General features: G+C 39.0%; 2 protein-coding genes across 2 annotated transcripts; one reads left to right on the top strand and one right to left on the bottom strand.

Annotated features, from left to right (window-relative positions):
• Window positions 1–6,615: 6,615 nt before the first annotated feature.
• On the top strand, window positions 6,616–23,395 carry frk (fyn-related Src family tyrosine kinase). The gene is made up of 8 exons (XM_079888500.1): window positions 6,616–7,434; window positions 11,044–11,165; window positions 14,677–14,840; window positions 15,190–15,358; window positions 15,464–15,622; window positions 20,839–21,020; window positions 21,472–21,649; window positions 23,079–23,395. Exons 1-8 carry the CDS (start codon window positions 7,046–7,048, stop codon window positions 23,285–23,287), a joined length of 1,572 nt encoding a protein of 523 aa, XP_079744626.1. The 5' UTR covers window positions 6,616–7,045; the 3' UTR covers window positions 23,288–23,395.
• A 2,259-nt stretch (window positions 23,396–25,654) lies between these two features.
• On the bottom strand, window positions 25,655–34,299 carry LOC307168946 (heparan sulfate glucosamine 3-O-sulfotransferase 5-like). The gene is made up of 3 exons (XM_079889255.1): window positions 33,773–34,299; window positions 28,449–28,579; window positions 25,655–26,604 (listed from the first exon to the last, which is right to left on the bottom strand). Exons 1-3 carry the CDS (start codon window positions 33,878–33,880, stop codon window positions 25,668–25,670), a joined length of 1,176 nt encoding a protein of 391 aa, XP_079745381.1. The 5' UTR covers window positions 33,881–34,299; the 3' UTR covers window positions 25,655–25,667.
• Window positions 34,300–60,948: the final 26,649 nt, after the last annotated feature.

Here is a 60,948-nt window from a genome sequence, read left to right as displayed (position 1 = left end):
TTTTTGTTATTCAAATCTGTAACTGTCAAAGCCTCCTCATTACTGATTTTCTGGAGCTCAGCTATTACAACTACAGTTACTACACAGACTGTCAACATACTCTAATAATTTCTTTCTTAAAATGTCTATAAATTATAACTTAAAAAATTGTATTCCACAACGTAAGTAACAGAGATATGGAATGTATGAATCCATATTGTTCGATTTTTTTTTTCAACTTCATGCCTAGCCTAAACATACCCAGTCACATAAAAAAAAACAAAAAAAAACATTAAAGATATCCAATGACTTTATATCATTTTTTCCTTTTAACATGAAAGGGCTCATACTGTCCATTTTTGCTAATTTTGACCTTCATGAACATAATTGTTTTACATAATCAAATGGAAGAGACGCAATGTAACTCTAAACTCAATTGTGTTTCAGATGCTTTCACGTATCATAACCTCATCATCAGCAGAGAGAAACTGCTTCTCAGAATGCACACATAATGAAGGACATAAAGACAGAGGATTGTGAAGCTATTTCACTGGAACTTGGTCTTCATTACATTTATATCGTGTTCAATGTTGATTGTTACTTATTAATGTATTCAGCTAACCTCTGTTGTTAGAGCACTGTCATTTTTGCTACAGTCCGCCATGTCAATATAAAAAAATAAAAGTACCTAATTGACACAACATGCTGTTTTTTGTTTTGTTTTGTTTTTTTAATGTAAAACCCAAATAGAGGAAATAAGATATAAGACCAGGCAGAAAGAGGACTAAAAAACAGTATTAATAAATAATTTATAAAAAATAATATTAATAATAGTTCATTCATTATGACATTATCCAATTTAGCATAGTACTCCATCAGGTACATTTACAGTATATTGCACACAACTCATTTTTACTTTGCAATAACATGATGATGTAATTTTACTTCTTGATAAATATATGCACATGATAAATGGCACAAAGCTTCATGCGCTCGTCATCTCGGATTGAAACGTAGCTAATGTTATTCACAGTGTTGTGGCTGATCAGTGTAAGTGTAAACTCTCAAGTGATTTCGATCTTCTTTCTCATCTGAATGGTTTGTGGAAAACACTTGAGTTTTGCCAGAGACTGCTCCCAGCGCCTAGAACACAACTGAGCGTCTCCATACTTGAAAAACTGCTGAAAACTACTTTTAATGACGAAATATTTACGTACATATTTACAGCAGGTCTATTCGCAGGGGATTAGTATTACCTGAGGTAATTTTTCCGGACCTTTTTACTTAAGGTAAAAGTTGCCATAACCTTTACTGACACTATCCGTAATAATTACTGAGATGCACATTCGGACGGGACTAAAATCACAGAGAAGCTCTGGTAATTATTACTTTACCCCACCTCTCCATGTTAAAGTCCCGTCTGAATAGAGCTTAAAGGGGTGGTATAATGCCCTTTTCACAAGATGTAAAACAAGTCTTTGATGTCCCCAGAGTGTGTATGTGAAGCTTTAGCTCAAAATACCCCACAGATATTTTTATATAGCATGTTAAAGTCCACATGAAATCAAAATTGACCATATTTACTTTGTTTGCCTAAATTGATCGTTTTGTGGTGAACAATTCATCCATGCAAGTCAATCCACACAAAAAAATTTTTTGGCTTCGTAATCTTTAATCAAAATCTGAAAATGCCCCTCCCCTCTGCATTGGAGGACCTTCTCTGATGACGTAGGTTTGAGGAATTGGTTTGGGCAACGCTTAACCACTCCCCTCAAACCGTTAGTCTGTTATGAGCAGAGATGGAGAGGAGGAGCGCTAGAGTAAAACCCTGCCCTCTGTTCAATATTCCGTTTCACTGGGAAATACGTCACAACACTGGAGAAAAGTCGTTTGCAACTTCCGGTTCACGCGGACTTTAAAGTTCAAGCTTTTTGAGGGTGAGCAAAAACACACCATTTTGTGTCTGGCCCTTTAAATGCAAATGAGCTGCTGTTCCCGGCACAGGGGGCGGAGCTTCAAGAGCTTGTGTCCTTTTACCTCACACACACATGCCCTGGAAATTTCTAAAACTTTTAGCCTTTTCATGTTCAAACCAGAGTCAGAAAGATGGAAAGACTCAAGAAGAAGTGACAACATTTAGACAACATTTCTGAATGGTTAGTTGGTGAATTTATGTAACTTATGTGTGGTTATCTTCTAGTCATTGATTAGCATATTCTGTCTTAATAATCTATAAAACATGTTCCGGGGGCGGGGTTTATGTAAATTCTAGGGTTGGTGACGTCACTAACCCGGGAGGAAGCTTGTGTAGTCTCTACCAGCCGTTTGTTGTAGTCCTTAAAAAGCGATTTCTTTAAAAACAAATATCTCCCTTTGCTTTGAACTTTGAGAGATGTAAATTTGCAGATGTTGTTTATGCTCAAACAGCAACATTACACACTAACTAAAGTTAGAAAAGTCAAATCATATTCAACCACCCCTATACTATACTATAGTATATGGAAACTATACTTTGTGCACATTTTAGGGGGCAGTCCTTACAAGTGGAGACAAAGCACCTGGGTGACAACCTTAAACAAAGCATGCAAATGAAGTAAGTTATAGAAACCCGCCCCAGACTCTACAAATCCTAATCCAATCAGCATAACTATTCGAAGAATGGGACAGAGCCATTAAAGACAAAAGGTGAGAGTATCGGTAATCTGACTCATTTGACTTACAATAAAGAGAACAGGACTGGCAGGAACCTCTTGATAAAATCTTTGCTTAACAGAATCCTTTAACCATAAATGCTAAATACAATCTACTTCACCTTAGTTTATCATTTGATATTAGGCTGTCATAACGGAGGATAATCAGATCTTAAACAGATTCTCAAATTTGTAATCCCACATACCCTTTGAAGGACATTTTCCAGGCCATACGACACAAGCCATATATATATAACACACATAATGAGTGATGCATTTCTAAGGATGACTGAACCCTGTGTAACCCTGCTCATAAGAGTAAGGCTGTCTTCATCCAGACATCATCCAATTTAGCATTACTAGTACTCCATCAGATTTACAGTATATTGCACAAAACTCATTTTTACTTTGCAATAACATGATGATGTAATTTCACTTCTTGATAAATATATGTGCATGATAAATGGCACAAAGCTTCATGCGCTCATCATCTCGTATTGAAACAAAAAGTGTGTAAACGTAGCTAATGTTATTCGCAGTGTTGTGGCTGATCAGTGTAAAATGGCAATAGAATTGTAAATAATGAAGTGATGACTGAATCAATTTATGCTTTTTAATTTTTTTATCTTGGTCACAAGAACCTGGCAGGAGTGGGATTGTCGCCTGTAACGTCAAGGATGTTCTTGTACTTGAAATAGAAGAAGGATTCAAGCCTCCTTCAACTTTTCATCTCCTGCGTTCCACCAAGTGTTGCAGTTTGATGTTGAGATACACTCACCTAAAGGATTATTAGGAACACCATACTAATACTGTGTTTGACCCCCTTTCGCCTTCAGAACTGCCTTAATTCTACGTGGCATTGATTCAACAAGGTGCTGAAAGCATTCTTTAGAAATGTTGGCCCATATTGATAGGATAGCATCTTGCAGTTGATGGAGATTTGTGGGATGCACATCCAGGGCACGAAGCTCCCGTTCCACCACATCCCAAAGATGCTCTATTGGGTTGAGATCTGGTGACTGTGGGGGCCATTTTAGTACAGTGAACTCATTGTCGTGTTCAAGAAACCAATTTGGTCATAAAGGGATGGACATGGTCAGAAACAATGCTCAGGTAGGCCGTGGCATTTAAACGATGCCCAATTGGCACTAAGGGGCCTAAAGTGTGCCAAAAAAACATCCCCCACACCATTACACCACCACCACCAGCCTGCACAGTGGTAACAAGGCATGATGGATCCATGTTCTCATTCTGTTTACGCCAAATTCTGACTCTACCATCTGAATGTCTCAACAGAAATCGAGACTCATCAGACCAGGCAACATTTTTCCAGTCTTCAACTGTCCAATTTTGGTGAGCTCGTGCAAATTGTAGCCTCTTTTTCCTATTTGTAGTGGAGATGAGTGGTACCCGGTGGGGTCTTCTGCTGTTGTAGCCCATCCGCCTCAAGGTTGTGCGTGTTGTGGCTTCACAAATGCTTTGCTGCATACCTCGGTTGTAACGAGTGGTTATTTCAGTCAAAGTTGCTCTTCTATCAGCTTGAATCAGTCGGCCCATTCTCCTCTGACCTCTAGCATCAACAAGGCATTTTCGCCCACAGGACTGCCACATACTGGATGTTTTTCCCTTTTCACACCATTCTTTGTAAACCCTAGAAATGGTTGTGCGTGAAAATCCCAGTAACTGAGCAGATTGTGAAATACTCAGACCGGCCCGTCTGGCACCAACAACCATGCCACGCTCAAAATTGCTTAAATCACCTTTCTTTCCCATTCTGACATTCAGTTTGGAGTTCAGGAGATTGTCTTGACCAGGACCACACCCCTAAATGCATTGAAGCAACTGCCATGTGATTGGTTGATTAGATAATTGCATTAATGAGAAATTGAACAGGTGTTCCTAATAATCCTTTAGGTGAGTGTATATCAATAACCATAGGAAAAAATTGTGTTAATTATGAATTCTATCTATACAACCTAAAATAGGTATGTTTTCTTACCTAAAATTGAAAATCATCCCAGGAAAGATTCAGGCCTTTTTCCACCGTCATTCAGATGATGCAGTTTGTTGTTTCAATTCTAAAAACAATAGTGTTAATTATGAGTTCCATTAACAACCTAAAAATAGGAACTTTTCCTTACCTGAAATTAAAAGTCATGCCTATTTCTACTTTCCACCTTCATTCAGATGTTGCAGTTCGTTGTTTCTTTAGGAGGAAAAGTTTGTGTTAATTATGAGTTCCATTAACAACCTAAAAATAGGAACGTGTTCTTCCCTGAAATTGAAAAATCATTGCAAGAATGATTCATTTATTCACATAAATAATCTGACTATGAATCCTAGGCTAATAAATGTGTTAGAAGGAGTTTTCGGTTTGTTCCTGCGTGTTTGTCTCTATTCTTTCTTATCATCTCTTCAGTGTTCAGCGCGAGACTCACTTAGTTCCCGCCTTTGCAGTTCTAAGAGTTCTGTGACATCATAGACAGCAGAGGGCAGCAGCACGCGACAATTTGTTCTCATGACAACCAGATGATTGTCGGAAAGACGTTCAATAAACTTGAAATGATAAAGAAACAGCTGCTAGCTGATTGTAGCAAACAGTTAGGCCTAGCCTAGGCTACTACTCAAGTTTAATGATGTTTGTGGAACATAAAAAATATTTCGAAGAATACTGGTGTTAACATGGAAACCTGTTCGTGTGTGTATGTGTTTCTCACACACACACCATGTTGTAAATTTGACAAAACTGTACTTTATGACACATACTCATCGTGAAAAATATTTGTATAAAAAGTTGAAATATTTTATTCACTTTAATCTGGTGAATTTGTGCACATTTCATTAAAATGTAATAGGCTACATATGTGACCCTGGATCACAAAACCAGTCATAAGTCGTACTTTTATATTTGTAGCAATAACCAATAATTAATTGGGTCAAAATTATCGTTTTTTCTTTTATGCCAAAAATCATTAGGATATTAAGTAAAGATCATGTTACATGAAGATATTTTGTAAATTTCCAACCATAAAAATATAAAACATTTATTTTTGTGAGTGAATGCAGCACAATCGTGAATATAAATGGACAACTTTAAAGGCCAGTTTCTCAATGTTTCGATTTTTTTGTACCCTCAGATTCCAGATTTTCAAATAGTTCTCTCTGCCAAATACTGCCCTATACTAACAAACCATACATCAATGGAAAGCTTATTTGTTCAGCTTTCAGAAGATGTGTAAAATTGATGTGGTCCAGGGTCACATAAGAAAGAAAGAAAGAAAAAAAAAACATTTCTAAATTTACCATACAGGAACATTTCATCAATTGCTCTGTTTATGAAAAAATAAGTTGAGTATATAGCAAAGCCTGTACTTTTCATTACAGCTGAGTTTGTTAAGGTAAAAGAATAAAAAAGGACAACATGCACTTAAAAAAGCAGATTCTGTTCCTTATAATTGTGAAGTCAATTCTATATTGACAATAAAGTGTGACATTTTAGTGTGACATTAATATTATTATTATTTTTGTAATTAAACTGTTTAAGCTAAAAAATGTGTTTTCACGTAAAGGTAAAAAATGTGTTTAAGGTAAATTTCAGGTAAAAAAATATATATATACTTTTTTCCTCAACTACAGACAATGCCCTATGTGGTACAGTACAAATATTTTGAATGTCCTTTATTTTCCTATAAAGAACCAAGATTTCCCCTTATTTTGCTTTGCTTGAAGTTTCATATACAGTCAAACAAATCAATGTAGGCTATTGAATCAGGAGTTTCTAAATAACAAAGACATGCAAACTGCAGCCTACAAATGACTTGATTTTTAGAATTAAGTTGATGTCATTTAACGACATTTGATTTAATTTAGTAATGTTGTCGTGTTTTCATTTAGCTTCAAGCTTGTAAACTAGACTACTGTATTACTCATTGCGTAATTCATTTGAGACTCTGTCCTGAGGGCGTTTTGAAGGAACAACCTGTCTCAGAATCATATCTAAGCATGACAATGTGTGTTACTAACTCTAACATAAAAATTATCTCAAGTTTTAAGTAGGCTAAATAATAAGTTTGTGTAAAACGGTATCTTCCTCGACAGGATCGCGGAGCGGAGAAAGAACGGCGTTTGGGGAATAATGTGACCAGGAAATGCGAACAGATTTTTTGACTGCAAGCAATAAATCACCTTCTTCCCTGTCGACAGGGCTGTGCCATCTCGTGACAGCGGTCAAAGGGGTTTCTCAAGCTCACAGAATGGACGAAACGCTTCGTCTCAAGTCTATTCAACATCCACTAGAATGAGATTGACCCTATGGATCACTGAAATGCGATATACTGCTTCATTTTAACTTGATCTAGGCTACGCATACGGGACTGATGAGCAATTTCACGATGGAAGACTTAAGAGAAAGGGTTTTATTGTGCTGTCAGAACACTTTCTCGTGTTTCAGAGACCCTGCGGATGACCCCTCACCTCCCACCGTGAAACCGCGTATTGAAGTGATAAAGAAGGAGTTTGCGAAGGCGCCTGTCCGGGAGTTACCGCCGACACCTGTGGAGAAGCCCGGCTACGTTTACGTCGCGCTGTACGACTACACGGCGCGCACGGATGATGACCTGAGCTTTAACAGAGGGGATAAACTGGAGCCTCTCACTAAAGGCGATGACTGGTGGCTGGCGAGAGGAATCACCGGGATTTCGGCGAACAAAGAGGGATACATTCCTGCTAACTATGTTGTACCCGTGGACAGCCTCGATGCTGAACCGTAAGTTTCTGTGGAAACCCTGAAACTGTATGTGACATACAGTATGTCAGTCTTAAAAATTCTTTAAATGGATTTAATATAGAAGTAGGTCTACCTGTGATTGCATATAATTCATGTTTTTTTAAAGATAAGATCAGTTTTAATACAGGGGATCATATTGTGGTTTTGTTAGGAAGTAGGCTATTTCCCTGAATGACATAACATAAGACATTTGGCATTATCAGGAGTCAGGAACCACAAATATCCCCCCATTGCATTATTATAATACATTATTCAACAATGTATAGGCTATGGTAGTTTAATGTAGAACGGACAGTAAAACTCTCACATAGAAATTTTCATTTTTGGGTGAACTATCCACGATCATTATTCAACAATGTATAGGCTAGTAGTTTAATATAGAACGGACAGTAAAACTCTCACACAGAAATTTTCATTTTGGGTGAACTATCCACGATACATATTGATGCATTTTTGTATTGTGATTTATTGTGACACAATGTATTGTTACACCCCTAGTCAGAAATGATCTCTTGCCTTTCTCAATGCACATGCCATAAGCATAACAATTATAGGCTATTTACCTGAGTCCATGACCTTCCTGAAAATCACAAACAGAATTAGTCATCTCTTTTTAATTCATACCAGCAGTACAAACAACTGGCACTGTATGAAGTAGCCTAATTGTATAACCGGTATTGTAATGCAGTGCTTCTCAAACCTGTCCTCATTGTATAATAGGGAGGGACCCCGACCACTGCACATTTTTAATGTGTCCCTCACCTAACACTCCTGATTCAACTCATCAGCGAATTAGAAAAGATTTCAAGACTTGAATTGGGTGTGTCTGATAAGGGGGATATCCAAAATGTACAATAGTGGGGACATGTTTGAGAAGCGCTTTTGTAATGTATAAGAGTGTATTGTATTTGTAATGCATGCACCCTGGACGTCCTAGTAATTGAAACCAACTCTGCATTCAGCAATATGAGGATTCCTGGCGGCAGATTCTATTTCTATTGTCTGTTGATTCTTTAAGGGAAGCTGGTTAATGTTCAGTGGATAACCAGGAAGTATTGAGCCTGTTAATGATTCCTAAGCTCTGTGCACTATAAGTGCCATAAACTGATTTAAAAAAAAAAAAAAAAAAAAAAATAACACTCTAAAAATGAGTAAATTGAAATAAATTGTTTAACATTTTTATTTTATTATGCTATACTTGTAATTGAGTTATTGAAGATGGTTCTTTCTTTATCAGTAGTAATTCTGATAATGATCAACATTTGTTGTGTGTGATGTTCTCTCTCACTTAAGGCTAGTATGCTTTGTCACTTTGGCACACTGAATAGTTTCTGTCGTATGTATGTACTTTCCAGTTTTTCCAGTTCTGCCACCAACTACGTAATGTGCTTGAGTGTAAATGTGTTTTGTAGCTATTAGACATACTTTCAGTCATGTAGTCTGTTGACAAGACTTTATTACAGTTCATTGCACTGCTGGTAGGTGACAGCATCATGTGTCAGCAAATGTTTAGCTAAAGATTCAGACATTACTAAAACCTGCTGGACACAAGGTCTCTGCAATGTGTATATGTCACCAATCATAAAAACTGAGGACACCAAAGTTTAGTTTATGATATAATAAGAATTTCATAGTCTTTGTTTGAACTTGCCCAATTGTTATCTAGACCTGCAGTGGTTCAGAAGGCATTATATTAGGCCCTGTTTACACCTGGTATTAAGATGTGTTTTAGTCGATTCGGATCACAAGTAGACGAGGGAGACACATTCCCGTTTACATCTGGTGTTTAATCCGGCTCTTTTGTCCACTTTCAAACACTTCTGTCCTGATTTCTTCGAGGGAAGGGTTTATGGGCGGGAAAATGTTTGTTTTTTTTCAGCTCTTTCAATCTGATGGACAAAAAAGCTTGAGCAATTTTCATATGAATGTGACCAGAGACAACGGGAAAGAGCAGCAGCTTTAGTTTCTGCTTTGATAGACACAAGACCAGCCGAACACTGTGAGTGTGTGTTAGAAATCAGGAATGATGAGAAGAGGACATTGTGCTTGGTACGTTTTTCATCTTCAAACTAAACTTGGTTCCTCAGCCGACAAAGTTTAAATCCTGTCTGGCTAGCGCGCTTCCCATAATGTGTATGCATTAGATCAGTAGACGAAGAGAAGACGGTCTTTTGAGGCTGTGTGAAATGCATTCCACCACATGAGCTTTTACTCTACGAAAGCAATCCTGTATTTAGCGTCGTCCACTTGTGGTCCGATCGACCAAAACGCATCTTAATACCAGAGGCCTATACCATGAAGCTGGTGTAGGTGGCTAGCCCGATATGTTTCAGTGTAGTTTGCGCCAACCCTGGGTTTTAGGCACCATGAAAGAGGTTTGGCTTTTAGCAGTGTTCATCACCATAGTAACATGCGCTCCACGGCTAACCTGGTCTGGGTCAGGTTATGTTCCAGGTAAGAGGTTGAACTTAAAGCTGAACTTGGACCAATCAGCTGTGAGCAAAGTGACACATGTCTGATGCAATAGTCACTCCACCTGTTTCTTCTTCAAATTAAAGATCACTACATAGCAAATGATTTTTAAAGACAAAATCTTCTGGCTTTTAGTAATGCTTATTTAGAATAATAATTTTGTATACCCTTAATCGATCACACATGTACAATTTTAATTTATCAATTATTATTACGCACAGTTTAAATTAATAAATATATAAAGGTAATATAAATACACTGTAGAATCTATAGATAAAGCTATAAAATGACTACATGTGCGCTTAAATGTTCAATTCTCTCTATACCTTTATCAACTAACTAACTTCACAAGTTTTACTTGCACTGATATAGCAAGACTTTTTCTTTTAGTTGTCCTCTTTTATAGACAGCTATTTTCTTCTTCTTCTTGTGTAAATTTGTTTAAATTCTTAATTGTTTAAATTCTTATTTTTCAATCTCGTAATATCCGGCAGAAGAGAGAAATGAATCGCAGTTTCACTCCTTCTCAGCATGTGATTGGCTGTTCACACCTAAACTCCTAAACTCAGGATCAAAGCCTGAGTTGACAGAGAAAGTTGATGATCAGCATCATAAGCCTGGTTGAACTGGTTTGGTTTTGTCAACTCGAACTCGATCCTGTAACCCTGAGTTTGTTCAACTACCATCATGGTACAGGCCCCAGGTGTGAACAGGGCCTTACACTGGATGTGAAGTGGCAACCAGCACATTAATATTTCGTACAGAAGTAAACTAAATTGTCCTTAAAATCAAACATTGAAATGTATTAACATTATCAGGAACGGCACAGGCCTAGCAATTTGCCAATTTTTTTAACATGCCATAAGCTGAATAGGAAAAGTAACAATCTTGCAAACTCATAAACAACAACAGAAGTGTGAATTATCAGTCTAACATATGAAAGAAACACTGGGCTAAATATTGCATTACTAAATATTGTGTTAGCCATAAGACATCAGTTTTTAGTACAAAGATTTCAGTACAACAAAGGAAAAAGGAAAAGCACATTTTATTGTGTGACCTCTAATATTGGGTGATATCAAGCTCAAATAACGTTGTGCTGCTCTTCCACCGCAGATGGTATTTTCCAGAAACGAAGCGCTTGGATGCCGAGAAGATGTTGATGTCTTCAGAAAACAACAATGGAGCTTTTCTAATAAGAAACTGTGAAAGCCAGGCAGGAGAACTCTCACTCTCAGGTACATTAACCTATTTTGAATTCCTTAATAATTTTCACACGTGCAGCTGTGAAACTATACATGTTATTATGGGGTTGTTTTTTGACGTCAAATAATTTTTTTAAAAGAAAAATCTGTAAAAAGAACTATTGCGGTCAAAAACTTGACTCTTCTGCTATTTTCTAGGCTGATATGGCTAGGAACTATACTCTCATTCCTGCGTAATAATCAATAAACTTTGTTGCCGTACCATGATTCCAGCAGGCGTAATGATATGACGCAGCGCCTGAAAATAGGTCTAATAGGTTAGACAAACTTAGTCCCGGTCACGTTGGAAGTAACCGAGCTGGGGACTATTTTCAGGCGCTGCGTCATATCATTACGCCTGCTGGACCCATATCATTACGCCTGCTGGACTCATGGTACGGCAGCAAAGTTTCTTGATTATTACGCAGGAATGAGAGTATAGTTCCTAGCCATATCAGCCTAGAAAATCGCAACTTTTCATTTTCCGTCGATCTTAGTACACGATGTAACTACAGAAGAGTCAAGTTTTAAATAGGAAAAATATCGAAACTCTTTGGTCATTTTTTTGAGAGAGCTGCTAATGGTCCTGTCCGATTCAATGATCTATGCTAAGCTATGCTAAAAGTGTTACCGCCAGACCCGGAGATCGGCTGAATGGATTCGAAAATGATAAAACTCAACTGTTTAACTCTGGGGGAGATGTAAAATGAGCCTATTTCCAAAAAAAGTGGAGTATCCCTTTAACAAAGATTAATTATATTTAATTTATACACTAAAGACTTTGCAGTTTTATCTTACATTTGATTATTCAATTTCTGTACCTAAATACTGTTAGACTAACCTGAAAAACATTGGCTAAATTATTGTTTATTTCATTTACATTTACATTTATGCATTTGGCAGACGCTTTTATCCAAAGCGACTGACATTGCATTTCAAGGTACACATTTTACATTCTTATCAGTTCTCAGTTCTTTCATTTGTATCTATTGTATTTATCTATGATTGTAATTTGTTTATTATTTCTATGCAGATTCACTCCCCTAAAAAATCCCCCCAATCATTCTAAAATTATTAATTCTTTCCAAATAAAGCTATTCGTCTGGTGAAACTGTTTTCTACATATCCATTTTTTCCCATATCATGCAGCCCCAGTACATACTACATACATTTGTTTTGCAGAGATTGTTGGTTATGGCCACACGATCTGTTATTTCCCGCATCTTCACATGTATCAGCATATCTTTGATAACACTTTAGCTTTAAGAAAAAAAACAAAAAAAAAAAAAAACGTTGAGTTCACAGATAAGTATATATATTTATATATGAGTTCTCCTTAGTTCTTTGTCCTGTATCGTTTGTGGAAGAGTGGTTGTGTTTCTCCGTGAACTCCTACTTGTTTTCTTATATAATAAAGTGTTTCTGTGGATTCTCCGTCATCGTGCGCTTTGTATACAGCCACCGCGGGACACTGCCCATGTAACGACTCATTTTCATTTGTTTTTTAATTGAATATACACATACCAGCAGCAATCAACATGATGTGATCATTATTTTCATCTCATCTTACCAGTAAGAGAATTTTTCCAGTCAGTAATTTGCATTTGTTTCATGCTAAAATGTGGATGTTGTGTTAAAAGATTTATCTGTCATCAAAAGCACAACTTAAGGTAAAGAATTTGAAATGTTTTTTCAAACCAAGGCTGGTATATCTGCTTCCTGATTAGTGACAAGAAATATAAACAAGTGTTTCCTCATTCCAGAGTCTTAGCGTCATTTCACATGTTTTTTTAATTGCTCATAATCTTCAACAAAATTGACATTTGAAGATCATGAGGTAAACTTGTGATGTAGACTCTGCTCAAGGTGCCTGTTTATAGCACAGCCAGTGTCACTGATTAGTGATTACTCACCAACTTATTAACACTTGAATGTATCCTGAGCTTTCAGTGCCACTCCCTGTATCACAGATCGATCTCAGACTACACAAGGAGCACAGCCTAATTCCTCAGTCCACCAATGAAATAGTGTCACTTTATTTCTAGATTTAAGAGTGTGCACTTTGTTCTCAGATAATGTTTATTGATTGAAGGGCCATTCACACCAAGAACAATAACTATAAAGATAACTGTAAAGTAGGGCTGGGCAATATGGTCAAAAATATTTTCATGTTAAAATTCTTCATATCGATATTGATAATTATCACGATAAATGATAATTTAATTATGTAAATTTCCTGACTTGACGTGTATCTCCGGCACAGTTTACAGTGCAGGCTGCAAAATGTTTTTCCCTTTGTTTGTTTATTGTATGTATAGCATACTTTTTGTATACTGTACATTTTGTGAGATTTCAATCTGTTTGTAAAAAACTGTTATAAATTATTACTTGTATTACATATTATATGACTTGAGACATTTGACAGGAAAATTATTGAGCAAGCGCATTAAAGTAGGGTGGGTTCTGATTGGCTATCAATGTTTTTATTTTTTAATCAGCTGAAGAAAACTGTTTTGAAGTTGATTCCAACAATATTGTTCCTCTGTGCCATTATAATTAAAGTTGTAATGTGGACTATTCTTTTAAATTTAGACAATTTTCTTAAGAAAAACTATTTTCTTTTTTGTTATCATTATAGCTATGGTCCTTGGTGTGAACGGGCCTTAACAGTGGATTGAATGCCTGGTTTCCCCCAGAGTAGATCAGTTGGGTAGATCACAATATTTGTTTTATTGTTAAAGTGGTCTGCCATCTAAAAGTTAGAGAACTACTAATATACTGGTCTGTGTAGTTCAGTATTGGAGTACTGTGGTTATAGAGTAAAGGTAATTATTACTAGTTCAAGTCTAAACGCTTTTTTAAATATAAGGCTGAACACTTTCCGCAATGAATAGATATCTCAATCTACAGTCCCATGGTTGCAATCGCTCATTTTAATGCCTTTAGATATAATGGTTTATTTTTCTATTGTGGTACAGCAAAATCAGGACTAGAATGTATGTGAGCAATGTGATCCAATTCAGCCATAATAATAAGCAAAAATGGATGACTTTAGTTAAACATCACATTTGTGTTTCATTTTTTATTGCTAAAATAAGAGTTCTAAACTTTATTTGTTTGAGCTACGCCCTCTACTGTACAGGCTGTGAAGTTGCATTTCCTTCAGCTTAATGCTTATTCATTATGGTGAGAAAGGGCCTTTACATTTGCCAAAATGTAAAAAAAAAAATAAAAAAAAAAATTTGTTTGTTTTTTGTTATTAAAAACAAGCAAGCAAGCCCAGCCCAGCTGAGAGAAAGTAATGCAATGCAATACTTTTCATAAAAAATAACTAAGTAATGCATTCAGTTACTTTTTAGGGAGTAATGCAATATTGTAGTGCATTACATTTAAAAGTTCCCTGCACTGGTTACTTTGAAAAAGCTATTTATGTTTTCTTATTAGTCCATCTTTCATCATGAGTTCTGTACTGGGTTTCTTGATGTGCTCTCTGTCTCTTTTGTAGTGCTGCACCAAGGAAAAGTGAAGCATTATAAGATCAGAAAGTTGGATAATGGTGAGTACTATGTGTCAAGGACTCAGAATTTTCTCACACTGAGAGATCTAGTGGAGCACTACTCCAGATATGAAGATGGCCTCTGTGTTCGTTTGGCAGAACCCTGCAAAAAGGTGTGTAACATTCTCTACTACATCGATCATTTGTTCTGTCAAAGAAAAGTTTGAAAGTTTTTTTTTTGTAGCAAAAAAATAATCAGTGAGTATTATTGAGTAAAATATTGTTCTTTCTCTTACTTGATAGTATACATACATAAATAAAATGACATGATACCGGTATATTAATTTGAGATAATTATTTGTTCGAAGAATGAGATACAATGATGAAATTATACAAAAATATTTGACCTCAGAATACAGCAACTGACCTATTAGAATAGTACGTCAGAGAGCTATTCAATTCAATTTTCAAATGAATATTCAATCCAATACATATTTCCTTGCTTTTGTTTGTGTGTACTAGACAATAGCTCCAGAAACCCATGGTCTGTCTTATAACACTGTGGATCATTGGGAGATCTCACGTTCCTCTTTAAATCTCCTGAGGAAGTTGGGAGCGGGGCAGTTTGGGGAGGTCTTTGAAGGCAGATGGAATGACACAACAGCTGTTGCAGTCAAAACACTCAAACCAGGTACATATACAAACAGAGACAAGATGGATACACATATGTATGATAGACATAATTCCAAACATACATGCACATGGCTTGATTGTAGGGCTTCTGTATGTGTTATAGGAACTATGGATCCAAAAGACTTCCTGCGAGAAGCTCAGATGATGAAGAGACTCCGTCACCCCAAACTAATCCAGCTATATGCCGTCTGCACTAGGGAAGAGCCCATCTACATCATCACAGAGCTCATGAGCAACGGAAGCCTTCTAGAATATCTGAAAAGTAAGACACACTCGCATGTGCTGCACGTCTGCATGACAAAAATCATAATTGTCAGGTATTTCCCTCAATATATTCATTTTGGATTGATAGATTTTACATTAAAATACCCCACCTTTTATGTAGGGTAACTGTAGACCATATTCTTGTACAGTACAAGTTTTTGGATGAAAAAATTCTATGGAAAATTTATTCAATTATACACAAAAAAGCTAAATGAAATACAAAATGTTGGCACAACAGGAGCAGGCTTTAATCAATAAGTTTCATAATTAGCATCAGCTGTAATTGTGATGTACACAATAAGTGATGTTGAATTCTGTGTTTTTTAGGCTGATATATAGGAGTATATAGGATAATTATTGTTTGTGATTATTATGGATAATACATACAAACATAGAATATTGTTGTTTCTGTCATTTTATAGAAAATAATAGGCCATTGAAGTTTGTTTGTTAAAACAGGCTTTTCCATTGGTCAGACTTCCAAATTTCAAACAATACAATTGGTTGAGTTAATATTGCTTGTTGATTTGGCCCGGGCGCTCAAACAAACAGAACAAATGTTTTGATTGAGCCACAGTGTTTACACTTTTCTGAGAAATCAACCTATGAATGGCTTAGTTACCAGTAAAGCACTGCTTTGATGGCAGAAGGGGTCATGTACAGACACGGTGTTGGAGAGAGGGAGGAACACAGTTTATTATTCATTATTAATTATTATGCTTCCTTATTGCTATATTTTAAATGTCAATCATGAATGGCGTTAGTAGCAGGTATAATACAGTTGTGGTCACCTTGCAGAATCTGCAAGGCAATTTTTATTTATGTTTTAATCAAAATAAGAGGGACCATAAAATGCCTTAACTTCTGAAGGGTAGTAAATGTAGTAATTGGGAAATATGATCTTTAAACAAAATAAGAAAAATGGACACATTCTTGGTTTACAGCCGCAGCTCTTAATGCATCATGTTGCCTCAGTTAATGTTTGCAGCTTTTGTATTAGTTGTGTTTGAGTTAAAGTCTAGACCTAGAAAAATGGACCAATCTCCCCATTTCTTTGATGGGCATATGACCCCTGTTTCATATTTTTTTATCTCAATACAATTGTTAATACCTTCTACTGGAAAGGACAGAAACCAAGAATCAAACTCACATCTCTCTATTAGTGTTACTCGATCTTAGTGCTGCATTTGATACCATTGACCACAACATTCTTTTAAATGGACTCGAAAATGATGTTGGCATTAGTGGAATTGCATTAGCATGGTTTAAATCATACTTATTAAATGGCTTGGTTGAATTCTAATGTAGAATGCTTCGGTTCAGCCTGTCGGGGTTGTATTCGCTATAACAACCGCCTCGCTCTACATTATACCTTACTTATCTGACCGTTATCAGTGTGTAGCAGTAAATGAAGAGATGTCTTATCGATCACAAGTTCAGTATGGCGTACCACACAAGGCTCAGTACTAGGACCGTTGCTGTTCACTCTGTACATGCTATGCTGATGATACTCAGCTCTATATTTCTTCACGCCCTGATGCAACTTACCAATTCCCAAAATTAATGGAATGCATAGCTGATATAAAAAACTGGATGAGTAGTAATTTCCTACTACTTAATTCAGAAAAAACTGTGTTTCTAATTATTGGACAAAAAACCTCTGTACGTAAGGTTACTACGTTTTTTGTCCAATAATGTGTCTAACAATTGTCTAACAATTGATGGCTGCTTTGTCAATTCTACGTCGTCGGTTAGGAACATGGGTGTGCTCTCCACGTATCTAGCATCTGTAAAACTGCATTCTTCCATCTTAAAAATATATCTAAAGTTCATGCATTAATGACATCAAAGCTAGATTATTGTAATGCTCTACTGGGTGGTTGCCCTGCACGCTTAATAAACAAACTACAGCTGGTCCAAAACGCAGCAGCTCGAGTTCTTACCAGAACCAGGAAGTATGACCATATTAGCCCAGTTCTGTCAACACTGCATTAGCCGCTTTCCGACCAAGTAGTTACAGGAACTTAGTTCTAGGGACTGTCCACTTCTAAACAGTTCTAAGAACTACTCTCCCCCAAACTCGGTATTGCTGTTTGCGTTCGCACTGGCCAAGTGGCCATAGGAACTGGTAGGAGGGGTAAGGGAGTGACGCAAGCACGGTGACTTTTATTTTGACGGAGCGACAGACCTTTATTTTGGCGGCGCTGAGAACGCCAGAGCAAACAATGCTCGCATTCTCTGTGATAATTAGTTAGCGATCTGTCTAACAGTACTGTTTAATATGTTATTAGATAGAACTGTTATAGAAAGTAGACAGTATATGAAAAAAAGTTATTAGCCTATGCCGTGTGGTTGATGTCCAGTGTTGCTAGCTGGGCAGATAAACAATCATGTTTGGCTTGGTCCCCTCAAAGTTGCGTTGGATTTTCTCTTCAGCATAAAGGTTTAGAGACCCATCTATCACTGTTTTCCATGTTTGTATAGTTAGTTTATGGAGTAAATATATAGGCTATAATCTGTGTTTACACATTCTAGCTGTTTTAAAAATGGCGGGTGCTGGTGTTCCGCGTGCGTTCGGTCATCAGCGTACACTAACGTCACGGGTAGTTCCTATAGTGCTGGTTTAGACCCTACCAGAGAATTGCTGTTTCTCAATTCCAAGAACGCAGAGAACGGACTTGTGTTCTCGTGGAGACCGTTCTTGCCAAGCTTCCTTGGAAGAACGAACTCGGAACCGGCCGCAATGACTTCTGGGACACCAGGCGAGTACTAGCTCAAGTCTGCATTCGATGCATCCTCGGTATCAAGAACACATCCGGGTTCTTTCATGCGTCCTCTGTACTTGCGTTCTTGAGAATTGGGTCTGAACTTCGACGGTTATGATGACGTAAAACGAGAACACAAGGACGCAAGATCGCTGAAGAACGCATATTGAGAAACACCCAATGTCTAATATGGCGAGAAGTTTCACTCTCAGTACACTTCCGGCTTCTGAACTGGTTGCAGTTCCTCTCAGATTCCATATGAGGGCGCTCACAGGACGACTATACTATATGGCGCTATACCAATAAAAATCCACTTTTCTCAGAATATAATTTTTTGTCTAGTAATTTGAATGTTGTATTCGAAAGGAGATGTAAATAAATCACACATTGCTGGGTGTTAGATTTTTTTGAGTCACTTATTTGCTTTAAAAAGTCTTTTAAAGTGTCAATGACGTCATACACATGTACGACCAGAGATAATGCTTCACGGCAATCCTTCAGTCACTTTGGTGCTTTCGCGCTCGGCACTTTTTTTTTTTTTCTCGAGGCATCGACAACACAGCTGACACAGGTAAATACACGTGCTAGAAGAGTTTTTGTTTTGTTTGTTTCTGGTCCTGCTTCGGATGCCACGATGCCATCAAGCGGGATCTCTGGTCGTAATCAGTCCTTCACTAACCAATCAGCGTCCATTAGCAGAATGCTAGCGTGTTATGGGCAACAACAACTCAACCTGTAAGAAATCAAAAGGACATAAGTACTCGTTCATTCAACTTTCGACCTAAAACCCATGTTGAACTTGCACAATTTACAATCAGATCTGAGATTTCTCAACGGCAATCGGGTGAAAGAGACAAATTTAGCTGTTTAGCCCCATTGACTCCCATTCATTTTGCACTCATGTCGATCGCCCCCGGTGGAACTCTGGTGGAACTACAACCAAAATTCGGTACAATAGGGCTTAATAGGGAGTGGGCAGGCTCTACGTAGACGGGCTCTGACCCTACTCTGAAGTAGGACCTAAATTAGTTCCTACAAATGGAGTTCCTAGAACTACAATCGTTCCTAGTTCCTGCGGTGCGAACACGCCGACATCCGGGTACTTTAGCCAATAGTTCTAGGAACTGTGAAAAGGTTCCTCCGGTCGGAAAGCGGCTATTGGCTCCCTATTAAACATCGTATAAATTTTAAAATAATGCTGATTACTTACAAAGCACTAAATGGTTTAGCTTCCCAGTACTTGAGCGAGCTCTTAATGCATTATAGTCCTTCACATTTATTGCGATCTCAAAATTCCGACCAGTTGATAATACCTAGAAATAGAATATCAAAATCGACTTGAGTTGACAACCTTAAAGAAAACCCAAACCTTTCGGAGAGTTAAACGCACCACATTTTTACTACTATTTCTTAGCAATACAGTTACAGTACATTAAATATGGGTCTAGTGATTTAGTTTTAGCTTGGAAATATATAGAACAGTCATTAATTCAAGAGATACCAATAAATAATATCCCTTTTATTGACATCAGCATTAAGAAACATATTAAGATATTTAAAACGATTATGAGTACGACATTATAGCGTGGTGGAAAACTAACACTAAACTAAACTCTTTTTCATCTCACCTCCTCACCAGTTTGACCCTATTATGGAACATCAAAATGAAATTCCCAAAAATTAAAGAGAAAGGAATATTAAACTTAAAAGATAATTTTGAAAATTTTCAGAAGTCATACATGAGTCAATTACAAAAGAAATATAATATTCCAGAAAACACACGCTAACAATACATACAATCAAAGGAAGCTATAAAAAGTAAACTTAATATCAATACCTTTGTGAATCAGACAGATGATCATGAATCATGAAATAATGCATATAATCAAAGGTGTGGAAAAATTAGATGTTTAGTGGCGTTAAGTGTATTTGTTTTTGTTGTTTTTGTGTAGATTTGTTTATTTGTCATGTTTTTGTACCCAGTAATGTATGCTAAGAAGAAGATTCTGAGGGCCCAGAGTGTTTTGTTATTGTTATTTTAAAAATCTTTATTTATTTGAATTATCCATATTGAATTATAGCATATTTCATAAAGGTTATTAATAAGCAATAGGTTCTTGAGGTTGGCTTAATTTGAAGCTGCAGTTAATTTGTGAATAAAACAAAATATACATTTTACACACACCACATGTCCTACTTTTTATGTCATATTTTTTGTGCAGTCAAATATTTCATTTTTAATTCAGTAGAGTACTTGACTAAAGAAGCATGCAAAACACTGTTCTCTCTGAGGTTATGATGACCCACATCACAGTCATGGATTCATTTCAGACAAACATGTTGATGGAGGGTCTGCAGCCCTCTTCATTTGATGTGTGTTAACTGTGTGCCTCGGTAATACATCAATTGTATTTATTGCATATTCTCTCTCTATCTTTCTCTCATACAGAAGACAAAGGTGCTTCTCTGCAAATGTCTGATCTGATAGAAATGGCAGCACAAGTGGCTGCTGGCATGGCATACTTAGAGCTGCAGAACTACATTCACAGAGATCTTGCAGCGCGAAACGTTCTGGTGGGAGATAACAATGTGTGCAAGGTTGCCGACTTTGGCCTGGCACGAGTTATTCAGGTGAGAAATAGTCTAAAATTTTATAAGAAGGCTTGACTTCCTTAGCTTGCCTGTAGGGCAGTGGTTCTCAAACGGGGGGTCTCACGCGTCTGTCATGATAGTGTCGCGGACAGCTTTGCTTTTGCTTTGACATCAAAGGTTGTATATTTCAATATTTGGCCCAGTGCTAATCCAATTCTGCTGTTGTTTATTCATTTACAAAACGGTTAATTTCCTTATTCAGCTTCTGTCATTTCAGTAAATTTGCATGCTGTTGGCTCTATCCAATTCGTTTGAAGGACATTCTTGTTTACTTTTGTACAATAAACAAACCACCAATTGATGTCCAATATGAAATCTGGGTTCTGATGCAAACCAGTTGAGAACCACTGCAATAGTGTATGCCCTGATTTTATATAAAGAATTCAAAAAACTGTACTTTTTTCATTTCCCCACTGCATGTTCCCTTTAGATGGACACTGAGGACAGTGGTGAGAACGTTTATGAGGCCAAAGAAGGAGCCAAGTTTCCAGTGAAATGGACTGCACCCGAGGCCATGCTCGAGAACAAATTTACCATCAAATCTGACGTCTGGTCTTTTGGGATCCTACTGTATGAAATTATGACTTTTGGACAAATGCCTTACCCAAGTACGTCTTTATGATATATTATTCATTATTATTTATTGTAATATCTTACATTGGTTCTCCTGGGTCAGTTGTGCCATGTCTGCTTATTATATTGCGTTTTTAAGGCGTATTTTAAGAATACTATCTCCCGCCCAAAGCACAATAACTGGGATCGATTTATTTATTAGAGGATACTCTTTTGTGATCTGGCAACCGTTCACCTGGAACTTTAATGAGAGTAACATGCAGACTAAAGAGTAGCTAAGGTAAATTCCGATTGGTCGGGAACAGGGCTTGACATTCACTTTTTTGCTCACCAGTGGTTTTCCAAAGTTACTAGCCACTCAGTATTTTCACTGGCCACAATTTTGACATCGATACCATGGGGAAAAACTGGTATATTAGGCTGCTGTCACTTTAATACCTGATACACGTAACCATTATACTGTTTTATATAGCCAATATACTTGTCTATGCGCGCACTTTGGGTGTGAGCACAAAATCTGCAGAAATGAGTAAAATTATGCTCAATACACAACAATCCCTCGCTGAAATTCAAGCCCTGTAAGTTAACACCAACAATATTAACATGGGAGCAAATGAAACGAGTGAGTAAAGGGTTTGTGTGTCACTCGCTGTCGGAGAGATGAGAGAGAGAAAGAGCAGCTGGTATTGTGTATCCTGTGGAAGAGTTTCAGTATCGATATATATATTAAAATCTATATTTTTGACAAGATTACATTGCACTTAGTTTATTATTTTAGATGCCTTTTTAAAAGATTACAATTGAAAAATGTATATAAAATTCAAGTAGGAGAGACTGCGTTACACTCCACCGCTGAAATACACTCGCATCTGGCGGGCTGGCGGGTGTTAATGTCAAGCCCTGGTCGGGAGTTATTTAATAAAATAGTTTGAATTACACACACCTTATACCAGCTTTATTATTTTACTCTAGTCCGATGAAGATTGAGACACCGCCGCCACTGCTGAGCTTTTCACATCCGCCTCTCTCATGGTGTGAACACTGTTGCGACTTTTGCATCACAAAAAATGTGATCGGGATGTTGAGAGTATTTTGTACATGTGTTTTGAGAACGAGGACATATCATGCTGTCCATCTACTTAATTTGGCTAGCCTGGCCCTGTACCATGTGACAGATGAATTTGTACCAAAATATACTATAGAGTTTGATTGGATGCATTTCCGTTGACATCAACAACAAGAGACGGGGAGTGATTTCATCTCCTTTTTAAAAAGTTGATAAGTCTCTATATTTGATTAGTTTCATTTTATTATTTGCATTTAGCATTGCTAACTTTTCCCCTTCTGACCTTGACAATATCAACACCAACCACCCCACTGAGAACTATTGTTACATTCTATAATCATGTTGGACCTTGTCAAAGTATTGAAGAGTAATGATGTTGATTTTCTCTCTTTCTCCAGCCATGACAAACTATCAGGTGGTACAACAGTTGCCCAAAGGCTACAGGATGCCATCCCCTCTAAACTGCCCAAAATGTTTGTATGAAATCATGTGCGATTGCTGGAAGGATGTCCCTGCAGACAGACCTACCTTTGAAACTCTGCAGTGGAAACTCGAGGACTTCTTTGATATTGATGTCAGCTCTTATGATGATGCAAACCGCTACTAACAGACACTACTACTTCCACAGCTTAATATAACCGCAGATGATTCAAGTGCTGGGTTTCGACAAGCAAGCCTGAGATGCCATTGTAGTATAAAATGAACAAAATGCCTTTATGCATTCTCAATGAACACATTTAATATGCTCAATGTACTTATCATTGAGTGTTTTTATGAACAAACGGCATTCGTTTAAGCTGATTCGTGTAGCTATTTAGATGTTTAAAAACTTTCTCCCATCCCAGATTAATGTGCAGAGACAACTGTAGGTAACCCATTCATTGGTTGATTTACCTGGAAACTGTTCTGTTGGTTTAAACAGACAGATCGATAGCATGAGTATGTGGCTGTACTATCTTCTCTGTTGACCAGTGACAAACTGGCGAAGGAGTGGGATGGATGTTGTTAGAAAACAATCATAATTTATGCAGTTCTGTTTTTTGAAGCTATTGAATCCAATTTTGCACAAACAACAACACAATTCAGCTTTAAATCATATGTATACTGTGAGCCTTCTGATAGTGTTTTTTTTTGTTGTTGTGTCTATTCAGTCTATGTAGGCTTTTCTTTATTTGTTTCTGTGTGTATACTGTATGCCAGCAAAATCATGGTAGTTTAGTGTCACTTTACTTGCACTCATGCTGGCACCGTGAAGTTTAAACTATTGAGGAATCATTATATAGAGTCTGGGCGACGCATATATGGATCAGGGAGCAGCGTAGCCGGATTGAACAGCGAATGAGTCACTGCCTGTCGGCCTTACAGCATTACTGGCTCAAAGGGACGAATGCTCACTACATACAGTACATTTGCTTACAGCGTTAAGTTTTATGTGACAGTAAAGGCACATCGAGTCTAGACTCATTCAGGCCTTAGTGAAGACTTATTAGATGTATTGTACAGTTATAGTGATTTTTAAATATGTTTAGATCTAAATAGTTTCTTTGAGGTTAATTTACAGACTGTGATTCTATTTCTCTCAGAGGATAAAATATACACTGCCGTTCAAAAGTGTGGGACAGTAACTATTACATTTTCAGAGTTTCCACAAAAATAATAATCAGACAAACTGTTTATAATGTTTGGTGATCAGCAAATCAGAATGATTTCTGAAGGATCATGTGACACTGAAGACTGGAGAAATGATGCTGAAAACTCAGCTTTGCCATCATGAATAAATTCCATTTTAAAAGATATTAAAATAGAAAACAGTTATTTAAATTGTAATAATGTTTTACAATTCAATTGTAATAATGTTTTACAGCCTTGACGGACATAAGAGAGTTAAAAACATTAACACCTAACCAACCCCAAACCTTTGAATTGTATGTGTACAAATATACAAATACAGACCAAAAAAGTAGGCCTACAACTATCATGTATGTTAAATACATAATAGTTATTGTTCTGCATTTGTATTTGAAGGTTGAAGTATATATTTAATATATTTTTAGTAATTCAACAGATGAATAATGTTTACAGATGTGTATTCACTTAGTGAAATAAAACTTTAATTCTTAATATTGATACTGGACTATGGTTTATATCTCCACCACATGGGGGCACTAATAACCCTGTATTTTCAGTTTGGGCTCAAATCAAGCCTTGCTTATTCTTTCACCTTTCATCAACTGACTGCACAAGCACTTTCTTCTTGTTAATAGTTGACACGCTTGCCATTTTATTATTATTATTTTTTTTTTAATGAAAGAGGTATGAAAAAAAAAAAGAAAACATATAAATGTACAGCAGTGAGAAGCACTGTGGCGGTGGGACAACATCAGATCATATTGTCAAACATCAATCTTTTTTTTGTTGTTTTTATGTCAAGCATGCCTTGGAAAGATTTAAAGATTTTTGGAAGGACATGCAAACTTATATTGAGGATGTTTAAATGTTAAGTATGTAAGAATTTTTGGGTAAAATACAAGTTATTGTTCATTGACTACTATTAGTGTGCCATTCAAAGGTTTATCTCCCCCAGAAGTGTACAACATTGAGCACCATCAAAACACTGAGAGCGGCCCGCTCAGATCCATCAGTCTCTTCCTGGCTCAACCTTTATCCACATTTTAAGGCGTCTCTCTCCCCCATTCATAGTGAAAACACTTGAATGTGTTATTTTCAACTAGGTATCATATTTCCTTTCATAGAACAACAAGCTGGACGATAACCAGGGCTGCATGATATTGAAGAAAAATGCGATAACTCATTAAATAATGAAATAATTGATATTCGATATGATAATGCTTATTTTTAATTTGTTACTGCAATGCTCTGTCACATTTAGTCACATTTCCATGCAAGAAAAGCATAATAATAATAATAATAATAATAATAAAAACATATTTTAGAAAAAATAATGCTAAGTCTCTTAAAGTCAGATGTTATTGGAATCCTCTGGGCCAGTTGAATGTCCTGCCAGTGATCTGATAGAACTTCTGGTTAAATGGGTGGAAAAAGCGCTGCAGTTTTTCCTTGACGGAAGGGTCTACACCCGGATGGATCCGTCCCTTACTGCCCGCTAGGCACTTGTTAAATATGAAGTTATATCGCAGACAGAAGAACCCACGTGTGGCATTAAAGTACAGATTGTACTGGCTGATCCACGAGGGAAGGTTTAAGAAATGCTCAACAAGCTTAAGTTCTGGCAGTGGGTCTATGATGAGGCGGTCTCCATCAACTACATGAAATTGCTCCACAGGGAAGAACTTTAACCAGTGTTCTAGGTACTTGGTGTAGATGCTTGTCCGTACAGCCTTGTACTTTGTGTTCACCTGAGAAGTGTTGGAATCAATCACAAGTTCCTCAAACTTGTCATACATTTTGTTCTTGCGCTCTTTCCCTTCCAGGACCTGTGTGTAGTCAGAAACAGCACGGGTGGTGGGCTCACGCACAATCACCAAAAGTTTAATGGAGGAATTCATCTTAAAGATCCTCTCAGGCACCTCCTCAGTGATGAAATATGCAGGACTCTTCTCAATAGTTATTTGGTGAGGAAAAGAGAAGGGCATCTTTTCGCGGTACCAGTCAATGCCGCGAGCGTAGTTCTGGTCATTGTCGAAGAAGTGGACCTCCTGGGAGGCCTTGACAACATCAGGGTGAAGACTGAGCATCTCCAGCAACGCACGTGTTCCACCTTTCCTCACGCCAATGATGATGGCTCTGGGCAGCTGCTTAATGAGGAGTAGTTTCTGCCTTGTGCTGTTGGTCCTGTGCAGCTTCAGACGATGAGTGTGTTTGTGCTGGAACGTATGTAAAGGAGTCTCCCATGACACACCAGCAGGAGGCATTCTGACCTTAATGGGGCAGATCAACTGCAGCCTGCAATGAGAGAATTAAACATTTTTATGTCCCAATAGGTAATTTCAATTAAACAGATTTACTTTTACATAAATGTCACATTAATTCTGATTCTGTAACTTCTCTAATGTTTCCTGATTTACAAATGGCTCTCATTAGGGCCTGTACCAATATGTGGTCTTTGCACTCGACCACTTGTCTATTTACATGATTTATTTCCTGTATTTGGCTCAAGTCAAGTCACCTTTATTTATATAGTGTTTTTTTACAATACTGATTGTTTCAAAGCAGCTTTACAGAGATAACCGGAAAATAATGCAACAAAGTGTGTTTCTGCTGTACAGCAGATCTAGAAGAAAATAGCATCATAGTTCACCTTAATAAAGTTAAGTAATGATCTTTTTTTTTGTAAAAAAAGTTATTAATTTAGCTGCTCTGAAGAAAACAGTGAAGTCATCATCCAGCTCAGTTCAGTTATCTTATAAATGTGTCAATGCAGGCAGATCAATATTATTGTTGAAAATTAAGTGTCCCCAACTAAGCAAGCCAAAGGTCACAGTGGCAAGTGTTCAAGTTGGCGTGAAGAATTAGCCTGGGAAAACCCAGACAACTTCCGGCAAATTCAGATTTGCTCGAGAAGTAGTCTGGCAAAGAGCTCATTCAAGCCCATTTCCATGGCCTAGAAATCGTGGCACCAATCAGAAACGTTGAGGCGGGCTTTACACAATGACGATCGCTCTGATTGGTTTTAGGTCTATCCAATTGCACCCAGAGGCATTTGAGCGACGTCCGTTCAACTTTTAAATGCATTATTATATTCAAATTGCAAACACATGAGGACAGTCTCCATGAAAGACCCACTGGCAGATGAACGTGCTACTACATTTCTCTCTGAAACGGTAGGAAATTAAATTAGATTTAATAGAGGATTTTAACTGTGACACGATGATTGACAGGGCAGTTTACGTGACAGGATGCACGCGACAGATCCGTCCGATAAAGATGACGAAGTAGTATGTCCCAAAGCTTGCCTACTTTTTTGCTACACATTCAAAAGTAAATACCTTTTCTTCACAAAAAGAGTACATACTTTTATGGCGTAGTGTAACTTAGGCGAATTGGGACGCAGCATATGGCTTTACACGATGACGATCGCTCTGATTGCTTTTAGGTCTATCCAACTGCGCCCAGAGGCATTTGAGCGACGTCCGTTGGTGACACCCCTTTGGAAATGAGTTATTAAAGGAGCTTTGCCAGACCATAACTCAGTTACTACTGAGAATGGTCTGGTTTTAACCAGGCTAGTGAAGAATGCAAGTTTGCATAGAAATTTTGATTATCATTTTAGTGTTGTGCCGTTGCGTCGATATACGTAATACAATACATCACAATAATGAAGATGTACAAAATTGTTATTGTGGGCACTACAAGATAATTCCTTATGAATTATTTAGATTTTCCCCCATCAACCAGTAACTGCGTGTCAAAGAGGAATGTGAATTCTGATGTAAACAAGCCCAAGACAGATGATAAGCATGAATGAGGCAAGGAGATGGGCTGAGTAAAAATGCACATTCACTCTCTGACAGTAGATGGCGCTTAATGAACAACAGAAATGCAATTTCTGTACTATAAAATGTTTCAAACAAACATTCAATTTTTTGAATTCGCTATGGTGTTCATCACAGCACCAAATACTAAAATACTTAAAAACATTAAATAAATTTGGCATGTTGTTAATGGATGAATCACAAATGTGAAAAGTTTTTAATTTCTAAAAGTACACAGGACGAAGGGGTCTATTATTACTGAATAAACATGCATTTATGGGATTTGAGTTTCTCTGTGAATGAATGCTACATTACCTATCTAAAGTGCCCACGCTGGCCACCAGTAAGAGTAGGCTTCCGAGCGCCAGGCTAGCCAGTAAAAGCCTCTGCCTCAGCCACTGCTGCTGTGAAAGACCATCACCCTCCATCACACAGCCTTCCTCAGCCTGCATAGAGACACACACACATACATGCATGACCATTATTCATATAGACATTTCCTGTCACTTATGCATTGACTAAGAACCCACTTACATCAAACTAAAGTCTGCATCTTTATTAGCTTACCAACACACACATTACTTAACAGCATTTCATTGGAAGCGAGTTTAATGTTTTTAACACGCAATAAATAATGTCTTACAAGTCATAAAATGCAGTGCCATTACAGAGGATGCCCACTCAACACACACACACACACACGCGCGCAAACACACACACAAACAAAAACAAAATGATCTTGCTCTCCTCATAAATAATGGGTATTCTGTGTCTGATGGAGCACTTAGCTGATGTCCACAAGAGATGAGTCACACTACTAAACACAAAGACCTGCCATGGCTTCACTTATAAGGTTCTCATCTCATGACAATAGTCCTTGGTTTCATATTTTAAGGAGGAACGACATGCAGCCTAGCATGTTCACTGACACTATTGCTCCTACAATGTGAACCCCATCATGGGTGTTTTCTACTGTCCACTGATCTATAATAAAGAACTGGATGGCTAATCGCATTATAACAGTGAATCCATCCTGTCGTCATATTAGGATTCTCTTTACTGACTTGATTGGAAATCGTATGATTGGATCAAAGAGTAGCTTAAGCATTATCCAACCAGTCAGTGGTTTTATATCTACGAGGTTTTATATGCAAACTTCTTAAGAAGTTTCTTTAGTAGTTTGTTTTATCTAAGGCTGTATCACTTTTCTGCTTTTCTTCAACAGAAGAAGGAAAATCATATGGGCTTGGAATGACATGAGGATGAGTAAACGATGATGATGCATTTTCATTTTTGGGTGAAAAAAACAAAACAGACATAGGCAGAAATCTCTGGCGGGGAGAGGTGTGTTATTGGGGTCACGGGCAGGTCAGGCCATCTGAGGGTTGTCTCCCTCTAAAAACGGGCAGGCCATCTGAGGGTTGTCTCCCTCTAAAAATATAATTGAAGACCATGCTGTGTATTGTAAATAATATAATGATATAATTGTGTATGTAGTAAAACAATGCAAACGCAAACGGGGCAAAAAAAAAAAAAAAAAAAAAAAAAAAAAACCCAGGCGAACCCCACCAAAAAACTCAGATTTTACCACCGTGTATCTTGGAAACGTAACGCTCATTACCATATCTGAATTTCAGCTCAAGATTGTCCTCAGCACTTGATACACAGTGATGGGCCAACGGCATCAGTTTTACAGTATCATTTCCAGCAAGAGTCTTCATCTTTTTGAAGTGAATGCAAAATGGATTTGCAGAGCTGAAAACTGTATCTTCTCAACATGTCGACAACATGAACCAAACTCTTCCAGTCTCAGATATAACTACAGCGTTTGAAGGTCGCAGCCCAGTTACACATCATTATTCACTGTATAATCTGATCTCCAACTCAGTATCGATCTGTAGAATTTTCTTGATCTAATTTCACTGAGCATTATAGATGAAGAGTCCAGTCAACGAGAATAATGAAGACAGATTGAACTACTTGCATAAAAAAACTGCTGTACATTTACAATGAAATCACTTTTTTTTATAAAACTGCTAAATTTCCTTAAAAATACAGACATTCAGACCACTGAAAAAAACACACAAAAAAAACACATTTTTTTATTTTATTTATGCTGCTGCTATCACTGTTATTTAGCTGTCATATGAATCAGAATTCATATTTTTACTGAATTACAATTGTTGATTGTCACCATGTTTGAGATTTGTGGGTTGAGGTATATGTGCATCTCATTGTAACTTTTTATGTAATTTGCCTAGGTAAAATGGATAAAATGTTAGTCTCAAGTTTTAGCTTTGAAAATCAAACATGGTTTTAAAAAACAAGGACTGTTGCTACTTGCATTACTAAAGGCTAAACATTCTATAGTTGCCTTGATGAGATTTTTTTAAGTTCAAAAGACTAGCTGTTATTCATTAGATGGACAAAAGTATTTAAGTTGACTTTAATCATGGAGCAAGTTAAGTTTCTTAAAAAGAAATCTACACTCAAAAAATTAAGCTGTTGAACGAACTTAATTCAATTAAAGGAAATCCACGAAATTGAATTACATTTTTCCAACAAAACCTAATTTGTTTGAAATGATTTGTTGTAATCTTGTTGTATGAAATTAAATTAATTTAGTCAAGACTACTAAAAAAATTGTCATTCCTACTAGATTAAGTTTTGTCAAGCAAAATCCCCAGAGTTAAATTAACTCTTGGTCCCACTCTAAAGATTGTTAAAGTAACTCTGAATCAGAGCTAAAGTTAATGAGATAATAAAGTGATTAATTAAGTGATGATTTTATTTCTCTTATAGATAAATGACATGCAAGCCGTTTGTGACTGTAATTTGTTTTTATATGCTGATGACTCTGCTCTACTGGTTTCAGACAAGGATGTTCTCAAAATACAAGTGATATCAGGTGAGGAGCTTTGTAGGGTAAGAGACTGGCTCTCTGATAATAAACTTTTATTGCATTTATGTAAAATTGAATTTATATTATTTTGGATGAAAAGTAAACTGAACAAAGCTCCCAACTTATCTATCAAGGGGATTGTGTAATATCAAATAGAACCACTGTTAATTATCTTGGATGTGTTTTGGACAATGATTTAAGTGGTACAAGTATGGCTATGAAAATTTTAGGGAAGGTTAATGCTAGGACAACATTTCTTGCCAGATGTGTTAGTTTTTTGGATAAGCAAAATGTAAAAATATTTGCATCATGTTCCATGTTCAGTGCTATGTCATTTGGAGTACGCATGCATTGTTTACCAAAAACACATAATTTGTTGCAAGGAAAGCTGGGAACAAATATGATCAGATGAAATTATTTTCAGCATCATAAAATACAATAAGTCACTAATCTTATCCCTGACCCAAAGGGGCAATTTGTTATTAATAGAATATACTCATCATCAATACTTTCTCTCCACAGATCTGACATTCTGAAAACAGATTTTGCAATATATTATACAAGTTTTTTTATTAAGGAATCCACAGACATCAAGAATCAGCATATGAATCTCAACAACAGTGACATGCTCAAACGTGCTGCGTAACACAAGAATGACCATGAGCATGCTTGATCTTCCATTTACCATATCTGATGTGTGCCTTGATGAATATTAATATGTGAATAAAAGCCTAAATTAAATATGTTAATCATATAAAGCAGTAGTGTCTCTTCAACTCAACTGACATGGATTAGTTTTACGATCTTTTTATAAACTTTTTGAAGCGTCAGACTGGTAGTTGCGTAGTTAGAAATTGAGCGATAGAAATCACTAATTTCATTAAAAAATACTATAATTTGTGTTGCGAAGATGAATGAAAGTCTTATGGGTTTGAAACGACATGAGAGTGAGTAATTAATGACAGAAATTTAATTTTTTGGTGAACTATCCTTTAAATTATTAGTAATATAAAGGAAAACACTAAAATACATTCTCGTCTATCCTTAGCATTAAAAAAATAGCATTTATATAATTTCTATAATTTATATAAGTCTTTAAATATCTAATAAATATGTTATTTCACAACCCACATAGCAACATTGTGTTGGCCCAGATCCGGCCCACATCTGGCACATGTGGAAAGATGATTTGGCCCACATGCAGTGTGGAATGATGGCTCACTCCTGTTTGCCAGATCTGGGCCACAAGCAGGCCATAGCAATGCCAGATGTCAGCCAAGAGCAAAGAAAGAAACCAGAACTGGACCTTATCTGAGCCACAAAATCTGTGTATATTAAATATGAAGTCATTTCAGCCTTAATAAGCCTGTTAACAAAAAGAATCACTGAAGGAAAGAAGAGAACTGAAAAAGAGATGAGCAGAAACACAAGAACTACAACTGACTTCAGACACAGTCTTAGATGAAATGAAGAGAAAAGAGAAAATAAGACATTAAATCTGTGAAGATCTCAGCAGAGGAGGATTAAACAACTCCACAAACAGCATTACCAGCTTCACTTATTAACCAGACTGACTTTATTTCTGTCAGACGTCTACAAAAGTTTTTATTGAGAATTAACAGAGGTATAACTCTAATGTGTTTCATTTGAAGTCACCATAACAGTGATCAGTGTTTCCATTAGTTGGCCTCTTACTCTTATTATACCTTTTATCTATTTTTAGCTGCTGTGACAGTGTGTTTGTTAAACACATTTCCAGTAGCAAAGAAAGCTAAAGTGAAACGAGATCAGGTGATGATGGTTACCTGTTGATGGTTTTGTAATCACAATCATCATCGGTATGATCGGCCTACTGTGTTCATACTGCGCACTACAGGTGAAACTGCTGCCAGTAAATTACTGTAATGTAGGCCTTTGTATATTGTAGGCTATGACTGGATGTTGGTAATGTTCAGAACATTAGAAGAACTACATTTTGTACATTTATTACATGTTATACATTTCCAAGTTAATATTTCCATTACTTTCACAGTAGGACTTTTCTTGCTCTGAAAATGCTGCTCTGAAATTGTTGTGTTTTGTATGTCAAGTATTTGATGTCTGCAAAATGATGTCACTATTGTGTTTAACTATAATATTTAATATTCTAACTTGTCATCATTTTAACATTTTCATTTGTCACACTTCTGACTTGGCTAGATCAGAAATTTGGATATACAGAAGGTCCAAGATCCCAAGCAAATGAAACACTAATCTCCGTTATGGTGACTTCAAACCAATTACAGTGGTAAAAAATACATTTCTTACAGTGGCATGGTTAAAGACAACTTTACAATGTGAAATCGCAGTAAAACAAGAGCAGTAAATTACTGTGATGTCTGCATCATTCTGCTGTTGATTTACAGTCATTCGTAAGAAAATGTCCCAGCATGCATCGATTTCACAGTAAATTTCTGACTACTGTAATTCCTGGCAATTTTTACAGTGTACATATGACAATCTCATTTTGATTGATTATCATTTTGGAAGCATTTAAATAATGCATAATCATAATTTTGTGTCTGAAATTATTTAAGTACAAAATGAACTTGTAGTCCGATCCTTTAATCAACAAATGTAATGGTATTCATAACTACATTAATTCATTTGGAATAGTGCCATTTTCTGTCTCTGTCCCCTCTGACAATGATTGTTCAAAAGTCATGGGCTTGATTTACCAGAAAACATGCAACAATACCTGTTCGTATCGTCCTTGGGACACGGCTATCCAGTGCAAGCACGATGATGGCTCGGTGTGTTCCAGTATCAGCATCACTATCCCGCGTGTTTCGGACAGGTTCGACATGTAAACGCATTTTTGAAAGCAAGTATTTTGTGTTACTCTTTGTCAAGCGCCAGATGGCCTCTAATCTCTTCCCCGAGACCGCGTGAAGGAAACACCAGCGCGTGACCCAAGAAGAAGTAATTAAAAAACGTAAGAGTCTCACGTGTTCTCGTTAGAAGACACTTTTATTTTGAGTGTGTCTGAAGAGAAGAGTGTTCTGGGTTCACCCACTGAGCCCAAGTCCATCAGCTAATAACAGAGGAGCGATGATCCGTTGCTGCGCGCGCGCGACACGGGAGGAGCTGAAAGCCTGGCGCAACATGAGTGAGGTCGGGAGATGGTCGGGGAACATGCGTTATAAAGCAGCGTCCCAGCAGCTGATTCAGAACAACTGCTCAGAGCCACCTGGCCTTTTTTAGTGAAATCTCGCCCTCTTCTGTCGGAGGTTTGTTACAACAATGAATAAAATAGGGAACATTGCAAAGGACACTTCACTCCACTACCCGCATCACCCAGTCTTTTTACAGACATAACAAAACAACCTAACTAATCTAACTAAACTAATCTTTTTTTTTTTTTTTTTTTACATTATTACATCTTTATCCTTATAGTTTGAAATTTGTCTTACTTATATATTGAAAATACACCAACATTATATTCAATGAGCTGTAAATCGGAAACCCAGACGCAAACCAAACGGCAGCAACACAGCGTGTCACAGCGTCTTTTGTAGGCTATAAAGCCAACATTGTCTCATCCAAGATACAATACCACATCACTGCACAAACTTGAAATGTTTGCAGCGATGTGGTATTGTATCTCGGATAAGACAGCAGATACGAAAATCAGGTTTTATGGAAAAAACGGGCCTGATACCAAGTCAGCCTTAGCATGTTTTCTAAGTGCACAAACCGACGTCAAGTTTCTGAAATGTCTACATAAAGAATTGTTAATGTGCGTGTGACTTTTCTTCTAAAAGATTTTCTACATTTAGCTCCAACGATTGAACTACAATGCATGACATGGGTAGCTATGCTGCAAAAGCATGACATTATGGATTGTTGTTTGTATAAAGTAGGCTTCAAAGAGATTGTGGAAGTCCTTTCTGCTTTTGGCTCCAATGTATGCGCTAAAATGTCACGCAAAAGTTAAAGCCCACAAAATTCAACTTCGCAACCATTTTCGCTCATTTCGAGGTCAGCCATTGCAAGTTTTTTAAGAGCGCAATCAACGTCAAGTTGCAGAAATGCCTCCGTTAGCATTTGTTGGCAGGTGCGTGACTTTTTCATTGGACGTCAGCTCTGTGTCGTTTATGAAGGTTCTGTATTGCTTTTGTTGATATGGAAGAAAGGGGTATGATCTGAATGTTGTTAGACATTTGTGCCTTTTGAGAAAGTGGATTGTTTGCGGAGCTTTTCTGGAATGCCTTGTGGCAATCCCATAATGGAAAGAGGAGCCCAGGACCAATGGAGCAGGTCCCGGCTAGGAAAAGTCATCAAATGTCACGTAAACGATAAAGCCCACAGAATTCAACTTCGCAAAACCATTTTAGAGGAGAGGCGCAGCAGAATGGAATGCAGATTGAGTTTCGATAAATCGCTAAGACTATATTTTCAGGAATCATTTCTATAGTTCTTTGCTTGGAAATGTGTTTTGAAAGTGCTTGTCTCCCAACCCGCGATGAAGAATCATGATACTCTTTTCTGGGTGTGAATTGGGCGCAGAGCAGCGACTGTGGTTGTGAGCTCTGCGTTGTTGATGAACGTTCTGTATTTCTTTTTGCAATATTGAAGAAAGGAGCATGTTCTGAGTGGTGTTTAGCATTTAAGTCTCATTTTAGAGTTCTTTTGTTTTTGCATCTGTAGATCCTATACAGCAAACTTTGTTGAAATTCAGAACTTTTTGCAATGATGTGGGACTGTATGTTGTGTAAGACAGCAGTTGCAGAAAGTGGTTTTTATGGTGAAAGTGCTCTGGATACGTGCTCATTTCGAGGTCAGCAAGTTTTTTAAGAGCGCAATCAACGTCAAGTTGCAGAAATGCCTCCATTAGCATTTGTTGGCAGGTGCGTGACTTTTTCATTGGACGTCAGCTCTGTGTCGTTTATGAAGGTTCTGTATTGCTTTTGTCGATATGGAAGAAAGGAGTATGATCTGAACGTTGTTAGACATTTGTGCCTTTTGAGAAAGTGGATTGTTTCTGGAGCTTTTCTGGAATGCCTTGTGGCAATCCCATAATGGAAAGAGGAGCCCAGGACCAATAAAGCAGGTCCCGGCTAGGAAAAGTCATCAAATGTCACGTAAACGATAAAGCCCACAGAGTTCAACTTCGCAAAACCATTTTAGAGGAGAGGCGCAGCAGAATGGAATGCAGATTGAGTTTCGATGAAGCGTCAAGACTATATTTTCAGAGATCATTTCTATAGTTCTTTGCTTGGAAATGTGTTTTGAAAGTGCTTGTCTCCCAACCCACGATGAAGAATCATGATGCTCTTTTCTGGGTGTGAATTGGGCGCAGAGCAGCGGCTTTGGTTGTGAGCTCTGTGTTGTTGATGAACGTTCTGTATTGCTTTTTGCAATATTGAAGAAAGGAGCATGTTCTGAGTGGTGTTTAGCATTTAAGTCTCATTTTAGAGTTCTTTTGTTTTTGCGTCTGTAGATCTTATACAGCAAACTTTGTTGAAATTCAGAACTTTTTGCAATGATGTGGGACTGTATGTTGTGTAAGACAGCAGTTGCAGAAAGTGTTTTTTATGGTAAAAGTGCTCTGGATACGTGCTCATTTCGAGGTCAGCCATTGCAAGTTTTTTAAGAGCGCAATCAACGTCAAGTTGCAGAAATGCCTCCATTAGCATTTGTTGGCAGGTGCGTGACTTTTTCATTGGACGTCAGCTCTGTGTCGTTTATGAAGGTTCTGTATTGCTTTTGTCGATATGGAAGAAAGGGGTATGATCTGAACGTTGTTAGACATTTGTGCCTTTTGAGAAAGTGGATTGTTTCCGGAGCTTTTCTGGAATGCCTTGTGGCAATCCCATAATGGAAAGAGGAGCCCAGGACCAATGGAGCAGGTCCCGGCTAGGAAAAGTCATCAAATGTCACGTAAACGATAAAGCCCACAGAATTCAACTTCGCAAAACCATTTTAGAGGAGAGGCGCAGCAGAATGGAATGCAGATTGAGTTTCAATGAAGCGTTAAGACTATATTTTCAGAGATCATTTCTATAGTTCTTTGCTTGGAGATGTGTTTTGAAAGTGCTTGTCTCCCAACCCACGATGAAGAATCATGATGCTCTTTTCTGGGTGTGAATTGGGCGCAGAGCAGCAACTTTGGTTGTGAGCTCTGCGTTGTTGATGAACGTTCTGTATTGCTTTTTGCAATATTGAAGAAAGGAGCATGTTCTGAGTGGTGTTTAGCATTTAAGTCTCGTTTTAGATTTTTTTTTGTTTTTGCATGTGTAGATCCTATGCAGCAAACTTTGTTGAATTTCAGAACTTTTTGAAATGATGTGGGACTGTATGTTGTGTAAGACAGCAGTTGCAGAAAGTGTTTTTTGTGGTAAAAGTGCTCTGGATACGTGCTCATTTCGAGGTCAGCAAGTTTTTTAAGAGCGCAATCAACGTCAAGTTGCAGAAATTCCTCCATTAGCATTTGTTGGCAGGTGCGTGACTTTTTCATTGGACGTCAGCTCTGTGTCGTTTATGAAGGTTCTGTATTGCTTTTGTCGATATGGAAGAAAGGGGTATGATCTGAACGTTGTTAGACATTTGTGCCTTTTGAGAAAGTGGATTGTTTGCGGAGCTTTTCTGGAATGCCTTGTGGCAATCCCATAATGGAAAGAGGAGCCCAGGACCAATGGAGCAGGTCCCGGCTAGGAAAAGTCATCAAATGTCACGTAAACGATAAAGCCCACAGAATTCAACTTCGCAAAACCATTTTAGAGGAGAGGCGCAGCAGAATGGAATGCAGATTGAGTTTCGATAAATTGTTAAGACTGTATTTTCAGGGATCATTTCTATAGTTCTTTGCTTGGAAATGTGTTTCGAAAGTGCTTGTCTCCCAACCCACGATGAAGAATCATGATGCTCTTTTCTGGGTGTGAATTGGGTGCAGAGCAGCGACTTTGGTTGTGAGCTCTGCGTTGTTGATGAACGTTCTGTGTTGCTTTTTGCAATATTGAAGAAAGGAGCATGTTCTGAGTGGTGTTTAGCATTTAAGTCTCGTTTTAGATTTTTTTTTGTTTTTGCATCTGTAGATCTTATACAGCAAACTTTGTTGAAATTCAGAACTTTTTGCAATGATGTGGGACTGTATGTTGTGTAAGACAGCAGTCGCAGAAAGTGTTTTTTGTGGTAAAAGTGCTCTGGATACGTGCTCATTTCGAGGTCAGCCATTGCAAGTTTTTTAAGAGCGCAATCAACGTCAAGTTGCAGAAATGCCTCCGTTAGCATTTGTTGGCAGGTGCGTGACTTTTTCATTGGACGTCAGCTCTGTGTCGTTTATGAAGGTTCTGTATTGCTTTTGTCGATATGGAAGAAAGGGGTATGATCTGAACGTTGTTAGACATTTGTGCCTTTTGAGAAAGTGGATTGTTTGCGGAGCTTTTCTGGAATGCCTTGTGGCAATCCCATAATGAAAAGAGGAGCCCAGGACCAATGGAGCAGGTCCCGGCTAGGAAAAGTCATCAAATGTCACGTAAACGATAAAGCCCACAGAATTCAACTTCGCAAAACCATTTTAGAGGAGAGGCGCAGCAGAATGGAATGCAGATTGAGTTTCAATGAAGCGTTAAGACTATATTTTCAGGAATCATTTCTATAGTTCTTTGCTTGGAAATGTGTTTTGAAAGTGTTTGTCTCCCAACCCACGATGAAGAATCATGATGCTCTTTTCTGGGTGTGAATTGGGCGCAGAGCAGCGACTGTGGTTGTGAGCTCTGCGTTGTTGATGAACGTTCTGTATTGCTTTTTGCAATATTGAAGAAAGGAGCATGTTCTGAGTGGTGTTTAGCGTTTAAGTCTCATTTTAGAGTTCTTTTGTTTTTGTATCTGTAGATTCTACACAGCAAACTTTGTTGAAATTCAGAACTTTTTGTAATGATGTGGGACTGTATGTTGTGTAAGACAGCAGTTGTAGAAAGTGGTTTTTATGGTAAAAGTGCTCTGGATACGTGCTCATTTCGAGGTCAGCAAGTTTTTTAAGAGCGCAATCAACGTCAAGTTGCAGAAATGCCTCCATTAGCATTTGTTGGCAGGTGCGTGACTTTTTCATTGGACGTCAGCTCTGTGTCGTTTATGAAGGTTCTGTATTGCTTTTGTCGATATGGAAGAAAGGGGTATGATCTGAACGTTGTTAGACATTTGTGCCTTTTGAGAAAGTGGATTGTTTCCGGAGCTTTTCTGGAATGCCTTGTGGCAATCCCATAATGGAAAGAGCAGCCCAGGACCAATGGAGCAGGTCCCGGCTAGGAAAAGTCATCAAATGTCACGTAAACGATAAAGCCCACAGAATTCAACTTCGCAAAACCATTTTAGAGGAGAGGCGCAGCAGAATGGAATGCAGATTGAGTTTCGATGAAGCGTTAAGACTATATTTTCAGGGATCATTTCTGTAGTTCTTTGCTTGGAAATGTGTTTTGAAAGTGCTTGTGTCCCAACCCACGATGAAGAATCATGATGCTCTTTTCTGGGTGTGAATTGGGCGCAGAGCAGCGGCTTTGGTTGTGTGCTCTGTGTTGTTGGTGAACGTTCTGTGTTGCTTTTTGCAATATTGAAGAAAGGAGCATGTTCTGAGTGGTGTTTAGCATTTAAGTCTCATTTTAGAGTTCTTTTGTTTTTGTATCTGTAGATCCTATACAGCAAACTTTGTTGAATTTCAGAACTTTTTGCAATGATGTGGGACTGTATGTTGTGTAAGACAGCAGTTGCAGAAAGTGTTTTTTATGGTAAAAGTGCTCTGGATACGTGCTCATTTCGAGGTCAGCCATTGCAAGTTTTTTAAGAGCGCAATCAACGTCAAGTTGCAGAAATGCCTCCATTAGCATTTGTTGGCAGGTGCGTGACTTTTTCATTGGATGTCAGCTCTGTGTCGTTTATGAAGGTTCTGTATTGCTTTTGTTGATATGGAAGAAAGGAGTATGATCTGAACGTTGTTAGACATTTGTGCCTTTTGAGAAAGTGGATTGTTTGCGGAGCTTTTCTGGAATGCCTTGTGGCAATCCCATAATGAAAAGAGGAGCCCAGGACCAATGGAGCAGGTCCCGGCTAGGAAAAGTCATCAAATGTCACGTAAACGATAAAGCCCACAGAATTCAACTTCGCAAAACCATTTTAGAGGAGAGGCGCAGCAGAATGGAATGCAGATTGAGTTTCGAAAAATCGTTAAGACTATATTTTCAGGGATCATTTCTATAGTTCTTTGCTTGGAAATGTGTTTTGAAAGTGTTTGTCTCCCAACCCACGATGAAGAATCATGATGCTCTTTTCTGGGTGTGAATTGGGCGCAGAGCAGCGACTGTGGTTGTGAGCTCTGCGTTGTTGATGAATGTTCTGTATTGCTTTTTAGCAATATTGAAGAAAGGAGCATGTTCTGAGTGGTGTTTAGATTTTAAATCTCATTTTAGAATTCTTTTGTTTTTGCATTTGTAGATCCTGTGCAGCAAACTTTGTTGAAATTCAGAACTTTTTGCAGTGATGTGGGACTGTATGTTGTGCAAGACAGTAGTGATGTAGTACTCGAGTCCGGTCTCGAGACCGATTTCTGCTTTCTCGGACTCGACTCGGACTTGTTCTTACAAAGACTCGGTCTTGACTCGGACTCGACCCTTCAAAGACTCGGTCTTGACTCGGACTCGGCATAGACGGTCTCGTCCCATCACTAGTCCACTAGAATACATACCACTAGAAAATTTTAATTGACTGTTCGCAAAGACCCGCCCCCCTTAGTTACTGTCGCTATGTCCGACAAGCTACACCATTCTCACGCCACACCATGTTCTCACGCAGTGAAAAATACATCGCGGAGCAGAGAGGAGACTGACAACACGCTGACAGACAGGACAGACCAGGTTACTTTTCGGTTACTTTTGATATTAAACATATTAAACAAAGTCTCGCCTTTCAAATTTGGTCATTTTTTAAAAGAAATTTAAACGATACATACCGTTTTGTGGCTCTTAAATGTGTCTGACAGATCGCTGTAGAGCATCAGTTAAAGCTGCTCGTGAACCGATCATCTCTTCCTTCTAGTTAATTTATAGCCTCAAATAAACATGAACAAACATAAGAAGCAATGTTGTTTTAACCACGGAAAGGCGTCAGTACACTCCATGTTTCAAGTTCAAATCCTCCCATGTTAACCAACGGACTCGGTCTCGACTCGGACTCGACCCTTCAAAGACTCGGTCTTGACTCGGACTCGACTGAATTTGAAAACCAACGGACTCGGTCTCGACTCGGACTCGCCCCTTCAAAGACTCGGTCTTGACTCGGACTCGGCATAGGCGGTCTCGTCCCCATCACTACAAGACAGCAGTTGCAGAAAGTGGTTTTTATGGTGAAAGTGCTCTGGATACGTGCTCATTTCGAGGTCAGCAAGTTTTTTAAGAGCGCAATCAACGTCAAATTGCAGAAATGCCTCTGTTAGCATTTGTTGGCAGGTGCGTGACTTTTTCATTGGATGTCAGCTCTGTGTCGTTTATGAAGGTTCTGTATTGCTTTTGTCGATATGGAAGAAAGGGGTATGATCTGAACGTTGTTAGACATTTGTGCCTTTTGAGAAAGTGGATTGTTTGCGGAGCTTTTCTGGAATGCCTTGTGGCAATCCCATAATGAAAAGAGGAGCCCAGGACCAATGGAGCAGGTCCCGGCTAGGAAAAGTCATCAAATGTCACGTAAACGATAAAGCCCACAGAATTCAACTTCGCAAAACCATTTTAGAGGAGAGGCGCAGCAGAGTGGAATGCAGATTGAGTTTCGCTAAATCGTTAAGACTATATTTTCAGGGATCATTTCTGTAGTTCTTTGCTTGGAAATGTGTTTTGAAAGTGTTTGTCTCCCAACCCACGATGAAGAATCATGATGCTCTTTTCTGGGTGTGAATTGGGCGCAGAGCAGCGATTGTGGTTGTGAGCTCTGCGTTGTTGATGAACGTTCTGTATTGCTTTTTGCAATATTGAAGAAAGGAGCATGTTCTGAGTGGTGTTTAGCATTTAAGTCTCATTTTAGAGTTCTTTTGTTTTTGCGTCTGTAGATCTTATATAGCAAACTTTGTTGAAATTCAGAACTTTTTGCAATGATGTGGGACTGTATGTTGTGTAAGACAGCAGTTGTAGAAAGTGTTTTTTATGGTAAAAGTGCTCTGGATACGTGCTCATTTCGAGGTCAGCAAGTTTTTTAAGAGCGCAATCAACGTCAAGTTGCAGAAATGCCTCCGTTAGCATTTGTTGGCAGGTGCGTGACTTTTTCATTGGACGTCAGCTCTGTGTCGTTTATGAAGGTTCTGTATTGCTTTTGTCGATATGGAAGAAAGGAGTATGATCTGAACGTTGTTAGACATTTGTGCCTTTTGAGAAAGTGGATTGTTTCTGGAGCTTTTCTGGAATGCCTTGTGGCAATCCCATAATGGAAAGAGGAGCCCAGGACCAATGGAGCAGGTCCCGGCTAGGAAAAGTCATCAAATGTCACGTAAACGATAAAGCCCACAGAATTCAACTTCGCAAAACCATTTTAGAGGAGAGGTGCAGCAGAATGGAATGCAGATTGAGTTTCGATGAAGTGTTAAGACTATATTTTCAGGGATCATTTCTATAGTTCTTTGCTTGGAAATGTGTTTTGAAAGTGCTTGTCTCCCAACCCACGATGAAGAATCATGATGCTCTTTTCTGGGTATGAATTGGGCGCAGAGCAGCGACTTTGGTTGTGAGCTCTGCGTTGTTGATGAACGTTCTGTATTGCTTTTTGCAATATTGAAGAAAGGAGCATGTTCTGAGTGGTGTTTAGCATTTAAGTTTCAATTTAGAGTTCTTTTGTTTTTGCGTCTGTAGATCTTATACAGCAAACTTTGTTGAAATTCAGAACTTTTTGCAATGATGTGGGACTGTATGTTGTGTAAGACAGCAGTTGCAGAAAGTGTTTTTTATGGTAAAAGTGCTCTGGATACGTGCTCATTTCGAGGTCAGCCATTGCAAGTTTTTTAAGAGCGCAATCAACGTCAAGTTGCAGAAATCCCTCCATTAGCATTTGTTGGCAGGTGCGTGACTTTTTCATTGGACGTCAGCTCTGTGTCGTTTATGAAGGTTCTGTATTGCTTTTGTCGATATGGAAGAAAGGGGTATGATCTGAACGTTGTTAGACATTTGTGCCTTTTGAGAAAGTGGATTGTTTGCGGAGCTTCTCTGGAATGCCTTGTGGCAATCCCATAATGAAAAGAGGAGCCCAGGACCAATGGAGCAGGTCCCGGCTAGGAAAAGTCATAAAATGTCACGTAAATGATAAAGCCCACAGAATTCAACTTCGCAAAACCATTTTAGAGGAGAGGCGCAGCAGAATGGAAGGCAGATTGAGTTTCAATGAAGCGTTAAGACTATATTTTCAGGGATCATTTCTATAGTTCTTTGCTTGGAAATGTGTTTTGAAAGTGTTTGTCTCCCAACCCACGATGAAGAATCATGATGCTCTTTTCTGGGTGTGAATTGGGCGCAGAGCAGCGACTGTGGTTGTGAGCTCTGCGTTGTTGATGAATGTTCTGTATTGCTTTTTAGCAATATTGAAGAAAAGAGCATGTTCTGAGTGGTGTTTAGCTTTTAAATCTCATTTTAGAATTCTTTTGTTTTTGCATCTGTAGATCCTATGCAGCAAACTTTGTTGAAATTCAGAACTTTTTGCAATGATGTGGGACTGTATGTTGTGTAAGACAGCAGTTGCAGAAAGTGGTTTTTATGGTAAAAGTGCTCTGGATACGTGCTCATTTCGAGGTCAGCAAGTTTTTTAAGAGCGCAATCAACGTCAAGTTGCAGAAATGCCTCCGTTAGCATTTGTTGGCAGGTGCGTGAATTTTTCATTGGATGTCAGCTCTGTGTCGTTTATGAAGGTTCTGTATTGCTTTTGTCGATATGGAAGAAAGGGGTATGATCTGAACGTTGTTAGACATTTGTGCCTTTTGAGAAAGTGGATTGTTTGCGGAGCTTTTCTGGAATGCCTTGTGGCAATCCCATAATGAAAAGAGGAGCCCAGGACCAATGGAGCAGGTCCCGGCTAGGAAAAGTCATCAAATGTCACGTAAACGATAAAGCCCACAGAATTCAACTTCGCAAAACCATTTTAGAGGAGAGGCGCAGCAGAATGGAATGCAGATTGAGTTTCAATGAATCGTTAAGACTATATTTTCAGGGATCATTTCTATAGTTCTTTGCTTGGAAATGTGTTTTGAAAGTGTTTGTCTCCCAACCCACGATGAAGAATCATGATGCTCTTTTCTGGGTGTGAATTGGGCGCAGAGCAGCGACTTTGGTTGTGAGCTCTGCGTTGTTGATGAATGTTCTGTATTGCTTTTTGCAATATTGAAGAAAGGAGCATGTTCTGAGTGGTGTTTAGCATTATGTCTCATTTTAGAGTTCTTTTGTTTTTGCGTCTGTAGATCTTATACAGCAAACTTTGTTGCAATTCAGATTTGTTTGCAATGATGTGGGACTGTATGTTGTGTAAGACAGCAGTTGCAGAAAGTGTTTTTTATGGTAAAAGTGCTCTGGATACGTGATCATTTCGAGGTCAGCCATTGCAAGTTTTTTAAGAGCGCAATCAACGTAAAGTTGCAGAAATGCCTCCATTAGCATTTGTTGGCAGGTGCGTGACTTTTTCATTGGACGTCAGCTCTGTGTCGTTTATGAAGGTTCTGTATTGCTTTTGTCGATATGGAAGAAAGGGGTATGATCTGAACGTTGTTAGACATTTGTGCCTTTTGAGAAAGTGGATTGTTTGCGGAGCTTTTCTGGAATGCCTTGTGGCAATCCCATAATGAAAAGAGGAGCCCAGGACCAATGGAGCAGGTCCCGGCTAGGAAAAGTCATCAAATGTCACGTAAACGATAAAGCCCACAGAATTCAACTTCGCAAAACCATTTTAGAGGAGAGGCGCAGCAGAATGGAAGGCAGATTGAGTTTCAATGAATCGTTAAGACTATATTTTCAGGGATCATTTCTATAGTTCTTTGCTTGGAAATGTGTTTCGAAAGTGCTTGTCTCCCAACCCACGATGAAGAATCATGATGCTCTTTTCTGGGTGTGAATTGGGCGCAGAGCAGCGACTTTGGTTGTGAGCTCTGCGTTGTTGATGAACGTTCTGTATTGCTTTTTGCAATATTGAAGAAAGGAGCATGTTCTGAGTGGTGTTTAGCATTTAAGTTTCAATTTAGAGTTCTTTTGTTTTTGCGTCTGTAGATCTTATACAGCAAACTTTGTTGAAATTCAGAACTTTTTGCAATGATGTGGGACTGTATGTTGTGTAAGACAGCAGTTGCAGAAAGTGTTTTTTATGGTAAAAGTGCTCTGGATACGTGCTCATTTCGAGGTCAGCCATTGCAAGTTTTTTAAGAGCGCAATCAACGTCAAGTTGCAGAAATGCCTCCATTAGCATTTGTTGGCAGGTGCGTGACTTTTTCATTGGACGTCAGCTCTGTGTCGTTTATGAAGGTTCTGTATTGCTTTTGTCGATATGGAAGAAAGGGGTATGATCTGAACGTTGTTAGACATTTGTGCCTTTTGAGAAAGTGGATTGTTTGCGGAGCTTCTCTGGAATGCCTTGTGGCAATCCCATAATGAAAAGAGGAGCCCAGGACCAATGGAGCAGGTCCCGGCTAGGAAAAGTCATAAAATGTCACGTAAATGATAAAGCCCACAGAATTCAACTTCGCAAAACCATTTTAGAGGAGAGGCGCAGCAGAATGGAATGCAGATTGAGTTTCGTTAAATCGTTAAGACTATATTTTCAGGGATCATTTCTATAGTTCTTTGCTTGGAAATGTGTTTCGAAAGTGCTTGTCTTCCAACCCACGATGAAGAATCATGATGCTCTTTTCTGGGTGTGAATTGGGCGCAGAGCAGCGACTTTGGTTGTGAGCTCTGCGTTGTTGATGAACGTTCTGTATTGCTTTTTGCAATATTGAAGAAAGGAGCATGTTCTGAGTGGTGTTTAGCATTTAAGTCTCATTTTAGAGTTCTTTTGTTTTTGCGTCTGTAGATCTTATACAGCAAACTTTGTTGAAATTCAGATTTGTTTGCAATGATGTGGGACTGTATGTTGTGTAAGACAGCAGTTGCAGAAAGTGTTTTTTATGGTAAAAGTGCTCTGGATACGTGATCATTTCGAGGTCAGCCATTGCAAGTTTTTTAAGAGCGCAATCAACGTAAAGTTGCAGAAATGCCTCCATTAGCATTTGTTGGCAGGTGCGTGACTTTTTCATTGGACGTCAGCTCTGTGTCGTTTATGAAGGTTCTGTATTGCTTTTGTCGATATGGAAGAAAGGGGTATGATCTGAACATTGTTAGACATTTGTGCCTTTTGAGAAAGTGGATTGTTTGCGGAGCTTTTCTGGAATGCCTTGTGGCAATCCCATAATGAAAAGAGGAGCCCAGGACCAATGGAGCAGGTCCCGGCTAGGAAAAGTCATCAAATGTCACGTAAACGATAAAGCCCACAGAATTCAACTTCGCAAAACCATTTTAGAGGAGAGGCGCAGCAGAATGGAATGCAGATTGAGTTTCAATGAATCGTTAAGACTATATTTTCAGGGATCATTTATATAGTTCTTTGCTTGGAAATGTGTTTCAAAAGTGCTTGTCTCCCAACCCACGATGAAGAATCATGATGCTCTTTTCTGGGTGTGAATTGGGCGCAGAGCAGCCACTTTGGTTGTGAGCTCTGCGTTGTTGATGAACGTTCTGTATTGCTTTTTGCAATATTGAAGAAAGGAGCATGTTCTGAGTGGTGTTTAGCATTTAAGTTTCAATTTAGAGTTCTTTTGTTTTTGCGTCTGTAGATCTTATACAGCAAACTTTGTTGAAATTCAGAACTTTTTGCAATGATGTGGGACTGTATGTTGTGTAAGACAGCAGTTGCAGAAAGTGGTTTTTATGGTAAAAGTGCTCTGGATACGTGCTCATTTCGGGGTCAGCAAGTTTTTTAAGAGCGCAATCAATGTCAAGTTGCAGAAATGCCTCCGTTAGCATTTGTTGGCAGGTGCGTGACTTTTTCATTGGACGTCAGCTCTGTGTCGTTTATGAAGGTTCTGTATTGCTTTTGTCGATATGGAAGAAAGGGGTATGATCTAAACGTTGTTAGACATTTGTGCCTTTTGAGAAAGTGGATTGTTTGCGGAGCTTTTCTGGAATGCCTTGTGGCAATCCCATAATGAAAAGAGGAGCCCAGGACCAATGGAGCAGGTCCCGGCTAGGAAAAGTCATCAAATGTCACGTAAACGATAAAGCCCACAGAATTCAACTTCGCAAAACCATTTTAGAGGAGAGGCGCAGCAGAATGGAAGGCAGATTGAGTTTCAATGAAGCGTTAAGACTATATTTTCAGGGATCATTTCTATAGTTCTTTGCTTGGAAATGTGTTTTGAAAGTGTTTGTCTCCCAACCCACGATGAAGAATCATGATGCTCTTTTCTGGGTGTGAATTGGGCGCAGAGCAGCAACTTTGTTTGTGAGCTCTGCGTTGTTGATGAATGTTCTGTATTGCTTTTTAGCAATATTGAAGAAAAGAGCATGTTCTGAGTGGTGTTTAGCTTTTAAATCTCATTTTAGAATTCTTTTGTTTTTGCATCTGTAGATCCTATACAGCAAACTTTGTTGAAATTCAGAACTTTTTGCAATGATGTGGGACTGTATGTTGTGTAAGACAGCAGTTGCAGAAAGTGGTTTTTATGGTAAAAGTGCTCTGGATACGTGCTCATTTCGAGGTCAGCAAGTTTTTTAAGAGCGCAATCAACGTCAAGTTGCAGAAATGCCTCCGTTAGCATTTGTTGGCAGGTGCGTGACTTTTTCATTGGACGTCAGCTCTGTGTCGTTTATGAAGGTTCTGTATTGCTTTTGTCGATATGGAAGAAAGGGGTATGATCTGAACGTTGTTAGACATTTGTGCCTTTTGAGAAAGTGGATTGTTTCCGGAGCTTTTCTGGAATGCCTTGTGGCAATCCCATAATGGAAAGAGGAGCCCAGGACCAATGGAGCAGGTCCCGGCTAGGAAAAGTCATCAAATGTCACGTAAACGATAAAGCCCACAGAATTCAACTTCGCAAAACCATTTTAGAGGAGAGGCGCAGCAGAATGGAATGCAGATTGAGTTTCGATGAAGCGTCAAGACTATATTTTCAGAGATCATTTCTATAGTTCTTTGCTTGGAAATGTGTTTCGAAAGTGCTTGTCTCCCAACCCACGATGAAGAATCACGATGCTCTTTTCTGGGTGTGAATTGGGCGCAGAGCAGCGGCTTTGGTTGTGAGCTCTGCGTTGTTGATGAACGTTCTGTATTGCTTTTTGCAATATTGAAGAAAGGTGCATGTTCTGAGTGGTGTTTAGCATTTAAGCCTCATTTTAGAGTTTTTTTGTTTTTGCATCTGTAGATCCTATACAGCAAACTTTGTTGAAATTCAGAACTTTTTTCAATGATGTGGGACTGTATGTTTTGTAAGACAGCAGTTGCAGAAAGTGGTTTTTATGGTAAAAGTGCTCTGGATACGTGCTCATTTCGGGGTCAGCAATTTTTGTAAGAGCGCAATCAACGTCAAGTTGCAGAAATGCCTCCATTAGCATTTGTTGGCAGGTGCGTGACTTTTTCATTGGATGTCAGCTCTGTGTCGTTTATGAAGGTTCTGTATTGCTTTTGTCGATATGGAAGAAAGGGGTATGATCTGAACGTTGTTAGACATTTGTGCCTTTTGAGAAAGTGGATTGTTTGCGGAGCTTTTCTGGAATGCCTTGTGGCAATCCCATAATGAAAAGAGGAGCCCAGGACCAATGGAGCAGGTCCCGGCTAGGAAAAGTCATCAAATGTCACGTAAATGATAAAGCCCACAGAATTCAACTTCGCAAAACCATTTTAGAGGAGAGGCGCAGCAGAATGGAAGGCAGATTGAGTTTCGATGAAGCGTTAAGACTATATTTTCAGGAATCATTTCTATAGTTCTTTGCTTGGAAATGTGTTTTGAAAGTGTTTGTCTCCCAACCCACGATGAAGAATCATGATGCTCTTTTCTGGGTGTGAGTTGGGCGCAGAGCAGCGACTGTGGTTGTGAGCTCTGCGTTGTTGATGAACGTTCTGTATTGCTTTTTGCAATATTGAAGAAAGGAGCATGTTCTGAGTGGTGTTTAGCTTTTAAATCTCATTTTAGAATTCTTTTGTTTTTGCATCTGTAGATCCTGTGCAGCAAACTTTGTTGAAATTCAGAACTTTTTTTAATGATGTGGGACTGTATGTTTTGTAAGACAGCAGTTGCAGAAAGTGGTTTTTATGGTAAAAGTGCTCTGGATACGTGCTCATTTCGGGGTCAGCAAGTTTTTTAAGAGCGCAATCAACGTCAAGTTGCAGAAATGCCTCCATTAGCATTTGTTGGCAGGTGCGTGACTTTTTCATTGGATGTCAGCTCTGTGTCGTTTATGAAGGTTCTGTATTGCTTTTGTCGATATGGAAGAAAGGGGTATGATCTGAACGTTGTTAGACATTTGTGCCTTTTGAGAAAGTGGATTGTTTGCGGAGCTTTTCTGGAATGCCTTGTGGCAATCCCATAATGGAAAGAGCAGCCCAGGACCAATGGAGCAGGTCCCGGCTAGGAAAAGTCATCAAATGTCACGTAAACGATAAAGCCCACAGAATTCAACTTCGCAAAACCATTTTAGAGGAGAGGCGCAGCAGAATGGAATGCAGATTGAGTTTCGATGAAGCGTTAAGACTATATTTTCAGGGATCATTTCTATAGTTCTTTGCTTGGAAATGTGTTTTGAAAGTGTTTGTCTCCCAACCCACGATGAAGAATCATGATGCTCTTTTCTGGGTGTGAATTGGGCGCAGAGCAGCGACTGTGGTTGTGAGCTCTGCGTTGTTGATGAACGTTCTGTATTGCTTTTTGCAATATTGAAGAAAGGAGCATGTTCTGAGTGGTGTTTAGCGTTTAAGTCTCATTTTAGAGTTCTTTTGTTTTTGTATCTGTAGATTCTACACAGCAAACTTTGTTGAAATTCAGAACTTTTTGCAATGATGTGGGACTGTATGTTGTGTAAGACAGCAGTTGCAGAAAGTGGTTTTTATGGTGAAAGTGCTCTGGATACGTGCTCATTTCGAGGTCAGCAAGTTTTTTAAGAGCGCAGTCAACGTCAAGTTGCAGAAATGCCTCCATTAGCATTTGTTGGCAGGTGCGTGACTTTTTCATTGGACGTCAGCTCTGTGTCGTTTATGAAGGTTCTGTATTGCTTTTGTCGATATGGAAGAAAGGGGTATGATCTGAACGTTGTTAGACATTTGTGCCTTTTGAGAAAGTGGATTGTTTCCGGAGCTTTTCTGGAATGCCTTGTGGCAATCCCATAATGGAAAGAGCAGCCCAGGACCAATGGAGCAGGTCCCGGCTAGGAAAAGTCATCAAATGTCACGTAAACGATAAAGCCCACAGAATTCAACTTCGCAAAACCATTTTAGAGGAGAGGCGCAGCAGAATGGAATGCAGATTGAGTTTCGATGAAGCGTTAAGACTATATTTTCAGGGATCATTTCTGTAGTTCTTTGCTTGGAAATGTGTTTTGAAAGTGCTTGTGTCCCAACCCACGATGAAGAATCATGATGCTCTTTTCTGGGTGTGAATTGGGCGCAGAGCAGCGGCTTTGGTTGTGTGCTCTGTGTTGTTGGTGAACGTTCTGTGTTGCTTTTTGCAATATTGAAGAAAGGAGCATGTTCTGAGTGGTGTTTAGCATTTAAGTCTCATTTTAGAGTTCTTTTGTTTTTGTATCTGTAGATCCTATACAGCAAACTTTGTTGAATTTCAGAACTTTTTGCAATGATGTGGGACTGTATGTTGTGTAAGACAGCAGTTGCAGAAAGTGTTTTTTATGGTAAAAGTGCTCTGGATACGTGCTCATTTCGAGGTCAGCCATTGCAAGTTTTTTAAGAGCGCAATCAACGTCAAGTTGCAGAAATGCCTCCGTTAGCATTTGTTGGCAGGTGCTTGACTTTTTCATTGGATGTCAGCTCTGTGTCGTTTATGAAGGTTCTGTATTGCTTTTGTTGATATGGAAGAAAGGGGTATGATCTGAATGTTGTTAGACATTTGTGCCTTTTGAGAAAGTGGATTGTTTCCGGAGCTTTTCTGGAATGCCTTGTGGCAATCCCATAATGAAAAGAGGAGCCCAGGACCAATGGAGCAGGTCCCGGCTAGGAAAAGTCATCAAATGTCACGTAAACGATAAAGCCCACAGAATTCAACTTCGCAAAACCATTTTAGAGGAGAGGCGCAGCAGAATGGAATGCAGATTGAGTTTCGAAAAATCGTTAAGACTATATTTTCAGGGATCATTTCTATAGTTCTTTGCTTGGAAATGTGTTTTGAAAGTGTTTGTCTCCCAACCCACGATGAAGAATCATGATGCTCTTTTCTGGGTGTGAATTGGGCGCAGAGCAGCGACTGTGGTTGTGAGCTCTGCGTTGTTGATGAATGTTCTGTATTGCTTTTTAGCAATATTGAAGAAAGGAGCATGTTCTGAGTGGTGTTTAGATTTTAAATCTCATTTTAGAATTCTTTTGTTTTTGCATCTGTAGATCCTATGCAGCAAACTTTGTTGAAATTCAGAACTTTTTGCAGTGATGTGGGACTGTATGTTGTGCAAGACAGTAGTGATGTAGTACTCGAGTCCGGTCTCGGACTCGAGTCCGGTCTCGAGACCGATTTCTGCTTTCTCGGACTCGACTCGGACTTGTTCTTACAAAGACTCGGTCTTGACTCGGACTCGACCCTTCAAAGACTCGGTCTTGACTCGGACTCGGCATAGACGGTCTCGTCCCATCACTAGTCCACTAGAATACATACCACTAGAAAATTTTAATTGACTGTTCGCAAAGACCCGCCCCCCTTAGTTACTGTCGCTATGTCCGACAAGCTACACCATTCTCACGCCACACCATGTTCTCACGCAGTGAAAAATACATCGCGGAGCAGAGAGGAGACTGACAACACGCTGACAGACAGGACAGACCAGGTTACTTTTCGGTTACTTTTGATATTAAACATATTAAACAAAGTCTCGCCTTTCAAATTTGGTCATTTTTTAAAAGAAATTTAAACGATACATACCGTTTTGTGGCTCTTAAATGTGTCTGACAGATCGCTGTAGAGCATCAGTTAAAGCTGCTCGTGAACCGATCATCTCTTCCTTCTAGTTAATTTATAGCCTCAAATAAACATGAACAAACATAAGAAGCAATGTTGTTTTAACCACGGAAAGGCGTCAGTACACTCCATGTTTCAAGTTCAAATCCTCCCATGTTAACCAACGGACTCGGTCTCGACTCGGACTCGACCCTTCAAAGACTCGGTCTTGACTCGGACTCGACTGAATTTGAAAACCAACGGACTCGGTCTCGACTCGGACTCGCCCCTTCAAAGACTCGGTCTTGACTCGGACTCGGCATAGGCGGTCTCGTCCCCATCACTACAAGACAGCAGTTGCAGAAAGTGGTTTTTATGGTGAAAGTGCTCTGGATACGTGCTCATTTCGAGGTCAGCAAGTTTTTTAAGAGCGCAATCAACGTCAAATTGCAGAAATGCCTCTGTTAGCATTTGTTGGCAGGTGCGTGACTTTTTCATTGGACGTCAGCTCTGTGTCGTTTATGAAGGTTCTGTATTGCTTTTGTCGATATGGAAGAAAGGGGTATGATCTGAACGTTGTTAGACATTTGTGCCTTTTGAGAAAGTGGATTGTTTGCGGAGCTTTTCTGGAATGCCTTGTGGCAATCCCATAATGAAAAGAGGAGCCCAGGACCAATGGAGCAGGTCCCGGCTAGGAAAAGTCATCAAATGTCACGTAAACGATAAAGCCCACAGAATTCAACTTCGCAAAACCATTTTAGAGGAGAGGCGCAGCAGAGTGGAATGCAGATTGAGTTTCGCTAAATCGTTAAGACTATATTTTCAGGGATCATTTCTATAGTTCTTTGCTTGGAAATGTGTTTTGAAAGTGTTTGTCTCCCAACCCACGATGAAGAATCACGATGCTCTTTTCTTGGTGTGAATTGTGCGCAGAGCAGCGATTGTGGTTGTGAGCTCTGCGTTGTTGATGAACGTTCTGTATTGCTTTTTGCAATATTGAAGAAAGGAGCATGTTCTGAGTGGTGTTTAGCATTTAAGTCTCATTTTAGAGTTCTTTTGTTTTTGCGTTTGTAGATCTTATATAGCAAACTTTGTTGAAATTCAGAACTTTTTGCAATGATGTGGGACTGTATGTTGTGTAAGACAGCAGTTGCAGAAAGTGTTTTTTATGGTAAAAGTGCTCTGGATACGTGCTCATTTCGAGGTCAGCCATTGCAAGTTTTTTAAGAGCGCAATCAACGTCAAGTTGCAGAAATGCCTCCATTAGCATTTGTTGGCAGGTGCGTGACTTTTTCATTGGACGTCAGCTCTGTGTCGTTTATGAAGGTTCTGTATTGCTTTTGTCGATATGGAAGAAAGGAGTATGATCTGAACGTTGTTAGACATTTGTGCCTTTTGAGAAAGTGGATTGTTTCTGGAGCTTTTCTGGAATGCCTTGTGGCAATCCCATAATGGAAAGAGGAGCCCAGGACCAATGGAGCAGGTCCCGGCTAGGAAAAGTCATCAAATGTCACGTAAACGATAAAGCCCACAGAATTCAACTTCGCAAAACCATTTTAGAGGAGAGGCGCAGCAGAATGGAATGCAGATTGAGTTTCGATGAAGCGTTAAGACTATATTTTCAGGGATCATTTCTATAGTTCTTTGCTTGGAAATGTGTTTCGAAAGTGCTTGTCTCCCAACCCACGATGAAGAATCACGATGCTCTTTTCTGGGTATGAATTGGGTGCAGAGCAGCGACTTTGGTTGTGAGCTCTGCGTTGTTGATGAACGTTCTGTATTGCTTTTTGCAATATTGAAGAAAGGAGCATGTTCTGAGTGGTGTTTAGCATTTAAGTCTCATTTTAGAGTTCTTTTGTTTTTGTATCTGTAGATCCTACACAGCAAACTTTGTTGAAATTCAGAACTTTTTGCAATGATGTGGGACTGTATGTTGTGAAAGACAGCAGTTGCAGAAAGTGGTTTTTATGGTGAAAGTGCTCTGGATACGTGCTCATTTCGAGGTCAGCAAGTTTTTTAAGAGCGCAATCAACGTCAAGTTGCAGAAATGGCTCCGTTAGCATTTGTTGGCAGGTGCGTGACTTTTTCATTGGACGTCAGCTCTGTGTCGTTTATGAAGGTTCTGTATTGCTTTTGTCGATATGGAAGAAAGGAGTATGATCTGAACGTTGTTAGACATTTGTGCCTTTTGAGAAAGTGGATTGTTTCCGGAGCTTTTCTGGAATGCCTTGTGGCAATCCCATAATGGAAAGAGGAGCCCAGGACCAATGGAGCAGGTCCCGGCTAGGAAAAGTCATCAAATGTCACGTAAACGATAAAGCCCACAGAATTCAACTTCGCAAAACCATTTTAGAGGAGAGGCGCAGCAGAATGGAATGCAGATTGAGTTTCAATGACTCGTTAAGACTATATTTTCAGGGATCATTTCTATAGTTCTTTGCTTGGAAATATGTTTCGAAAGTGCTTGTCTCCCAACCCACGATGAAGAATCATGATGCTCTTTTCTGGGTGTGAATTGGGCGCAGAGCAGCGACTTTGGTTGTGAGCTCTGCGTTGTTGATGAACGTTCTGTATTGCTTTTTGCAATATTGAAGAAAGGAGCATGTTCTGAGTGGTGTTTAGCATTTAAGTCTCATTTTAGAGTTCTTTTGTTTTTGCGTCTGTAGATCTTATACAGCAAACTTTGTTGAAATTCAGAACTTTTTGCAATGATGTGGGACTGTATGTTGTGTAAGACAGCAGTTGCAGAAAGTGGTTTTTATGGTAAAAGTGCTCTGGATACGTGCTCATTTCGGGGTCAGCAAGTTTTTTAAGAGCGCAATCAACGTAAAGTTGCAGAAATGCCTCCGTTAGCATTTGTTGGCAGGTGCGTGACTTTTTCATTGGACGTCAGCTCTGTGTCGTTTATGAAGGTTCTGTATTGCTTTTGTCGATATGGAAGAAAGGGGTATGATCTGAACGTTGTTAGACATTTGTGCCTTTTGAGGAAGTGGATTGTTTGCGGAGCTTTTCTGGAATGCCTTGTGGCAATCCCATAATGGCAAGAGGAGCCCAGGACCAATGGAGCAGGTCCCGGCTAGGAAAAGTCATCAAATGTCACGTAAACGATAAAGCCCACAGAATTCAACTTCGCAAAACCATTTTAGAGGAGAGGCGCAGCAGAATGGAAGGCAGATTGAGTTTCAATGAATCGTTAAGACTATATTTTCAGGGATCATTTCTATAGTTCTTTGCTTGGAAATGTGTTTCGAAAGTGCTTGTTTCCCAACCCACGATGAAGAATCATGATGCTCTTTTCTGAGTGTGAATTGGGCGCAGAGCAGCGACTTTGGTTGTGAGCTCTGCGTTGTTGATGAACGTTCTGTATTGCTTTTTGCAATATTGAAGAAAGGAGCATGTTCTGAGTGGTGTTTAGCATTTAAGTCTCATTTTAGAGTTCTTTTGTTTTTGCGTCTGTAGATCTTATACAGCAAACTTTGTTGAAATTCAGATCTGTTTGCAATGATGTGGGACTGTATGTTGTGTAAGACAGCAGTTGCAGAAAGTGGTTTTTATGGTAAAAGTGCTCTGGATACGTGCTCATTTCGAGGTCAGCAAGTTTTTTAAGAGCGCAATCAACGTCAAGTTGCAGAAATGCCTCTGTTAGCATTTGTTGGCAGGTGCGTGACTTTTTCATTGGATGTCAGCTCTGTGTCGTTTATGAAGGTTCTGTATTGCTTTTGTCGATATGGAAGAAAGGGGTATGATCTGAACGTTGTTAGACATTTGTGCCTTTTGAGAAAGTGGATTGTTTGCGGAGCTTTTCTGGAATGCCTTGTGGCAATCCCATAATGAAAAGAGGAGCCCAGGACCAATGGAGCAGGTCCCGGCTAGAAAAAGTCATCAAATGTCATGTAAACGATAAAGCCCACAGAATTCAACTTCGCAAAACCATTTTAGAGGAGAGGCGCAGCAGAATGGAATGCAGATTGAGTTTCAATGAATCGTTAAGACTATATTTTCAGGGATCATTTCTATAGTTCTTTGCTTGGAAATGTGTTTTGAAAGTGCTTGTCTCCCAACCCACAATGAAGAATCATGATGCTCTTTTCTGGGTGTGAATTGGGCGCAGAGCAGCGACTTTGGTTGTGAGCTCTGCGTTGTTGATGAACGTTCTGTATTGCTTTTTAGCAATATTGAAGAAAAGAGCATGTTCTGAGTGGTGTTTAGCTTTTAAGTCTCATTTTAGAGTTCTTTTGTTTTTGCATCTGTAGATCCTATGCAGCAAACTTTGTTGAAATTCAGAACTTTTTGCAATGATGTGGGACTGTATGTTGTGTAAGACAGCAGTTGCAGAAAGTGGTTTTTATGGTAAAAGTGCTCTGGATACGTGCTCATTTCGAGGTCAGCAAGTTTTTTAAGAGCGCAATCAACGTCAAGTTGCAGAAATGCCTCCGTTAGCATTTGTTGGCAGGTGCGTGACTTTTTCATTGGATGTCAGCTCTGTGTCGTTTATGAAGGTTCTGTATTGCTTTTGTCGATATGGAAGAAAGGGGTATGATCTGAACGTTGTTAGACATTTGTGCCTTTTGAGAAAGTGGATTGTTTCTGGAGCTTTTCTGGAATGCCTTGTGGCAATCCCATAATGGAAAGAGGAGCCAAGGACCAATGGAGCAGGTCCCGGCTAGGAAAAGTCATCAAATGTCACGTAAACGATAAAGCCCACAGAATTCAACTTCGCAAAACCATTTTAGAGGAGAGGCGCAGCAGAATGGAATGCAGATTGAGTTTCAATAACTCGTTAAGACTATATTTTCAGGGATCATTTCTATAGTTCTTTGCTTGGAAATGTGTTTTGAAAGTGTTTGTCTCCCAACCCACGATGAAGAATCATGATGCTCTTTTCTGGTTGTGAATTGGGCGCAGAGCAGCGACTGTGGTTGTGAGCTCTGCGTTGTTGATGAACGTTCTGTATTGCTTTTTGCAATATTGAAGAAAGGAGCATGTTCTGAGTGGTGTTTAGCATTTAAGTTTCAATTTAGAGTTCTTTTGTTTTTGCGTCTGTAGATCTTATACAGCAAACTTTGTTGAAATTCAGAACTTTTTGCAATGATGTGGGACTGTATGTTGTGTAAGACAGCAGTTGCAGAAAGTGTTTTTTATGGTAAAAGTGCTCTGGATACGTGCTCATTTCGAGGTCAGCCATTGCAAGTTTTTTAAGAGCACAATCAACGTAAAGTTGCAGAAATGCCTCCATTAGCATTTGTTGGCAGGTGCGTGACTTTTTCATTGGACGTCAGCTCTGTGTCGTTTATGAAGGTTCTGTATTGCTTTTGTCGATATGGAAGAAAGGGGTATGATCTGAACGTTGTTAGACATTTGTGCCTTTTGAGAAAGTGGATTGTTTCTGGAGCTTTTCTGGAATGCCTTGTGGCAATCCCATAATGGAAAGAGGAGCCAAGGACCAATGGAGCAGGTCCCGGCTAGGAAAAGTCATCAAATGTCACGTAAACGATAAAGCCCACAGAATTCAACTTCGCAAAACCATTTTAGAGGAGAGGCGCAGCAGAATGGAATGCAGATTGAGTTTCGCTAAATCGTTAAGACTATATTTTCAGGGATCATTTCTATAGTTCTTTGCTTGGAAATGTGTTTTGAAAGTGTTTGTCTCCCAACCCACGATGAAGAATCATGATGCTCTTTTCTGGTTGTGAATTGGGCGCAGAGCAGCGACTGTGGTTGTGAGCTCTGCGTTGTTGATGAACGTTCTGTATTGCTTTTTGCAATATTGAAGAAAGGAGCATGTTCTGAGTGGTGTTTAGCATTTAAGTCTCATTTTAGAGTTCTTTTGTTTTTGCGTCTGTAGATCTTATACAGCGAACTTTGTTGAAATTCAGAACTTTTTGCAATGATGTGGGACTGTATGTTGTGTAAGACAGCAGTTGCAGAAAGTGTTTTTTATGGTAAAAGTGCTCTGGATACGTGCTCATTTCGAGGTCAGCCATTGCAAGTTTTTTAAGAGCGCAATCAACGTAAAGTTGCAGAAATGCCTCCATTAGCATTTGTTGGCAGGTGCGTGACTTTTTCATTGGACGTCAGCTCTGTGTCGTTTATGAAGGTTCTGTATTGCTTTTGTCGATATGGAAGAAAGGAGTATGATCTGAACGTTGTTAGACATTTGTGCCTTTTGAGAAAGTGGATTGTTTCTGGAGCTTTTCTGGAATGCCTTGTGGCAATCCCATAATGGAAAGAGGAGCCAAGGACCAATGGAGCAGGTCCCGGCTAGGAAAAGTCATCAAATGTCACGTAAACGATAAAGCCCACAGAATTCAACTTCGCAAAACCATTTTAGAGGAGAGGCGCAGCAGAATGGAATGCAGATTGAGTTTCGATGAAGCGTTAAGACTATATTTTCAGGGATCATTTCTATAGTTTTTTGCTTGGAAATGTGTTTTGAAAGTGCTTGTCTCCCAACCCACGATGAAGAATCATGATGCTCTTTTCTGGGTGTGAATTGGGCGCAGAGCAGCGATTGTGGTTGTGAGCTCTGCGTTGTTGATGAACGTTCTGTATTGCTTTTTGCAATATTGAAGAAAGGAGCATGTTCTGAGTGGTGTTTAGCATTATGTCTCATTTTAGAGTTCTTTTGTTTTTGCGTCTGTAGATCTTATACAGCAAACTTTGTTGAAATTCAGAACTTTTTGCAATGATGTGGGACTGTATGTTGTGTAAGACAGCAGTTGCAGAAAGTGGTTTTTATGGTAAAAGTGCTCTGGATACGTGCTCATTTCGAGGTCAGCAAGTTTTTTAAGAGCGCAATCAACGTCAAGTTGCAGAAATGCCTCCGTTAGCATTTGTTGGCAGGTGCGTGACTTTTTCATTGGACGTCAGCTCTGTGTCGTTTATGAAGGTTCTGTATTGCTTTTGTCGATATGGAAGAAAGGGGTATGATCTGAACGTTGTTAGACATTTGTGCCTTTTGAGAAAGTGGATTGTTTCCGGAGCTTTTCTGGAATGCCTTGTGGCAATCCCATAATGGAAAGAGGAGCCCAGGACCAATGGAGCAGGTCCCGGCTAGGAAAAGTCATCAAATGTCACGTAAACGATAAAGCCCACAGAATTCAACTTCGCAAAACCATTTTAGAGGAGAGGCGCAGCAGAATGGAAGGCAGATTGAGTTTCAATGAATCGTTAAGACTATATTTTCAGGGATCATTTCTATAGTTCTTTGCTTAGAAATGTGTTTCGAAAGTGCTTGTCTCCCAACCCACGATGAAGAATCATGATGCTCTTTTCTGAGTGTGAATTGGGCGCAGAGCAGCGACTTTGGTTGTGAGCTCTGCGTTGTTGATGAACGTTCTGTATTGCTTTTTGCAATATTGAAGAAAGGAGCATGTTCTGAGTGGTGTTTAGCATTTAAGTCTCATTTTAGAGTTCTTTTGTTTTTGCGTCTGTAGATCTTATACAGCAAACTTTGTTGAAATTCAGAACTTTTTGCAGTGATGTGGGACTGTATGTTGTGTAAGACAGCAGTTGCAGAAAGTGGTTTTTATGGTAAAAGTGCTCTGGATACGTGCTCATTTCGAGGTCAGCAAGTTTTTTAAGAGCGCAATCAACGTCAAGTTGCAGAAATGCCTCTGTTAGCATTTGTTGGCAGGTGCGTGACTTTTTCATTGGATGTCAGCTCTGTGTCGTTTATGAAGGTTCTGTATTGCTTTTGTCGATATGGAAGAAAGGGGTATGATCTGAACGTTGTTAGACATTTGTGCCTTTTGAGGAAGTGGATTGTTTGCAGAGCTTTTCTGGAATGCCTTGTGGCAATCCCATAATGAAAAGAGGAGCCCAGGACCAATGGAGCAGGTCCCGGCTAGGAAAAGTCATCAAATGTCACGTAAACGATAAATCCCACAGAATTCAACTTCGCAAAACCATTTTAGAGGAGAGGCGCAGCAGAATGGAATGCAGATTGAGTTTCAATGAATCGTTAAGACTATATTTTCAGGGATCATTTCTATAGTTCTTTGCTTGGAAATGTGTTTTGAAAGTGCTTGTCTCCCAACCCACAATGAAGAATCATGATGCTCTTTTCTGGGTGTGAATTGGGCGCAGAGCAGCGACTTTGGTTGTGAGCTCTGCGTTGTTGATGAACGTTCTGTATTGCTTTTTAGCAATATTGAAGAAAAGAGCATGTTCTGAGTGGTGTTTAGCTTTTAAATCTCATTTTAGAATTCTTTTGTTTTTGCATCTGTAGATCCTATGCAGCAAACTTTGTTGAAATTCAGAACTTTTTGCAATGATGTGGGACTGTATGTTGTGTAAGACAGCAGTTGCAGAAAGTGGTTTTTATGGTAAAAGTGCTCTGGATACGTGCTCATTTCGAGGTCAGCAAGTTTTTTAAGAGCGCAATCAACGTCAAGTTGCAGAAATGCCTCCGTTAGCATTTGTTGGCAGGTGCGTGACTTTTTCATTGGATGTCAGCTCTGTGTCGTTTATGAAGGTTCTGTATTGCTTTTGTCGATATGGAAGAAAGGGGTATGATCTGAACGTTGTTAGACATTTGTGCCTTTTGAGAAAGTGGATTGTTTGCGGAGCTTTTCTGGAATGCCTTGTGGCAATCCCATAATGAAAAGAGGAGCCCAGGACCAATGGAGCAGGTCCCGGCTAGGAAAAGTCATCAAATGTCACGTAAACGATAAAGCCCACAGAATTCAACTTCGCAAAACCATTTTAGAGGAGAGGCGCAGCAGAATGGAATGCAGATTGAGTTT

This window comes from Squalius cephalus, assembly GCF_949319135.1.
Source record: "Squalius cephalus genome assembly, chromosome: 12".
NCBI lineage: Eukaryota > Metazoa > Chordata > Actinopteri > Cypriniformes > Leuciscidae > Squalius > Squalius cephalus.
Note: the sequence above shows the minus strand (reverse complement) of the source record. Positions and strands in the feature narration are given on the sequence as shown.

Excerpts from the sequence above, each read along its gene's own strand:
- frk (XM_079888500.1), top strand. The coding sequence starts at position 7,046 with ATGAGCAATTTCACGATGGAAGACTTAAGAGAAAGGGTTTTATTGTGC. Across the intron at positions 14,841-15,189 it reads TGGCAGAACCCTGCAAAAAG|ACAATAGCTCCAGAAACCCA; the intron begins GTGTGTAACATT and ends TGTGTGTACTAG. Across the intron at positions 15,359-15,463 it reads AGTCAAAACACTCAAACCAG|GAACTATGGATCCAAAAGAC; the intron begins GTACATATACAA and ends TATGTGTTATAG.
- LOC307168946 (XM_079889255.1), bottom strand. The coding sequence starts at position 33,880 with ATGTCGAACCTGTCCGAAACACGCGGGATAGTGATGCTGATACTGGAA. Across the intron at positions 28,580-33,772 it reads CCCAAGGACGATACGAACAG|GCTGAGGAAGGCTGTGTGAT; the intron begins GTATTGTTGCAT and ends GTCTCTATGCAG. Across the intron at positions 26,605-28,448 it reads AGCGTGGGCACTTTAGATAG|GCTGCAGTTGATCTGCCCCA; the intron begins GTAATGTAGCAT and ends CTCTCATTGCAG.